At 35.0% G+C, this 72,089-nt stretch overlaps 3 pseudogenes; 1 reads left to right on the top strand and 2 right to left on the bottom strand.

The window, feature by feature from the left end:
- Positions 1-12,952: 12,952 nt before the first annotated feature.
- Positions 12,953-13,964, bottom strand: LOC102887546 (annotated as a pseudogene).
- Positions 13,965-36,536: 22,572 nt separating this feature from the next.
- On the top strand, positions 36,537-38,334 carry LOC102887295 (annotated as a pseudogene).
- Positions 38,335-66,097: 27,763 nt separating this feature from the next.
- On the bottom strand, positions 66,098-66,597 carry LOC102887039 (annotated as a pseudogene).
- Positions 66,598-72,089: the final 5,492 nt, after the last annotated feature.

Below are 72,089 nucleotides of genomic sequence, written 5' to 3'. Positions count from 1 at the left end.
AATCTTCCATGACTGTTTCTGTGAACTTTTTATTTTCTTTCTGAACCTTGGTCGTTGATGATATTTGATGGATTTCTTCTCTGCAGGTAGTAAACTATTTTCTTGTTTAAATATTGTTTTGTTCCTAACCATTCAGCTAATTGATAAGTAGGGTATTTTTTTTTTTTTTTTTGCTGTGTTGCTTAGGACATCTCAGAATTTTTTTATACAGGTTTTGCCCAAGAGTGTGGGGCAGGGAGGTATGTTTGCTATCTCCTGGCTGCACTCCCCAACCCCACAGTTGCCTTTGCAGTAATGGCTGCCAAGCCTGTTGTTTTCAAAGCTTCCCAGGTTTCCTTACTGTACTCTGCTGGAGAGTGAGGTAGAAAAGGCGATTCACAATTTCATGGCTCCATCCCTGCCAGCAAAGACAGCTGGAAATGCTGAGTTGTTTAAAATCCCCCTACTTTCTTTACCAGGCTCTGCCTGGGAGCATGAGCAGGGAGGCGAGTTCTCAATCTCACAGTTTCACAATTCCAGTAATGGCTATCTGCACTGCTTATTGTTTGAAGTTTCCCAGCCTCCTCTACCTGTCTCTGCTGTCAGGGCAAGGGGACAAGGGGAGTACTTCTCCAGGACAGAAACTGCTCCTGCTTCTCACTCCATGCTGTAGTTTGAAGGCTGCAGGCTGACCCCTCTGCTGCCTCTGCTGGAGAAGGCTCAGCGGGTGCTCAAGCACACCATTGGCCACTGGTCACCTGCTCTTTCCACCATCTCGTCTCTACTCATCCCTCATGCCACTTTCAGATTCCCAAAGAGTGGATCTTTCCTGCATGTTTGTGTGTTGAGCAGGAGATTCTATGTTGAGGTATAGTTGTCTGACTTATATGTTTTAGAGGAGAAACAATAGGGTCTGCTCCTTCCCCCATGATGCTGATGTCACTTTTCTAGTGTATTTTCATTTCAGTTATTGTATGTTTCAGCTGTGACTAGGTATTTTAAAAAAAGTATTTTTTAAGTTTTTGTTAAAGTTCTCAGTCTGTTTCTCTGTTCCTCTCTCAAGTTCAGTGAGCATCCTTATCACCATTACTTCAGTTCTTTAGCAGGCAAACTATTTATCTCTACTTCATTAGGGTTTAATTGTTGGGCTTTTGAAATGTGTTCCTTTGTACTTTTATTTTATTTGACTTTCTGTGTTTGTTTCAAAGCATCTATCTCTCCTGAACTGGAAGGAATGGGCTTGTGTAGGAGCAACCTCTTTGTAAACTGCATGTACACATATACTAGGTGGCATTAACTAGCCAGCTGGAGCTGAAGTGGTCGTACATGATATTGGGCGTACCCCGGCAGGCCAGCTAGCCAGTTTGGGAGTGGGTGTCAATGAGGTAGCCCAGGGCACATTGCAGTAGCTTTGCGGTTCAGTTCAGGCACTTGAACCAAGCTCCCACCCATGCTACCTGGTGGAGGGGTAATGTCAACAGTGACATTTGCCAGCACTTCTGATCCTGGTGAGTTCTTGTCTCTCCCTGCCCACTTAGAAAGTGTCTTGGGCTTATGAATGAATTTTTTATCATGTATAGTATAGGTGTTCCTTAAGTTGTTGTTTTATCATGGTATCTCAGGACAGCTGAGTTTGCAAGTTGCCCTGTTGGGGTAGAGTTCCCGTGGTTACCATATCTTCAGCTCTTCCTTGCTCTTCAGGAGGAATTGCTCTACATGTAGGTGTGTACTCAGTGTGTCAGTGGACGACAGCGAGTCAGGGTCTTCTTACATTGCCATCTCAAACCCAATTCCTTTTAAAAATCTTTTATAATTTCAAGCTATTTCACTATTAACTCCATAAACATAGGTAACAAATGAGCCATTGAATTCCTCATTTTTAAATAAAATAAAAACACTCACTGTGCTTTGTGCTTTATAACCTCTAAATATAACTACAATAAAGTTTACTATTTTTTTCAAACTGATGATTCAAGTAGTTTCATTTTGCAAGTCATTTGACTGAGATTCCTGTACAGAAGATTTCAACAAAAAATTCATTTATACTTTTTTTTTAATTGTCACTTGTGGTTATTTTCCTCTGATTCTAGTATTGGTTTTCTTGTCACTGACTCCATATATCATATACTTAATTTTTATTTCTTGAAATAATTTGGTTCCCTAAGATTTTCAGACTTATCCTCTTTATCTTTGGTCCATATTTATAATCATTGCATCTATATGTCTTCACTCAATGTTTTTTTCTGAATTCCAGGTGCTACCAAATGCCTGTTATTTATGTTTTTAGTATTCCTTCCTCATATTATATTCGTGGTGCCCAATTCTGAACCACTATCTCCCCACAAATCTAAAGTTTTAAAATCAGCTTCAGCTTCTATGTTACTTTCTCTCTTGTTAATGTTTTCTATCTAGGAGTTACATAAGACAGGAATATTTTAGGAAAGAAATATCTAAGTTTTCAAAAATAATGACCAATTGTACGCAAGAATGCTTGGACTTGTTTTACATTCTCAAAAGCTATGTAAACAAAAAGAACATTTTTTTGTCATATTTTCAAAATCACTTGATATTGCTTGATAGTTTTCTTAAACTTCAGTGAACTTTTTGAGAAATGGTTTTTCACTCTTATTAATATGTTTTTTCTTTACTGATTTGGGTACTTCTCTCATGTATTTACTGACTGTTCGAATTTCCTCTTCAATAAATTTATTATTCCTCTTCAATAAATTTAATTAAAATTTATATCTTTATATCTTCTGTTGTACTATATCTATATCATTATTAATCTATATCTTGTAAAAGCAAAAAATAAGAATATAATTTCATATTTTTATATAGATTCCTTATGTTTTTTCAGAATCATGTCTTTGGTTAGATCCTCTTTCTATTTATAATCCCACCTACTATCACTTACCAAATTACCATACATAAAGATAGCTGATTTATAATCCCACCTACTATCACTTACCAAATTACCATACATAAAGATAGCTGTCTGAAGTCATTAATTAAATTAATTAACTCATTTCAGTATTACTTGCTTTTTGTCTCTATGACTACAAAACAAACCTTGAAGTTATTGAAGAAGTCATCTCCTGTTTATTATATTTTATTTTACTAATTTATCAAGAATTGCTTAAACTTTATCTTTCATTCCAAACTGCTTAAATCCTACTTTTTTAAATTTAGAAAATAAATAATTTTGTGATTAAATCATATATATTAGAGAAACTGTTATTCATAACTAAAAGCAAATTTTAAGTTATTTGGATTGTTTTGTGATCGTGGACATTTCTAAGAATTTATTTCATATAAATAGCCATAACCACAATTGATGAGTCATAATTTACATGCAAATATAAATTAACTGAATACTAGCAGGTTGATCCCAAAGATGAGAACATCAGACCATATCCCAAAATAAAGTTTAGAAAATTCTAACTTGCCAACATCTTTTGCACTATTTAACATTCAGTTTTAACAACTGAATCTGTCAGTGTAAGTTATCATATTACTAGGAAAAATGAGAAATAGCATGTGGTATTTTCAGCAGAAACATAAAAAGAATTTGATAACGTTCAGTATGTGTATAACATTGTAAGTTATAGAACATTAGAAAAATAATAAAAATTACTCAATTTACCCATGCTATACAAAAATTAAAAATGTTAATTTTATAATTGAAATTAAGATGTTTATGATCACTATACTATGATAGTTTAACATTGTGATGGATGTCTGTGGGAACAAGGAAAGAATAAATACAAATATGAGATTTAAAATTTAAATAGGTACAGCTAAAATATTCCTTTTTTTCAAAGAAATAATAATCGAACTAGAAAAAAACAACAAAATCAAGACTCTATTAATCTAAAAATACAATTCATCAAAATCAATCTGTAAGCTCATTTAATATATCGCTCCACCAGCATGATAGTTTATAAAAATAAAATACAACTTACAATAAAGATAAGTGAGATATGTGTATATAAATATAACAGAATGTAATGTAATTAATATATAATATCAAAAATATAATTGATACAATATGCATTAATATAGTACATATTTAATATAACAGAATATAGAAAAGTTCTTTATGGATAAAATAAAAAGCACACAAGATAAATGAAATAAATAGGCATTCTGTGTTCAAGGATGGGATCACAATAACAATGTCAATTTTCTTCAATATAATATTTAAAATATTTCATTATTTTACAGATCTAATAAAACGTACTGGTAAATTATAATATGCAAGAGACTATTGGGGTACTATTGATATCATTACCTAGCTTAAGATATATAGAAACCTAATATATCTATTAAAGGAAAAATTTCATATCTAGGGAACAAAAATTTTTATAGAGAAAACTAGTATAAAGAAAATTGATTCAGCATATAGAGGAAAGTAAATTTTTTATTTACATTTACGTATACATAAAAACTGGACCCCACATTCATTAAAGACTTAAATAAATAATGTTATATCGTAGAACATTATGCTATTTGAACATAACATAAATTAACCTGTTTCTTATAAAGAAAAGGACAAGGATATACAATTATGTAAAGGTAGACTCTTCAACAAAGTCTGTTGGGAAAACTGGATATATATCTGCAAAAAATAAAATAAATCTGGACTACTCTGTTACATCATATACAAAAATAAACTCAAAAAGGTTTAACAATTTAAATGTTAAACCTGAAACCATAAAACTCCTAAAAGATAATAGAGGAAATAAACTATTTGGCATTAGTTTGAGTAATACCTTTTTGGATACATCCCTTCAAGCAAGAGAAACAAAAGCAAAAATAAACACATTGAACGACATCAAACTAAAAAGCTTTTGCACAGCAAAGGAAACCTTCAACAAAACAAAAAGGCAGCCCACTGAATGGGAGAAGATATTCCCAAATGATATATTCGATATGGCATTGATATCCAAAATATATCAGAAATTCATATGACTCAATGACAAAAAAATAAACAATCTGATTGAAAAATAAGCAGAGGACATATGTCCAAAGAGGATATACAGATGTACAACAGATACTCAATATCACCAATCATCAGGAAAATGCAAATCAAAACCATGATGAGAGACCATCTAATACTTATTAGAATGGCTATTATCAAAAGTCAACAAATACAATGTGTTAGCAAAGATGTGGAGCAAAGGGAATCCTTCTGCACTGTTGGTGGGATTGCAAACTGGTGTATCCCCTGTGAAAAACAGTCTGGAGGTTCCATAAAAAAAATAAATAAATAAAAATAGAAATGCTATATGACCCAACAGTTCCACTTCTGGGTATTTATCCAAAGAAAATAAAAACACCCATTCAAAAGGATATATGCATCCTTAGGTTCACCGCAACATTATTTACAATAGCCAACATATGGAAGCAACCTAGGTGTCCATCAATAGAAGATAAAATAAGAAGATTTGGTATATATGGGTATATATACAAATACATACATACACATGCAATAGAATATTATGCAGGAATAAAAAAATGAATTCTTGTCATTCACGACAACATAGATAAGTCTAGAGAATATTATGGTAAGTGAAATAAGGCAGAGAAAGACAAGTATTTTATGGTTTCACTGTATGTGGAATCTGAAAAAAACAAACATAAAGAAACAATATAAAACAAAAAATAACAGACTAATAGAAACAGAGATCAAAGGGATGTTTACCTGAAACAAAGGATGGGAGTATGGGTGTGTAGGGGAGAGGGAAATAGAGTCAATAGTGCTATGATGGGTTTGCATGGTGATGGATGATTGTTGGAATTGGTGAGGTGATCTCATTGTAAGGTGTGGAAATATCAAATCACTGTGTTGAACATCCAAAACTAATAAAACCAATATAAGATTGTATACCAACTATACGTAAATAAAAAATAAATTTTAAAAAAGAAGGGACAGATTTCTTCAACAAAATACTAAGACTATTATTCAATTACTAATTAAATTAAGAATTAAATTGATTTAAGTGATTAAATTAAAATTTGAAATTGTGCCATTTGCAACAACATGAATGGATCTTGAGATTATTATGCTAAATGAAATAAGTCAGACAGAAAAAGTTGAGACTCGTGATTTCACTCTTATGTAGGATGTAAACTGAAAGTGTGCTGGCTGGAAAATTACTGTTTGGCTATCGCCCATGGGAACATAACTCTCTAACAATGAGCTTTCTGCTTCTGTACCCCCTGCTTGCACAACCGACCTGTGGGTTGACAGTTAGTAAAAAGAAGAAAAACAGACTTGTGTGTTCAAACAGGATGAAGAATAGCGGTTTAGGGCTTGAAAACCCTGTACCTCTACATTTCAGGGCTGCTTAATTTGGGGTCTGCTTACCCCTGGCAGACCCAGCTGGCTGAATAAAGAGTGTGTTTCCTATAACTCACTGATTTCTGGTGGTCCATGTGTCTATCGGGGGCTGGCGGCTACAATAAAAACAACAAGCAAACAAACAAACAGAGATTCATGGACACAGAGTCTCTGTTTAGTGTTTTCCAGAGAGAGAGGAGAGAGGGAAGGTAGATAGGGTAAAGGGGGTCAAATATATGGTGATGAAAAGAACTTTAACTTTGGGTGGTGTACACACAATACAATATACATATTACATATTATTGAATTGTACACGTGAAACCTATATGATTTTATTAACCAATGTCACCCCAATAAATTTAATAAAAATAAATAAAATAAAATATTCATATAGTAAAAGAAATTATGGTTAAAATTAACACACCGATACAGATTGAAGATAGTTTTCATACCTAAACCAAACTAATAAAATCCAAAATAGTCCAGAAACCCCTACACATTGCCGAAGATACCCAATTGCCTTAAAAACAAGAGAAACAAAAATTAAATAACAATAAAATATCAATTTTTGTTGAATATGTTGAGTTTGGGGCTTTATACACCAATAATCAAAAAAAAATTCTCTTTCCAAGTACATGTCACTTAAGTTTATGATAGGGCTATAAAGTCATACTTAATAGAGATCATAAACATAAGTCTAAGTGACTATGGTAAAATAATTTAAAAAGATTATAAAATAAAACCATTCGTGGATTTTTAAATTAAATCTGAAATATTGTTATATACCGTTTAGTAAGACATAAATAGATTTAAAATTATTAGCAAGGACTTGAATAGTAAATGTCAAGTAATGAAAATTGGGAGGAGGATAAAATTAGCACTGGGTTAGAATCATAGGGTCAGATTTATCTATTTACTAATATTTATGTCCTTGGTCAATAGATGGAAAACATATATAACAGAATATTAATGTGTATGAATGCTAGAAAGGGTTAATAAAGTATTTCTTATTCTAAACTTTTCTGAATTTTAAATATCCTAAAATTTATAAAACTAAAGAAGTTTCTCAAAAGTTACCACTTTCTCAAAATATACTTTTTTTCCTAAAAAGATTTTGTTCAGTCACACAGATGCCCAGTACTCATTCAAGTCTTTACAAATGTCAATAATTTTCTTGCTTTATTTTTTATTATGTTTATGCTATTACCTTTTCCTATTTCCATCTGTTTTCTATTGCATTATCATCTTTGTATTTAATTATATATCATAAATAAATATAATTTATTTAATAAATTTTAAAAATATAATTATATATTTATTTCAAAGAGGATTGAAATCTTTGCCACTTTACAAAAGTCTCTCCTTAAAATTTATCAGGGTTTTGTGTTTGAAACAATAAAGTATACTCTGTAACTCACTCACAAGACTATGTCATAAAAGGTGAAGCAGCTTCCACGTCACTCACTGGAATGACCGTTTTTGAAAGCTTTAGCAATTATGTGAACACTCTGTTGACCGTTAGGCCACCACGTTGGAGAGTAGTGGTCCACAGGGAGAAACCAAGAGTAGATGTTTTGGCCAATAGGGCCCGCTGATGTTTAATCTGACAGCCAAAATCAACTGCCAGACATTTGAGTAAAGATACTTCCAGTTGGTTCCAGTTCTTAGCCATGAATCTTCCCAGATATTGAAGAAAAGAGACATACCAGGCCTATTTCCTTTCACTATTTCTTTACTGGCTGTCAGCAGATGTTGCTCTCAGCTCTCGAACCTGTTTCTTGCACATGGCCCCTTCATCTTCACAGCTAGCAGTTGCAAGTCAAACTCTTTTCATGACTCAAGTCCACTTCCCTTCCCCTCTTACTACCATCCAGAGAACTGTGTTCTTTAAAGGACTTGTGTGATGAGGTCAGCACAAACATGTAATATCACCATATCAAGGCCAACTGACAGACCTGCTTCACTTGCAGGACTTCCTTTGGCTGAGTGATGTCACAACCACAGCAGGGACATCCACAGTACTCAACGTCCTTAGACTTTGAGTGAAAAATCTTGGTCAGCCATTGTAGAAGTATGCTGATCACAAACTTTAAAGTGTATTATAATTTGTCTACATCTTTTTATTTTTCTTAATTTCAAACTTCACAATATCAAAAATAATACAATGCTAATGTTTTAAACCTGCTAATAGAGCTCACAGTTTTCATTCAATAAAGTTTTGTTGCATTAAGGAGTAAATAAAAGAATAAGAAATGACTTAAGATTATGAAGATCCCACAAAGTCATTACAGATTATATATATAAAATGATCTTAATTGAAAACCAATTGAGCAACAGCTATAATGATCTAATTTGTGCAAGTAGATAACTATAAAATATGTATTTTTTTCTTAAGCTTGTGTGTGTGCAGAAAACATGATTAATAAATTATATATGCATCTATGTGTATTTTTTGTGTATGTATATACACACATATAAAACATGGACATCAATACCTCTAGGCTCACAATGATAAATAACCTCATTCTTGCAAAGCACCTTGATGCAAAAGGGACAGTTCTAAGTGCCTCATACACAAGCTTATTTAATCCTCACAGTCATTCCATCATTATAATTACCATTAGACAGGCGTAGATATTCTAGTGTAGAGGGCATATTAATTTACCTCTAGTTATACTTCTAGTGACAAAGTTGAGTTGTGAATACAGGCCTCTGATGACAGAGTTTCTACCTTAGTGTAACATTCAAGGACAGAAAGATATATTCAAGTCTCATATTAGTTTCAGAGACACTGAAATTAGGCAAAAGTTTGAGGTATGACTGAGTTAACTATATCTGGAATTTCTTGAAGATTATTCTTCAAAATATGTTTATCAGGAGATACATAAATCTGCCTGTAAAAAAAAAAAAAAAGACATGATATCTCAAACTCTTCCAAGTACAAATTTCCTAGGACGGCCTTCAGGTAACTTCATGGATACAAACCATAAAAATATAGATTTGAAACTAAACAGTGATGAGTCAATACTCAGTTATATAATCATGAAATATATCATCTCCATAAATATGATTGTAAAATATATCAAAGGTATAAAAAGAAGAACATAAATAGTCAAACATAGAAAAGAAATCTCAAAAATGCATAATTATCTACAGGTCAAAATACAACAGAGGGACACTAACAATGAACAATAGAAAAATAGAATTAGATAACAGTTAATTTGTATCCAAATTGTATCTAAAAAGATAAAATATTTGGTAGTAAATTTAACAAAATAAAAAAAGATGGCACACCTAAAAAGTACAAAATATTAAAAGAAATGTTACAAAGAAGAAACAAATTCAAAGATTTTTTTATGTCTATGAGTTGTATAACTTACTGTTATATTAGAAACTATCCCAAATTGAGCTATAAATGTAATACAATCTCTATAAAAATCTCAGATGCTTTTTTTTTCAGAAATTAGCAATTTGACTTTAAAATTTATATGGAAATTAGAGACACCCAAATTAGACCAAACAATCTTGACTGAGAACAAAGCTAGAGGTCTCATAGTTTCTGAATCCTCAAGGCAGCACATAAAGATAAATATATAGAGCCACGAAATAGAATTAAGGATCTAGGAGTAAATATGTACACTTATGGTCAACTGATTTTCAAAAAAGATACAAAAACAAATCAATAGGGAAAGCATAGTTTCTTCAACAATTGGTGTTGTGACAACTGAGTATTCACAGGCAAAGAATGAAATTAGATTCTTATCTCACATCATATATATTAAAAAGTACTTCACATGGAGCCACAACACAAATATAAAAAATAAAAATTTAAAACTCTAAAAAGAAATATTAATCTATGTGACCTTGTATAAGACAATGTTCTCCTACATATTATACCAAAATCATATGCATAAAATGTTTTAAAAAATGTATACTGCACTAAAATTAAAACATTCATAAATTATAATTTAAAGGACACCATCAATAAAGTAAAAAGACGACTCATTAAGAAATAAATTAAAATGCAAATCATATATCTGATAAGAGTCATATTCAGAATACTGTGTATAAAGAAGGCTAACAACTCAAAAACAAAAAGCTAAATTCATAGATACAGAAAATATTTTTTAATTTATTTTTTATTTTTTGAAATTTATTTATTTTAGTTTCGAGTATACAGTACATTGGTTAGACATCTATATAGTTCGTAAACAATCCCTCTAGTTGCTTCATCCTTCCTCTGACCCTCTATCTAGCCAACGTATTAATGCTATCTGCATTCCCAATGCCATGCTCCCCATTCCTGTGACCATCCATCAGCTACTAATTTGTACTTCTTTAACCCTTCACCCCATTCTCCCAGGCCTTCAAACCTCCCTGTCATCTGACACCAAAGTATCCACTATATTTGTGAGTCTGTTTTTGTTCTTTTTATTCCTTAGGTTCTGCATATAAGTGAAATCATATAGTGTTTATCTTTCTCTGTCTGACTTAAATACCTCCTAGGTCCATCAAAGCAATATCTTTTTCTATATGGTTGGAATACTTAATTTTTTTTTCCATTTGAAGTACTCGTTGATAAAAATGTAGTTATTACCATTCTTTATTCATGTTTTTTTTTTTTTTTTTTCTTAAAGAAGTTCCTCCAACATTTCCTGTAATACTGACTTGGTGGTGATAAATTCCTTCAGCTTATTTTTGTCTGGGAAGTTCTTTATCTGTCCTTCAACTCTAAATGATAATTTTGCTGGCTAAATTAGTCTTAGTTATTTGAGAAATGCAAACAAAACCACAGTGAAATACCATTTCACACCCACTAGAATGGTTAATAATGTTAAAGTGAAAAATAGCAAGAATGGATGGAGATGTCAAGAATTGAAGGAGGAAATATAAAAGTTTTAGCTACAGTTTGGCAGTTTTGCAAAAAGTTAAACAGAAAATCACCATAATACTGAGCAATTCTACTCCTAGGTTTATATATACCCAAGACATTGAAAACTCATGTTCACACTGAAATGTGCATATGAATGCTTGTAGCGGTATCATTCATATCATCCCAAAGTGGAAATGCCTGTCAGTTGTTGCGTGGGTAAACTTTACAATGAAATGTTATTTACTCATGTAAAGGAATGGGATGCTGATACATGCTTCAACATTAACCTTAAAAATATTATGCTAAATGAAACAAGACAGTCACAGAAGATCACATATTATATGGCTCCATTTTAGTATAATGTCCTGAATAGGCAAAACCATAGAGGCACAAGATAGTGATTGTAAGAGTTGGAGAGGAGAAAATGGGGAATGAAAGTTAATGGTTATTGGTGTTCTTTTGAGGATGATAAAAATGTTTGAAATTAAATTACATTGAAACTTGCACAAATCTATGAATCTGTTAAAAAGTCAGCAAACTGCGTACCTTAAAATGTTGAATTTTCTTGTATGTTATTGCAATGTCTGTTTGTAATGCCAGACAGGTGCTAGAATATTTGGGGGAATCACTTTATAAATTATATAAATGTCTAACCATTGTACTGTATATCTGAAACTAATGTAATTTTTAAATGGCAAATATGTATGTACACACACACACACACACACACACACACATATATATAAACTTACTGATAATGGTCTTCTTGTCCCAAAATATTGCTATTTCGACAAAGGATGCAACAGATTATAACTGATGGCACATGTTATTAAAGCATAAAGTCTAATTTTAGTTTAAAAAATATATTTATAGAGCAATAATGCATTACACAATGAAGATTAATTTCTGTATACAGAAATTAAAGTATTATTCATGAAGCAGGCAAAGATTGCTTTTAATTTCAAGGATATAGATGATTCAGATATGCAAATTGCAATGAATTAATAACAGTTCAGTTATGTTAATGTGTGTGCACTCCATGGAATATTAATGCAATATTTATGAGACATTTATAGACCAGACATTCTCTTTAAGAAAACTTTTTTCATTTTTGTAAGATATCAATTTTTCATAAATGTATTAAAGAAATCATGGTTATTACGTTCAGAAAATGATAGTTTTATAATATATTTAAGTTAATTCTAGTTATTAATATAAAGATGAATGAGGAATAAAATCATTCATAATAAAGATGAAGTTTGTATAGCCTAACTAAATAGATATTATCTGTTAAAATATCCACTTTTATTTTAAATGTATAAATATGAGGGATTTCTAAAAGCTATCTTATATAGACATAGACTTGATTGAAGGAACTGCCAGCACTAACTTCCTACTGCTAAATATGTGGGGATTAAGTAGAGGAGTTGGCAATAAAACAGTCAATACATAGGTTCAAGCAGAGGTAAAACTGAAGGCAAATAGATAAGTAATCCTTAAACAAAGAGGAAGCTCACCCAAATCAGTGGATCAACTGCAACCTCTTTTCTTGGGTAAAGCAAAGGTCATCATACTTATAGCTTGGTTTATCCCAAAGTCAAGTGCTCATGACTAACAACCACTGATATAACTGAAATTTACAAGATGATACAATCTATGCTAATGTTCAAATACAGCCCACTTTACCTATAGTATTTATATAATTTTATAATAAGCAAAGCTATTTTAAATTTGTAAAAAGTGGGAGAAAAGACAAACTAGAAGGAAAAGAATGGACAAGGGATTTCAACTTCCATGAAGGAGTGTTGGCCAAAGTAGGGTAAGTAAAGATACATTAATTTTCCTTTCCTCAATAATTTGTGAAGTCTCCTGGATACCTCTTTGTTGAGGAGGCTGTGGGCAAGAGGGTTCATCTTGGGGGTGGGGATGATATAGAAGGCTGGCACCATCTTGTTCTGGTCTGGAGTATGATTAGAGGCTGAGCTCGTGTACATGAACTTGGCAGCCTTGTAGTAGAGCCCAACATTGGACAGGTGGAAGCAGCAGCTGGTGAAGGCTCTGTGGCAACTTTCCACAGAGCCCATGTGGATGACAGCTCCAAGGGTTCTGGAATAGGGTTCTGGAACAAATGATAACTGAGATGGGAAAAATTCGCATCACCACACAGCAGATGAAGAACAGTCTTTCAAATGTAGATCTGTCTGTGCAAGATAAAGGTAAAAGAGCAGTAGCATCACACACACACACAAAAAAAAATTATGAATTTCCAGAGAGCTGTAGTAAGAAAATGACAGAGCTATTGCAAGCACAATGATGTCATCATGAGAGCCCAAGACCCAGGAAGCAGCAGTCAGGAAGACACAGAGTTTCTGATTCACAAAGAAAGTGTACAAAAGAGGGTGGTATGTAGCCACACAATGGTCACAGGCCATGACAGCCAACAGGAAACATTCTACTCCAAGCAGGGATACATAGCAGAATATCTTGACCCCATAACTGGCCACAGCAATGGACTTGCCGCCAGACAAGTATTTAAAGGCCATCTTGGGCACAGTGGTGCAGATGAACATGAGGTCCATGACGGACAGCTGTCTGAGAGGATATCCATGAGGGTGTGAAACTGGGGGTCCAGGCAGACAAGGAGAACTATAGTCTGGTTTCCCATGAAGGCCACTGAGAAGATGCCCAAGACCAGAGAGAAAAGGAAGGTGTGGGTGGGGCTGTGACCAGGATGAAGTCGGAGCTGAAGGTCTGATTCTCTCACTACATGATGAATGTGTTCTTCATCTGCTCCAACAAAAAGTGATGCTAGTTTGTGATTAAGCAAACCTTATTAAGCATGCCATCTGCTAAAAGTATAGGTGGATGATCAATGTGCCATGGTCACAATTAGGAATCTCAAAGATCAAGAAGCATAGTATCAGAAAGAAATATGTCCCGTTGTGCTGCTTCATTTCTGAAACTGTGAAACTTCTTCTGAGCTCAGCTTCTGAGTGTTCCTTTTCTTGATTGAAAAATTAGAATAATAATATGTACTTTTATATGATTGATAATGTTTCTACAAAAGTGAACGTTCCCAAAGGCAATTAAACAGTTCCTTGAAACATCAGTTCATCACAGATAAGTTAATAGAGAAATTCAGTTTAATTGGCATGAGACAGACATAATAACAGAGATGGAGAATGAGATATAAGCCCTTGCTTTCATGGTACTTTTACTATTGATATTAACAAAATTTCTGCGTTTGCCAATTATTTTATATTTAAAGTGCTTGGTTTGTAAATATTCTGTGCAGTAACTGGATGAATTGAGAAAAGATTCTTTACCTATATAAATCTAAAACCTGTGTCCATTTTTCTGTGGCCCAATGTTATGTATTGACCTGAGTTCCTCCTAAAGAGATATGCTGAGGCCTTGACTCCAGCATCTTGGAGTGTGGGCTTGTTTGAAAATAGGTCCATAGAAGATGTTAGTTGTTTAAGATGAAGTGGTACTTGTGTGGGGTGGAACTCTAATCTAACATGACTGATCTGTTTATAAGAAGACTGCTATGTGAAGACATGGACACAAGGAGAATGACATGTGATGATGGAGGCAGAAGCCAAAGTGATACATCTAAAGCCAAGGAATTCCAATGACTGTCGGTCATCAGAGAGATTCTTCCCCTCAGAGCCCTCAGAAGGAGCCAGCCCTGTGGACACCTGGATTTCAGACTTATAGTCTTTAGCACTGTGAGAAAATACATTTCTATTGTTTAAAAGCCAACCAGTGTGTGGCACTTTCTTATGGCATCCCTAGGAAACTAATACACCCAGCATCTCCTACAGAGATTTAGTAATACAAAAACAGAAATCCAGAGAAGCTTGAAGTTCATGCATTCAAATAATGTCTATTTAGTTCTGCCTATGTGTTTGGCACTGGAAACAGGGCAGTGATCAGAATGATTATGACCTGGGAATACCAGTCTCCCCAAAGTGCCTCTAATGGGTGCACATGTGCATCTCATAAGCTGAAAAGAGCAATTTCATCATCATCATCATCATCATCATCATCATCATCATCATCATCATCATCAATTTTGTCAGTTGTCATGAAGGGAGAAATAGGCTTGTAGTGTCCTCCTTTGGTGGTAATGAGGTACAAGAAGTTGTCTCGATATCCAGAAATGGTTATTGATAGCTCAAGTACAGATTGAGCCAACTTCTTGAAAATCAGGAATGAATATCTCTGGGACCTCTTGTGGTTAGAGTGTGTTCCCTGCTGCAAGACACACTTGCATTGTCCAAAAAAGGGAGGCTTTAAGTTTAGTCAGGGAAAATGACATGTCATTGCATCATTAATGTCAAGTGCTCACACAACTGAATTCACTTCTATAAAATTCCTCATCTCATCTATTTTATGGAGGTCCCTCTTTTGAACATCATGTCATAGACTGCCTAGTTACATTGAATTTGTTAACTATTGTAACAGACCAATTTACTCAAACAAGATTTTGCATTATTCTCAAATTCAACCATGGCTTTCTTAAATCTCTCTACAATGTGACTTTAAGGGTGAGGCTATCTGGTCAGGTTAGCCCACACCTGTGTTTCTTTCAATTTGACACAGGAGTCTGGCACACATAGGGATAAATCTTTCCCAGCCATTAAATTGATATTAAAAGTGTAATAATTCTATTGGTAATAATCTGGAAATTTCTGGCATATAAAACCAAGTGAGTGATATAACATTAAAATGAGATTGGCAAATGTAGAATCTACATATTGCTCAGGAGAGTCTCAGTTTTATCATTAGTTCAAGCTGAACTTAAACCCATACTTACTTGTGTCATATTGTCTCTCCCCTCTTCACTACTTCAAAATTCCCTTCATAGGCATGTGCTCAAATGGTCTTTATTGAGTTTTCTCTGTCACAGAGAATGTGAGAAGATGTGGCCATATGAAAGTTTATAGCATTTAACTCGTATGTGGTATGTAACACTGAAAGCCACAAAAGAACAAGACAAACAAACAGAGACACATGGACATGGACAACAGTTTAGTGATTACCATAGGGAAATGGGGTTTGGGGGAGGTGGATAGGGGTAAATAGGTCAAATATATGGTGACAGAAGAAAATTTAACTTCAGGTGGTGAACACACAATGCAATATACATATGACATATTATCGAATTGTACACTTGAAACTTATCATTTTATTAACCAATGTCATCCCAATAAATTTAATAAAAATAGTGATATAGATGAACAATACTAAGCAATGCATCATCTGGTATGCTCTATATTAAAATTCATGTGGATATTTATTCAAGAACATTCTGCAATAGTAGGAGGTAGGAGAGGGTGAAGATGCAAATCTGCTCTGTCCCGAGCAGCTGAGTGGGGCAGAGGCTATGACAGCTGCAGACGTTCCTCTTAAAGAGGCTGTGTCTGCAACCAAACCCACACGCTCTCAGCACTAGCACTGGGTTGGCTGCGTGGGAGGCACCAGAGACTTACAGGGGCTCTCTGATTTGTTGGAGTGAGGGCCGGAGGCAAGGCTTTCTTCTGGGCAGAAGTGCTGGTGGTATCTATTGTTACTCTGTTGAGCCTCCTTGCCTTCCAGTATGCAGACGCAGCACCGCCATAGCTGAGATGTCATCAAACTGGATAATAGAGGTCGCTCTGCCCAGAGGATTCCCTGAAACTGCGCTTCCCTCAACTCACGGCCCCACCCAAGCCACATCCAGATGTGTCCTCGGTGAGTCTAGTGCTCCTTGCTGAATAGCTCCAAGATCCACACTGATGGTAGCAGGCCTAAGTTTCCGGCATAGCCTCTTGAGGCAACTATGAGCAAAGCATCTGGGGATTGCTTGCTGAATCTTAACAGATGGCCTCAGAAGGGCACAGGGTGAGGCTAAACTTAGCCTGCAGCTAAACCCCATTCAGGACTGTGCTACTGGACAACTACTACACAAAGCCACACTAATAAGACTGGGAGACTTAGGAGCTTTGCTTAGTACATAGAAACAGGCACAGAAAGGCAACTAAAATGGGAAGACAAAGAAGCAGAAGCCATATGAGAGAGCAGAACAGAGATCCAGGAATAATGAAGTTAAGCAATCTAAAAGATGCAGAGTTCAAAACACTGGTTATAAAGATGCTCAATGAACTTAGGAGAAGTATAGATGAACTCAGTGAGAACTTTATCAAAGAGATAAAAAACATAAGAATGGAAATAGAAATTATAAAAGGGAACCTGTCAGAAATGAAAAATACATTATCTAAGATGAAGAGTATATTAGAGGAAATCAACAGAGTGGATAAAGAAGAGCATCAAACCACTGATAAAGAGGAGGCAGAAGCCAAGAACACCCAATCATAATGGCAAGAAAAAAGAAGCTAAGACTATAATAATAATTTAAGGAGCCTATGGGACAAAATTAAATGAAAAAACATCTGTGTCATAGGGGTAACTGAAGGAGAAGAGGGAGAACAAGAAGTTAAAAAAAACTATTTGAAGAAATAATGATGGAAAACTTCCCTAACCTGATGAAGGAAATAGACATACGACCCCAGGAAGCTCAGAGAGTCCCAAGAAAGAGGAACCCAAAGAGGACCACACCAAGCCATATAATTAAAATGCCAAAGGTTAAAAACAAAGAGAGAATCTTAAAAGCAGCAAGAGCAAAGAAGAAAGTTACCTACAAGGGAACACCCATAAGACTGGCGGCTGATTTCTCAAAAGAAACTTTGTAGGGTAGAGAGCTTGGCACAAAATATTCAATGTGATGAAAACCCAGGATCTACTACCAAAAATACTTTATTAAGCAAAACTATCATTTAGAGTCAAAGGACAGATAAAGAACTTCTCAGACAAAAATATGCTAAAGGAATTCAACACCAAGCTAGTATTACAGGAAATGTTAGAAGGACTTCTTTAAGAATAAAAAACATGTATTAAAAGCAGGAATAAAGAATGGTAATAACCAAAAGATAGGGTGGTTGAATGGATAAGAAAACAAGACCCCTGCATATGCTGCCTACAAGAGACTTATTTCCAATTAAAAGACACACACAGACTAAAAGGAAGGGGATAGAAAAACACATTGCTTCAATAGACCTAGAGGGTATTGTGCTGAATGAAATGGGTTAGAAAGGGTAAGACAAATATTATATAATTTCACACGCATGTGGAATTTAAAGAACAAAATAAACAACAACAAAAATGAAACAAATTCATAGATATAGAGAATATTTTGAGGGATAGTAGATGGAGGGGGCGTTGCAGGGATGGTGATAAAGGGCAAAGGGATTAAGAAGTACAAATGGATAGATACGAAATTGTCATGGAGATATAAAGTGTGTCATAAGGAAAATAATTAAGAATGTTGTAACAAATATGTAGATTTAGTGGGGTGATCTCTTTTTGAGTTATATAGATCTCTAATCACTATTTTGTACAACTGAAACTAATATATTACAGGCCAACTATAATTGAAAAAGAAAAACTTCATTGAATTGTATAATAATAATAATAATAATTAATAATAATAATAATAATAAAGAAAGAACATTCAAGAAATGCCAAGCGCTCCAGGACTGCTTGCTCTTGATAGAGCAGAGCCTGCTGAGTAGCTGCTGTCTTGGCAAGAGGGAGATAACAAGCATCATTTCCAGAATGAATTTGAAATTTGGACATCTTGTTTCTTTTTTTTATTCTGAATACCTATAAACATTTCAATAATTATGTAATGAGGTACAAAATTTTAAACTCTGCTTCAGACTTTGCCTATAGTTTTCTTTTATTCTTAGTTGTAATTTTCTGTTTTTATTTATTTTATCTAAACTAAATTGTTTTTCTTAAACTTCACCACTTTTTGAAAGAGTGAGTGCATACATTTTTTTAAGGTTATTCTCTTTTGTAATAGAAACAATTGGAAAACAAAACATACTGGAAAATATTAACACCTCTCACGTGGCCAAGAGTGCCCACAGCAACCCTCTTTCCACCATGGACATCAGTGATGAAATAATAACTATACTGCAGCTGTTGTAATTGATGACCTTCAGGAACAGAATGTTGAATGAACAAAGTAGATCCCGGAGGGAACACCTCCATGAACCCCCACATATAAAGTTCAAACACAGATAGTACATTACTTAGGAAGTATAGGTGACTGAGATCACAGTTATCAGCAGCCTGGACCACAACAGTTTTATGAACAGAGAGTGTCATTCTGCTCTTCAAAAATACTGGTAATGCTTTTTAAAAGCATTTTACAAAAATTCTTTATATGGAATAAATTTATTGTTAATAACCCTGTGTCTGCTTGAAGTTAAGTAAAACAGTTGAAAAATACGCGTAAAAATCTTAAAAGAGCACATGACAATTGTAAAGCGTCAGTAAGTGGGAGCTGTGCTTATTAAAGAGAAGAGAATGAGGCCAAATCTGCCTTTCAAGTCATTCAGTTATGTTCTAATTCACACCTGCCACTTTTTTCCTTGGCAATACCAGCCGTATGCATACATGTAAACAACATAAATGAATGGTATCCAATCTTTGCCTGCTATGAACTCAGGCAGTACACTTAACTCTTCTGCCTCCAGTCTCTTATCCCTAAAAGGAGGGTCATCCCATATCCTTCAGAGTAAAAGAATGTAAATGAAGAAAATGAAAGAGTAACATGAAGTGCTGAGCATAGAATTCACTTAAAATATGAAGGCAAATGCCACTATGTTCCGCGGAAATGTTGGCATCAACTTACACATTCTCACTTGCTTATTTATGTCACTTCTTAGTAAAGGTCTGAATAGTACACAAGTTCAATGAGATTGTACATTAGTGGAAAAGCAAATTACATATCTCACATGTTTTAATATTTCCATAATATAAAAGCACCTACACACTGGTTGGAAAATGATTGTTATTAATAAATGAATGGAAAGACAAGGTAATGAATTAAAGTTAAGAGGCACACCTAGGGATAGTTACTCATAGTACTCATGAGAGTGGCCTCAAATCATCATAACATTACTAATTTAAATAAATTTCAAATATATTATTTAACCCTACAAATCATCAATATTACTCTAATTTTATAGACATGATATATTCTTAAACAGAAATATATATTATATTTTATGTTATATGTATAATCCAAGAAAATGAAAATATACCTACTTTTTAGAGATTTCTTAAGCAATTAATTATTAATATATTTCTACCTAAATTCTAGAATTACTTATGGAATCTGAGATCCATACCTGCTCTGATTTTTTTAATTGAAAATTTACCCTTTGTAAAGAAGGAAGACACAAAGCAGCAGCATAAACTGGAAGTTTTTTTTATTCTGAGAGAATCCCTAATCAGCCTGCCAAAAGTAAGAAGACAGTTAAGTTTTTAACCCTCTGGGGAACCCATTTCTTTGTTTTTAATTATAATAGTTTGTATTGCTTTCCATCTCCTCTCCTAGGACAAAGACACCAACTTAGCTTCATTTTCTTGAAAATACTTATTCAGTGTAGATCATTATGCTTCCTTCTCCCTTACAATAATAAAGAGAAGCAAAATCACACTGGGTGCCTTTGTGTGACTGATGCTGTGGTAAGCAAGCATGCAGCCCACAGAACACTTCCAAACATTGCAATGTCAGGTACTCCTAAAATCACTTTGATTATGATCTGGTCTTTTCTTATATTGAAAAAAGAGACAGTAGGCCCCAAATGAAGTCAATTGTACTAAAGCCATAGCAACACACCAATATCTAATACCTAACCCTAGTACAATTATAACCTCCCCAAATGTAGTCTTAACTTGACCAGTTGGTCTGGCATTTCCTGGATGGCACAATGAGATCATCTCAACATAGTCCCCTCTCCATCTCCCAAAGGAAGATGAGCTGGCCCTTTCCTCATCCCTCCCTTTTTGCCTACAGATGCCTTCCAATCTGTATAGCTCCTTGGGCTCCTCTCCACTTGCTAAATGGCATGCTGCCCAATTCATGCACCATTTAATAAAGCCATTTAGATTTTAAAATTTATTTGCTTAAATTTTGTTTTTAACATTTTTATGAAGACCGCTTAAATAAATTGTCCAAGGCCATAGAGTTAGTGAATGGCAGACAAGGTGTTCCAATGCTGACATCAGCTTAGTTTATTTTCAGTTTTATAAAGATATATTTAACAAATAAAAATAGGTACATTTAAGGTATAAAACTTGATGTTTGAGATTATATATATATATATATATATATATATTCACCACAATGAAGCTAATTAACATCTTTTAAAAAATTAATTTCTTTTCCAATTGCACTTGACATATTATATTAATTTTAGGTGTACAACACAGTGGTTAGACATTTATATACCTCACAAAGTGATCCCTCCTGATAATATTAATATCCATCTGTCATCATACATAGTTGTTATAATATTATTGATTATATTCCTCATGAACAGATGAAGAATTTAACAGAAAATTTAAGCTACTAATTTGTATTTAATACCATCACCTTTTTCACCCAACCACCAGTCCCCTCCTATCTGGCAAATACCAGTTCATTCTCTGTCTATGACTCTTTTTTGGTTTTGTTTGTTTATTTATATCATTCTTTAGATTCCACATATAACCGAAATCATATGGTATTTGTCTTTCTCTAACTTATTTAATTCAGCATAATATTGTCTAGATTCATCCATGTCATTGCAAATGGTACGATTTCATTTTTTATGGCTGAGTAATACTCCATTGTATATATGTACCACCTCTTCTTTATCCAATTGTCTATCGATTGACACTTAGGTTGCATCCATGTCTTGGCTATTGTAAATAGTGCTGCAATGAACATAGGGGTGCATATATCTTTTCAAATTAGTGTTTTGTTTTTTTTTTTTTAGATAAACACCTGGAAGTGCAATTGTTGGGTCATAGGTAGTTCTATTTTTAAGTTTTTAAGGAACCTCAATATTGTTTTCCATAATGGCTCTACCAATTGCAATCCCCCCAACAGAGCACAGAGATTCCCTTTTCTCCACATCCTTGCCTACATTTTTTGTTCTTTATTATCGATGATAGCCAATCAGACAGCTGTAAAGTGATATCTCGTTGTGGTTTTAATTTGCATTTCTCTGATGACTAGTGACTTTGAGCATCTTTTCATACATCTGTTGGCCATCTCCATATCCTCTTTGGAAAAATGTCTATTTAGATCTTCTGCTCATTTTTTAATTAGGTTGGTTTTGGTTTTTGGTGTCAAGTTGCATAAGTCCTTTATAAATTTTGGATATTAAGCCCTTATCAAATGTATCTTAGGCAAATACGTTCTCCCATTCAGAAAATTGTCTTTTCATTTTACTGATGGTTTTCTTTGCTGTGCAAAAACTTTTTAGTTTGATGTAGTTTCATTTGTTTATTTTTTCTTTTGTTTCCCTTGCCAAAGAGATATATCAAGAAAAATATTACTAAGAGCAATGTTGGAGAGTTTACTGCCTGTTTTCTTCTAGGAGTTTTATGGTTCGAGGTCTTATGTTTAAGCCTTTAATCCATTTTGAGTTTATTCTTATATATGCTGTAAAGTGATCAAGTTTTATTTTTTAATTTTTTTGCACCATTTATTGAGGAAACTGTCTTCTTGATTGCATATTCTTGTTTCCTTTGTCATATATTAAATTACCATATAGATGTGGGTTTACTTCTGGGCTCTCTATTCTGTTTCATTGATCTATGTGTCCATTTTGTGTCAGTACACAGCTGCTTTGATTACTACAGCCTTGTAGTATGATACCAGGTAGGGTGATACCTCCAACTTTGTTCTCTTTCTCAAAGTTGTTGTGGCTATTTGGGATCTTTTATGGTTCCATATACATTTTTGGATTATTTGTTCTAGTTTTCTGAAAAATGCCTTTGGTATTTTAATAGGGATTGCATTGAATCTGTAGATTGCCTTGGATAGTATGGACATTTTAATGATGTTAATTCTTTCTATCCATAAGGACAGTGTATGTTTTAATTTATTTGTACCTTCTTCAGTTTCTTCAGTGACATAATTTTCTGAGTACAGGTCTTTTTCCTCATTGTTTAATTTATTCCTAAGTATTTTATCATTTTTGATGCTATTGTAAGTGGGATTGTTGTCTTAGTTTTCTTCTGATAGCTTGTTATTGGTGTATAAAAATGCACAGATTTTTGAATATTATTTTTTGTTTCGTTATTTTACTGAATTAATTTATCAGTTCTAATATTTTTTAATGGTATCTTTAGAGTTCACTCTATATAATATCATGTCATATGCAAATAATGACAGTTTTACTTTTTCCTTTCCAATATGGATGCCTTTTATTTCTCATTCTTGTCTGATTGCTATAGCTTGGACTTCCAAGACTATGTTGAATAAAAGTGGTGAAAGTGGACATTCTTGTCTTGTTCCTGATCTTAAGGAAAATGCTTTTAGCTTTTCTTCTTTGAGTATGATGTTAGTTGTGGGTTTGTCATATATGGCCTTTATTATGTTGAGCTATGTTCCCTCTATTCCCACTTAGCTGAGAGTTTTTATCATAAATGGATGCTGGATTTTGTTAATGCTTTTTCTGTGTATATTGATATGATCGTATAATTTTTACCATTCAATTTGTTAATGTGTATCACAATAACTGATTTGCGGTTATTAAACCAAACTTGTATTCCAGAAATAAATCTAACTTGATCACGGCATATGATATTTTTAATATATTGCTGAATTTGGTTTGCTAATATGTTGTTGAGGATTTTTGTTTCTATGACCATCAGAGAAATTGGCCTATAATTTTCTTTTTTTATAATGTCTTTGTCTGGTATTGGAATCAGGGTAATAGGAACATTGAAAAATGAGTTTGAAGCCTTTCTTCCTCTTGAATTTTTTGGAATAATTTAAGAAGAATAGGTGTAGATGTTAATTCTTCTATGAACATTTGGTAAAGTTCAACTGTAAATCTATCCAGTCCAGCACTTTTGTTTTTTGCTTTGGAGGAGTGATTTTTTTTTTTTTTATCGATTACATTACATTAGGGTAAATTTGGCTATTCAAATTTTCTCTTATTCTTGACAGTCTTATAGGATTGTATATTTCCAAAAATGTATTCATTTCTTCTAAATTGTCCAATTTGTTGGTATATAATTGCTCATAAATTTTTTTATGATTATAATCCTTTGTATTTCCGTGGAGTCAGTTGTCACTTCTATTTCATTTCTGATTTTATTTATTTGAGTTCTCTCTCTTTTTTCCTTCATGAGTCTGGCTAAAGATTTATCAATTCTGTTTATCTTTTCAAAGAACCAGCTCTTGGTTTTATTGATAATTTATATTGTTTTTATATACACTATTTCATTTACTTTCACTATGATCTTTATCATACTTTCTCTTCTACTCTCTTTAGGTTTTGTTTGTTGTCCTTTTTCTAGTTACTTTACGTGTAAGGTTAGATTGTTTATTAGTTTTTTGTTTGTTTCTTGAAGTAGGCCTGTATTGCTATGAATTTCCCTCTTAGGACTCCTTTTGCTGTGTCCCATGATTTTTAGTCATTGTGTTTTCATTTCCACTTGTCCTTATATATATTTTGACTTCTTACTTGATTAATTCATTCATTGTTTAGTTCCATATTATTTAGATTCCATGTGTTTGTGTATTTTCCAGTCTTTTCCTTGTAGTTGATTTCTAGTTTCATAGCGTTGTGGTCAAAGAAGATGCTTATTATAATTTCATTCTTCTTTAATTTATTGAGACTTGTTTTGAGCTCTAACATGTGGTCTATCTTGGAAAATGTCCCATGTGCACTTGAGAGAATGTATATATTGCTGCTTTGGCATGAAATGCTCTAAAAGTGTCAATTGAATCCATCTGGTCTAGAGTGTCATTTAAAGCTGCTGTTTCCTTGTTGGTTTTCTGACTGGTAGATCAGTCCGTTGGTGTCAATGGGGTGTTAAAGTCCTGACTATGAGTGTATCATTGTTGATCTCTCCCTTTATGTTGGTCAATATTTGCTTTATATATATGAAGGTACTCCTATGTTGGGCACATAAATATTTACAAGGATTATGTCCTCTTGCTGGATTGATCTCTTTATCGTTATGTAATGTCCTTCTTTTTCTCTTATTATATAGCCTTTGTTTTAAAGTCTATTTTGTCTGATACAAGAATTGCTACCTCAGCTTTTTTTTTTTTCATTTCCATTTACGTGAAATATTTTTTCTAACCCTTTACTTTCAGTTTGTTTGTGTCTTTTGATTTGAAGTGGGTCTCTTGTAAACAGCATATGTAGCGGTCTTGTTTTCTTATCTATTCTGCTACCCTATATCTTTTGATTCGAGCATTTAATCCATTTATATTTAAAGTGATTATTGATAGATGTGTAGTCATTTCCATTTTATTATTAATATTTATGTTTTTTCCTCTTCTTTTTCTTAGAGGAGACCCTTTAACAATTCTTTAACATTTCATCCCAAAACAGCAATATATACATTCTCTCAAGTGCACATGGGACATTTTCCAAGATAGACCACATGTTAGAGCTCAAAACAAGTCTCAATAAATTTAGAGAAGACCCTTTAACAATTCTTAGAGGAGACCCTTTAACAATTCTTTAGCTTTTACTTGTCTCCTTCAGTTCTAAATGATAGTCTTGCTGGGTAGAGTACTCTTGGTTGTAGATCTTTGCTTTTCATCACTTTGAATATTTCATGCCAATTCCTCCTGGCCTGCAAATTTTCTGTTGAGAAATCAGCTGGAATTCTTATGGCAGCTCCCTTGTAGATAACTACCTGGCTTTCTCTTGTTGATTTTAGGATTCTCTCTTCATCTTTAACCTTTAGCATTTCAGTTATGATGTGTCCTGGTGTGGACCTGTTTGATTTTATCTTCTTTGGGACTCTTTGTACTTCCTGGACTTGTATGTTTATATCCTTCACTAGGTTAGGAAAGTTTTCAGTCATTAATTTTTCAAATAATATTTTAATCCCTCAGTCTCTCTCTTCTCCTTCTGGTACCCCTATGATGCAAATGTTAATATGCTTGACATGGTTCTAGAGATTTCCTAAAGTTTCCTAATTTATTTTTTATTTTAAGCTGATTATTTATTTAGTTATTTATTTGAATTTGGTTTATTTTGACTTTTTTTCTGTGTTTATTGAAACATGACAGACAATTAGTTGCTCGTATTTACATTGTACAATTCAATGAGGTTTTTTATTTCAATTATAGTTGGCATACAATAGTATACCACTTTCAGTTGTACAGCCTAGTAAATCAGAGACCCACACCTCTCAAAGTGATCAACCCACTAAATCTAGTACCCCTCTTCCCGCTTACATGTTTATTACAACATTATTAACCATCTTCCCCATGCTACACTCTACATCTCCATGTTCTCCATGTCTATTCTGCAACTATCCATTTGTACCTCTTAATCCCTTTGCCTTTTTTTCCCATCTCCCCAATTCCCCTATCTAGTAGCCCTCAAAATATTCTCCGTATCTATGAGTTTTTTTGTTTTTGTTGTTGTTTATTTTATTCTTTAGATTTCACATTTATGTGAAGTCATACGGTATTTGTCTTTCTCTATCTGACTCATTTCATTCAGTGCAATACCAGTAGGTCCATCAAGGCAATATCTTTTTCCATCCCCTTCCTTTTGATCTATGTGTGTGTTTTAATTTGAAGTGAGTCTCCTGTAGGCAGCATATGTAGGGATCTTGTTTTCTTACCCATTCAGCCTTCTATCTTTTTATTGGAGTATTTAATTCATTACCATTTGAGGCACTTGTTGATAGGAATGTAGTTATTACCAGTCTTTATTCTTGTTTTTGATACATGTCTTTTTCTTCCTAAAGAAGTCCCTCAGACATTTCCTGTAATACTGGCTTGATGTTGATAAATTTCTTTAGCTTATTTTTGTTTGGGAATCTCTTTATCTGTCCTTTGACTCTAAATGATAGCTTTGCTGGATAAATTATTCTTGGTTGTAGATCCTGGGTTTTCATTATGTCAAATATTTTGTGCCAATCCCTTCTGTCCTGCAAGGTTTCTTTTGAGAAATTGACTGCCAGTCTTTGGAGTGCTCCCTTGTAGATAACAAACTGCTTTTCTCTTGCTGCTTTTAAAATTTTCTCTTTGTATTTAACCTTTGGCATTTTAATTATTATGTGTCTTGGTGTGGCCCTCTTTGGATTCCTCTTTCCTGGGACTCTCTGAGCTTCCTGGGGTTGTATGTCTATTTCCTTCACCAGGTTAGAAAAGTTTTCCATCATTATTTCTTCAAATAGCTCTTCAACATCTTGTTTTCCTTCTGGTACTCTTATGGAATGGATATTTTTACATTTAATTGTGTCTCATAGGCTCCTTAAATTATTGTTATAGTCTTGGCTTCTTTTTTCTTGCCATTCTGGTTGAGTGTTCTTGGCTTCCCCATCCTCTATAACAGTGGTTCCATCTTCTTCTTTATCTGCTTTGTTGATCCCATCTAATATACTCTTCATCTCGGATAATGTGTTCTTCATTTCTGACTGGTTCCCTTTTATAATTTATGTTTCCATTTTATATATTTTTTATTTCTTTGTTAAAGTTCTCACTGACTCATCTGTGCTTCCCTGAAATTCATTGAGCATCTATCTCTATAACCAATGCTTTAAACTCTGCATTTGTTAGAGTGCTTGACTCCATTATTCCTGGATCTCTGTTCTGTTTTCTCGTATGGCTTCTGCTTTTTGGTCTTCCCATTTTGGCTGCCTTTCTGCATCTGTTTCTCTGTACTAATCAAACCTCCTAAGTCTCCTGGTCTTATTACTGTAGCTTTGTGTAGTAGTTGTCCAGTGGCACAGTCCTGAGAGTGGTTCAGCTGCAGGGCAAGTTTAGCCCCAAACTTTGCCCCTCCAGGACCACATGTTAAGATTCAGTAAGCAATCCACAGATGCTGTGCTTATAGTTGCCTCAGGAAACCATACCAGAAACCAAGGCCAGCTGCCACTAGTGTGTCTTGACTCTACTCAGCAAGGAGCACCTTACTTGCTGAGGATACACCTGGAGGTGGCTTAGGTGGGGCTGCAAGTTGAGGGAGGTGGGGTTTCAGGGAATCCTTTGGGCCAAGTGACCTTTTATCCAGTATGATGACATCTCAGTTATGGTGGTGCTGCGATAGCACACTGGAAGTGGGGAGGCCTCTACAGAGGAACAATGGATACTGCTGGCACTTCTGTCCGGGTGAGAGCCTCACCTCCAGCCCTCACTCTGACAACTCAGTGTCTCCCTATAAGTACCTAGTGCCCCCTACGCAGCCGACTCAGCACTGGTGCTCAGAGCGAGAATGTCCATCACTCAAAAGTCCACTCACAGACACGGCTCCTTTAAGAAGCATCTGCTGCTGCTGTCTGCCAATGCTATGGCCTCTGTCCCACTCAGCCACTCGAGATTGGGCAGCCTAGTATCCTTGCCCCCTCCTGCCTTCTATCACTGCAGGGCAATTTCTCATTTCTCTCCCTAGTTATAGGACTTGTTCATCTAGATCCCAGGTGACTTTCCTTGATGTTTGCTCTGTGGTTCTGTCACAATTTTGATTTGGTCACAACATGGATGATCAAATCCTCTATCATCTATGCCAATGTTTTTCTCCCCTCTTAAATTTATTTTTGTTTTTATTTATTTATTTTTTGCTGTTCTGATTGGTTGTTTTCTTCTATTTTTTTCTTCCAAATTGCTGATTTCATCCTCTTCTTCATCTAAGCTATTGTCAATTTCATCTAGTGTATTCATCATTTCAGTTACTCTATTTTTTATTTCTCACTGGTTCTTTTTTTCTATGTTTTTATTTTTTTAATGGTTTCTGGTTTTTATGTTTTCTATGCTTACTATTTCTGTTAAAGTCCTCACTGAGATCATTTATTATTCTTTTATATTCATTGACCATACTTATAACCAGTGCTTTGAACTCTGTCTTTGGTACATTGTTTACCTTCGTTTCATTTAATTTCATTTAGTTCTTTTTTCTGGAATTCTCTCCTGTTGTTTCATGTGCAATATCTTCATTTCCTCATTTTAGTTGCCTTTCTGTTTGTTTACATGTGTTAGGTGGATTTGTTACATCCACCTCTTCTGGCCAGGTGGCCTTACGCAATAGGTGCCCTTGTGGCCCAATGGCCCAGTCTACCTGATCATCTGTGCTGGGAGCTCCAGGGGTGTTCTTTGTGTTATTTTTGTGCCTCTCCTATTGTAGTTAAGCCTTGGTTGCTGTTAGCATGTCAGTGGATGGGATTGAGCCTCAGGCTGACTGTGAGGATTGTCCATGCCCACAGAATATGAACTGCTGTGTATGATTTACCCCATGGCGTGTGATTTATCCCAGCATGCCTGTGTACCTATTGAGATCACCTTTTGAGGGTGCCACTTATGGGGCAAATCAGATGATGCTCTGTTGTGGTCTCCGATGCTGGCTTCCTGGTGTGTTGGTTTTGTGGTCTCTTTGGAGGGGCTGCCATGCAGTAAAAGGTCAGGGCTGCCTGCAACTACCTGGGGCTACCTGGAAAGAACTACAAAGCTTTTCTCTGGTGGTTGCTGCCTGTGCGGAACCGGGAGGCAAGAGTGAGACCACGCTGTGAACTGAGACTTGCTGCCGCTAGTGCTGGGCCTGGGGCAGCTCAGAAAAATGTCCCAGGCACCCCGTAGGCATGAATCTGCCTGCTGACTGCCCGTAAGACTCAGTAGCTCAGAGTCTTTAGGTGGTGAGTTCGGTGGGGCAGGAATCCAGGGAGTCACTAGAGTAAAGTGAGTGGATTTCACCTGACCAATGCAGATTCAGGTTTGGTACCAGTTCTGATCTTGTGTCCTCTTGCAAAAGTCTCAGATCATAGCAAAGCTAGCCACTATACACTCGGGCTTGCAGACACCAGAGATTTGTTCAATAGATACTGCATCTCAGGCTGAGGCTAGTTGCCTGCCACCGAGATTGTCTCCAGAGGTGCGTGAGCTGCAGCCTGTTGATTGTTGCTAAAAGAGCCTCCTACAGAGAGGTTTGGGTGGTGCAGGTTACCCAGTCATGGATACATCTCTGGTAATTAGTAAATTAGATGGGACAGGGTCTCAGGAAGTTCACCTGGGTAAAGTGATCAGATTTCACAAGACCAATATAGATTCAGATTTGGTGCCAGTGTTGAGCCTTAGGCTTCCTGCAAATGCCTCATCATATTGAGGCCAGCCACCACCTGCCTTGGACATCCGAAAACTGTTCAAGAGACACTGTGGTTCAGGCTAGCACTGGCCACTTGCCACCTGAGGCTTCCCCTGAGGTTCATTAGCACAGGACTGTGGATTGCTGTTGTATATGCTCCCTACTGAGAGCTCAGGGTGGTGCTGGCTACTGGGTAACTAGCCTGCCTGTGCAATTTGTGAGCTGAGGGATGCAGGGCCTTAGGGAGCCACCGACTAAAATGAGCTGATCTCAGCAAGCTAATGCAGATTCAGATTTGGCTGTGTGTGGGGAAGGCTCAACACAGGTAAGATGGCACCTACCTGTAGACTACACAGGAGGGAGTGCCAAGAAGAGAAAATGGTGGCTGTCCCTCCAGCCCTTGCCTTGAAGCCACACAACTCAATCTTTCCCCGTGTGTCTCTGGCACCTCCTGAGCTGCTGAGCCTCTGCCAGAGCCCAGCATGAGTGTCTGCAAGTGAGTGATTCTGTGCATGGACCTTTTAAGGGGATGTTTGGATTTCCAGTTTCCTTCCACCTCACCTAGATGGCCAGAATCCTCACTGAATTTTACAGTCAGATTTTGTAAGGACTCCTCTTCCTAGGACTGGGACCCCGAGCTAAGGAGTCCCTGTGTGGGACTGGGGCCCCTCACTCTTCTGGGGCCAGCTCACTTCTCATTTCTGCCCCTCCTAACAGTCTCAAAGTGGTGTCTTCTTCACATCTTCCATTACAGGTAATATGTTCAGCTAGACTTCAAGCAGTTCTCCAGGTTGATTATTTATAATTTAGTTGTAACTTTAATGTGACCATGGGAGGAGGTGAGCTGCATTTACCTAGCCCACCATCTTCAAGCTAATTAACATTTTCATCACTTCATAGTTACTGTTTTGTGTGTATGTGTATGTGAGAGAACACTTGAGGTCTACCTTTTTAGAAAATGTTGAATATAAAATAATGTTTTATTAACAATAGTAACCACAATGTATATTCTATATTGATAATTTTCACAGTGGAATATTAGTTATTCAGCTTTTATGTTGAATAGTCATTCTTTCTTGTGCTCCATATTCTCATATTAATGAACAATGTGCAACTCTCAACTTGTGCAGAATTGACATTTTTAATATCTTGAAGTTCTGTAAATACTTCTCATTTCATTCATATTTTCCTTTATGCATTTTACATCCCTCAAAACTATTGTGTATATTTTTGTTATTTATTCTGTCAGATTAAAATATTCCTGTTATTTTATACTTTGTTACTCTAATGTATGAAACATTTTTCCTGTTACATATTTTTTGTGTTTACTGATATAAAGAAATCTATCAATTGATGTAGGTTAATCCTGAATCCAAGAATGGCGTTTACTACTTTAGCATAGAATATTACTTTCAAGCAATAAAAAAGAGAGATTCTTTTATTCCATTTCTTAGGCCTCTTTTTCTTAACTAATTTGATTAATCGAATCTTTGTGTATGTGCATACATAATATGAATACGTGTCTTTTTCTTTTGTACTTTGCTGCCAGAGATAACCAATGGCTTATATATTTTTTTGTTAAACATTTCTTGCATTTTTGTATCTTTAATGCTCATTTCTATATCCATAGATGCACCATAAAATTCTGTATGTCTTGTTTTTTTTCTTTCAAAGCCCTGTTTGTAAAATTATTCCATTTCAGTACATGAAGCTATTTTTTTTTTTTCAGGTTTAAGAAAGTACAGGATTTCCTCTTTTGCAAAAATTAAAAGCAGTATTTTTTAGGTCCATATTTTCCTTTGAACATGTACTCAATTTTACCTAGAATATTGATTGGAAGTGGAATTATTGCCCCAAATAATTTTTCTTTTTGATTTTTATTAATATTTGAAAATTTCTCCCCAAAGTAAATACAATAATTTACATTGTCAACAGAAACATTTGAATTTCTGTTCTCTATTCTTACAAAAACTGAATTCTGATAAACTTAAATATTTTCAATTCATGGTTTGAATATTGTTAGATAAAAATAAAGTGTGCTCTGTAAAATTTAAATATCAGAAAAAACAATAATTATTATTTATGTAGCCATGTCCCACATAATATTTGGAACAAACTTATGCTAAGATTTCTTTGTTGTGTATCAGATATTCACATTTATTGGGTGTCCTGTATTCTGATTTGCTTAATATTGCAATTCGGCAACCCTGAACCTCAATGCCAGCGGTGTATGAACTGCATTTGCTGTTGCTTCTGTATTTTCTGCTATCTCCCAAAGACTTAGGCACATATAAGGGTCTGGGCACATCTTTTACTCTTGGGCAAGTGATATTTTGTGTCATTGCTGCAAATAATTGTACCTTCATAATTTCATTCTATTTGCTGAAATAAGAAATAAATTTTTATTATATTGGTTTATATCTAGCAACATCACTAAATTCAATTTATAATTACTTATATACAACATTAACATTTTACACCTTACTAAAATTTTAAAACCAGGTCAACAGATCATCTCAATTTTTCAATACCTAATAAAGAAATGTAGAAAAGTGACATTACCAAGAAGGCAACACAGGTCATTCCTGACTTTGCCTGTCTAATCAGAAAAACAACAACTATTCATGGACAACACAACAGTGTGAGAATCCCGGAACAGAGGGCTGAAGCTGAAGCACCCACTGCACCAGGTAGGCCGAGACAAATTGTGTTAGAAGGGTAAGAAAAATCTCCACATCTGCCCACATTGCCCTTCCCCCAAGCTGGCACAGCAGGGGTCTTCTTGGAGCCTCCAGTGGGAAAAGAGAATCCAGGAGTGATATCCAGAACCCCCTCAGCATTGTGGGTTACTTTTTGGGAGCCCCTACTCCAGTTTTACCCCACAGATATTGCAGGGGAATCTGTGGTGCTAAAGCAATAGGAACATAATTGTAAAAGAGAAGCGAGAAAGGACTTCTGACAACCAGGACTAGGATCTTGGCAGACCAAGTTCTTACCTATCCAGCTGCTTTTCTATCTGCATAAATAAGTCAGGGGTGCAGCCTCTCTAGGGACCTCAACCAGGTGCAGGTCTGCCTGATTCAGTTCCTCAAGTGAAGAGCTCCATGGCTCTGGAGACTTGTCTGCCCACATCCAGGCAGAAGAGCTGAGTGATAGGCCCACTTGCTGTGAAGTTTGGGTCCCAGACCCAACTGACAGACAGGGCTAGCAAGAATACCTGCATAACCTAGCAATTTCTCAGCCAAGAAGAGGGCAGGCAGAGCAGACTGACCTCAGAGCAAAGCTGGTACCTGGAGATGAGGGTTTCCCTGCTGCACCCAGACATTGGAGTTAATTTACAGCACTACCTGTTACTGAGCATGGCTCCCAGCTCTGTCTGACAGAGCTGAGAAGATCAACTGGAAGCTGTGTAACCCAGTATCACTGGAGTTGAGAGGCAAACAAGTAGAGCTGATCATACTCAGTACAAAATCGGTGGTCTGTTTAGCCAGAGAACTTGGGACACAGGTCACTTCTGTCAAGACCTTAGAAAAAGAGCCTTAGTGGCCTTGGAGCTAATTCTCCTCCTGTGCTCAGACAGGAAAACTAATCTGTAGCCCCACACATTGCTTAATGTAGCCTTCAGCGAACAGAGAACCTCACCAGAGAATACAGGAAGCTGTGAAGCCCAACCAACAGTCCTGTTTAATGTACCACTTAAACAGAGAGCACAGCCCATGTCTTTTCCTGACTGCAGAGCAAAACCAGTGGCCTTACATGACCAGGATATGCAGTGCACAATTTGTCTGATTTAGGTCCACATATAATGAGCTGTTCAGGCCACAAGTCCTGTCTTGCTGTCCTGCGATAACAAAGAAATTAATTCATAGCCTCACCTACTGCTCAGTATAGTATCCAGTCCCTGCCACCTGATCGGGAAACCCAGGCAATCAAGGAGCCCATCGTACAGCCTCACTTGGGCAGGGAACTAAGCCAGCAGTCTTATTCAGCTGTTCCCCGGTGGTGGCACACTCACTACCCTAAATCACAGAGCTTGAACTGTTGCCTTACCCAAAAACAAACCACGATAACAGAACCCATCTGTGCAAGCGCATGACCAGCAGACACATCAAGAAACCCAAACTGAGTTGACAGGCAACAAACTGTCTTCGCCAAAGAAAAACAGAAAAATCGAATAGGTGTCTGCTTACTCAAATGTGCAATGTAAGAAATCAAGGATCAAAAAAAAAAAAAAAATCAAGTCAATATGACACCGCCAAAGGAAACCTATAAAGCTCTTATAACTGACCCAAAGAAACAAGGATCTACGAACTGTCAGACAAATAATTCAGGATAATCCTCTAAAGAAATTTAGTGAATTACAACAAATGCACATATGGAAAACTAAACAAAATTAAGTAAATAATGCCTGAATAAAGCAAAAGAAAATTCAACAAAGAAATAGAAATTAAAAAACAAAATCCTAGAGTTGAAAAATACAATAACTGAAATAAAGAATTCATTATGGAGCTTCAATAGCAGACTCAAACAAGCAGAAGAAATAATCAGCAACTTGAAGATAAGACATTTGAATTACTCAGAAAAGAAAAAATAATAATAATGAAGAAAGCTTTTAGGGCTTATGACACACAATAAAAATACAATATTTGCATTATAGGAATTCCAGAAAAAGAAGAGAAAGTAAAAGACAGAAGATATTTTTAAAACAACAATAGCTGAAAACTTCCCAAACCTAGAGTGAGAAATAGACATCCAGATTCAAATACACAAAGGATCTTGAATAGGTCAAGAAGTTACAGCCATATCAGCTCACACTGTAATTTAATTGTCAAAAGTCAAAGGCATCTATGTTGTCACAAATGGCAATATTTCATCTCTTCTTATGGCTGAGTAATATTCCATTGTATGTATGTACCACAATTTCTTTATTCAATCATTTATTGTAAGACACTTTGGTTGCTGCCATCTCCTGGCCACCATGAATAATGCTGCAATGAACATCAGTGTGTAAATATCTTTTCGGTTATGAGTTTTCAAGTCTTTGGGGTAAATACCCACTAGAAGGATTCCTGAGTCATATGGTAGATCAATTCTTTGTTTTTTGAGGAACCTCCATACTATTTTTAATAGTGGCTGCACCAATTTGCAGTCCCACCAGAATTATGAGGGGCCTTTTTCTCTGCATTCTCTCCAACACTTGTTATTACTTGTCCTGTTGATTATAGCTATTCTAACAGGTGTGAGATGGTATCTCATTGTGGTTTTGCATTTCCCTAATAGCTAGCGATGTTCAACATCTTTTCATATGTTTGTTGGGCATTTGTATGTCTTCTTGGGAGAAGTGTCTGTTCAGATCCTCTGCCCACTTTTTGGATTAGATTGTTTGTTTGTTTGTTTTTGTTGTTGTTATTGAGTTACATGAGTTCTTTGTATATTTTGGATATTAGGCCTTTATTGGAGGCATTGCTTGCAAATATGTTTTCCCATTTGAATGGTAGTCTCTTTACCTTGTCGACGATTTCTTTTGTTGTGCAGAAGCTTTTTAGGTTGATGTAGTCTCATTCATTTATTTTTGCTTTTACTCCCCTTGCCTTTGAGGTCACATTCATAAAATCCTCTTTAAATCCAAGGTCCATGAATTTAGTTCCTAAGTTTTCTTCTATGCAATTTATTGTTTTGGGTCTTATATTCAGATCCTTAACCCAATTTGAGTTAATTTTGGTGTGTGGTGATAATCAATCTAGTTTCATTCCTTTTCAGGTGGGGACAGAAAGAAATCTAACTATTGGAGGTGAACACACAATGCAATATATATATTATATTATAATATGTGCAATGTTAATGTATTATACATATTACTGTTAAATTGTGCACCTGAAACTTACTGGATTTCATTAACCAATGTCACCATAAAAAATAAAATAAATTACAGTAAAAAGAAGTCAAAGGCAATACAGAAATTTAAAAGCAGCAAAAGACAAGTCACATACAAGAAAGCCCCATAAAACCATAGGAAGATATCTCAAAGACAATTTTGAAAAGAATGGAATCACATTCATATTATGGAAAAAATACTGTCACGTGACATGGCAACCAGGGACGCGTATGTTGTGGGAACTGCACCAACTGTAATAAAACATTTTATGAACAAGCTAAATTGGCATCAGGAACAATGCTTCTGGCTTTCGGATCATGGAGCCAGAATGGTGAGAGCCTGAGTACATGTCCACTCTGTGATCATGACTACGTGTGCAACAACCATCTGAGAACGACCTGCAGATCAGCAGAACAGATTTATTACCATCAATGATATAAACAGGAAGGTACGGAGAAAGGAGTACTAAGGTACAGAGCAAGAAGCAGGTGTTCGGAGGAAGGGTCCCCTCTTTCTGGCACCAGGGCGCCAAGGCTGCTCCCGGAGTTTCCTGAAGCGGGTGTGGGGGGCTGACGTTACTCCTCGAGTGCTAAGGACGAGGCAGACGGAGGCTGCGGGGGTACCAGCAAGCTCCCAGGGAGGAGTCTTCCCCTCCACCCCCCAACTCAGGCGCAGCGGCCTAGGCCTGGAAGATGTGCATTCAGGCCCCCGGGCAGCCCCTAGGTGCTTCCAGACAGCAAACTGCTCAGTCGGGCTCAGAAGATCTGCCGCCTTGCCCAGGCCTCGGTGGCAGGAGCGCCGGGCAGGAACCCAGGCCCATACAGGAGTGAGCGCACTGTCCCTCATGGGTCGAGGCAGGAGCAGGTGACCTCCACTGGTCCAGCTGGTGGGCCAATCCCCAAAGACTGCGGCCAGAGATGGGGGCAGTGAGTGCAGGACTCCAAGGCGGACCCGTGGCTCTGAGGGACCTAGTCAGATTGGGCCCCAGATGCACGGCCGGCGCCCCTCAGCTGCCCAGGGGAGCGATCTCGGAGCATCTGACATGCGTCCTCTCCTTGGGGCTGGCAAGCAAAGTGCGCGAACTCCTCGAGCCAGACACAGCCTCTTCCCACCACCGACCACCATGACCCATTTCAGCAAGGCCCTGCCTGTGAGCTCTCCGCCGAGGTCAAGAACAAGATTGCTTCCAAGTGTGATCATCAGGCAGAAGATATTCTCAATTGGATAGAAGTGACAGGCACTAGCGCTGGCACTAGCTTGCACCTGGGCTTAAAAAACGGCACAGTCTTCTGAGAACTCATAAACAAGCTGCAGCAAGGCTCATTGAAGAAGGTCAACGAGTCATCATTAAACTGGCCTTATTTGGAGAATATTGGCAACTTTTTTCAAGCTATTCAGATTGAGGATATGAAGCCACATGACAGATTTGAAGCAAATAATATTTTTGAGAATGGAAACATGACACAGGTTCAGGCTACGCTGGTAGCTTCAGCAGGCCTGGCTAACACAAAAGGCTTCCGTACAATCATTGACATTGGACTAAAGTATGCAGAAAAACAAAACGTTTTGATGAAGGGAAATTAACAGCTGGCCACAGAATAATTGGTTTGCGGGTGGGAACCAACACATGCTCCAGCTAGGGGAATATGACAGCCTGTTGGACCAGAGGGCATCTTTATGATCCCAAAATGCAAACTGACAAACCTTCTGACCATGGTTAGTTTGAAGATGGGCTCCAGCAAAGGAGCCAGCCAGGTGGAGATGTTAGTGCCAGGCACCAGAAGAGACATCTACCATCAGAAGTTAATCGGCAACCAGTGGACAACTTGATATTTCTCTATAGATGGACAACAAAAAAGTCACTTCCCAGAAAAGGATAAGTGTGAATGGGCTTGGGAGACAAGTATATAATCCCAAATACTGTGCTGCTCCATCAGAACCTGTCATTCACAACGGAAGCCAAGGAACAGGAACAAATGAGTTGCAAATCAGTGATAGCAATTACTGGGCAGAATACCCAGATGAGCATCATGGCGAGTACTAAGATGACTACCCCAGAGACTACCAGTATGATGACAAAGGCATCGATGATTAGATTCTCAGAGAGGAGCTCAGTATTAGCCCATTGTTTTTATTCAGTGAGACACAAGCTAACTCTGAGTAATTTTTATCTTGTCTTCCTCAAACACTACTATGCTTATTGTACCTAAAGGGAATATCGCCTTACATACATTCCTTTTTCTATCTCTTTCCGAAACAGGTGCCTTTTTAGTGCCATAATAGTTAAATCCTCCAGCATAACCACTAATTCACATATGAAGTAAAAAGGAATACTGTGAGAGGGGGATACTCCTGTACAGTCAATGCTTTCAGTACAAATCTATGTTTTTTTTTACAATCTTCTTCTTAAATTAGTGTTTTTAAACAATAGGAACCTTTTTTTTTTCTTTTTACAGTTTAATATCTGGTTTCTAAGGGGTATTTTCCAACTGACTTTAAGATGCATCATTTTTTTAAGAAATTTACATATCGGTTTTTACAGTACCATTTGCTATTTTTAAATAAAGTCATGATCTGTGTGCATTTGTGATGATATGTGTACTCGTTCTCACCTGAGCTGACAATATCTTTTCAGAGTGGAGTTTGGAAAGGAGCATGTACAACATTGGCCTGCAGGCATGTAGGTCTGGGTAGTGTGTGTGTTCTTCCTGTTTGTGCCAATTTATCGATGTAGAGTTGATCTGTTTTCTTCAACTGTATTTATTGCTGCATTTCTCAGCATAAATTTATCCCATTGTATTTTTATAAATATTTTTTGAACATTAAAAAAAGATGTAAAGAGAACCACATGAAGACAGATAGCAGAGCAGAGGAAGAGGAAGCTGGGTAGAAGAGCCCCATAACACCTGGCTTTGAAAACCAGTGAGCTTATGTCTGCAGGAGCCAAGGCCAGCAGGAAACCAAGTTTGTACTCTCTCTAGGTCCCGAGGCAGAAGCAGCCATTTGAAAAGGACCTGGATCATAAGTGGATGTAATACACTGACTGATTTTAGGGCATGTGCTAGAGGGCAGGGATCTGGTGGGAGTTTTTTCAGGAACAGAAGTGCTGGTGGGTGCCATTTGTTTACTCTCCATCCACCTATCTGGTCCGATACTGGCAAACACTATGTTTCACATGCTTCATTAACCTTGCTAACACTGTTTGCCCACTGTGGCATTGCTCTGAGGACACACCCTGGCTGGCACCCATCCTAAATGGCCCCTGCCTTGTAACATCCAGTGGGTGGCCTCAGCCAGCACTGGTGCTCCTACAAAGTGGCCCCTGTCTTGTTACACCTCGTGGGCAGCCTCTATTGACAATAACACACAGCAGTGAGTGCAACAGTTGAGGCTGGGCCTCACAGTCCTGCCACCAGTGCAACAGCAGCAGTTGCAGTCGAACCCACTAGCCAGCTGTATCTGGGATGCTGCCCTGCACACCAGTGTACCTGCAATAGTGTGTCCAGGCCTTATAGCCAGCAGGGCCAGGAAACAGCCTTGCCTGCCAGTGCATCCATAGCAGTTGTGGCTCAGCCACAACAGGAGGCCATACTAGTGCAAACAATGAACACCTCTAGAGCACCTGGTTCTGGTGACCAGGGAAGATTGCATCCCTCAGCCCCACAGGACACCTTTACATAAGGCCACTTTTTCAATAGCAGGAGATGTAGCTGATCTACCTAAGACATAGAAACAAAGAGGCAAAATGAAGAGAAAAAGAATATGTTCAAAAAAAAAAAAGCAAAATGAAACCTCAGAAAAAGAACTAAATGAGCAGAGGTAAGCTGTCAACTACATAAACAGTTCAAAGTAATAGTCATAAACATGCCCTTTAAACTCTGCAGAACAGTGGGTCAACTCAGCGAGGACTTTAACAAAGAGAAAAATAATGTGAAAAAGAACAAATCGGAACTGAAGAATGTAACAACTGAAATGAAAAATACACTAGAGGGAGTCAATAACAGATAGATAATGCAGTAGAACGAATCAGTGGTCAGGAAGACAGGAAAGTGGAAATCATCTAACTGGAAAAGCAAAATGAAAAAAAGATTAAAAAAAAATGAGACTAGCATAAGGAACTCCTGAGACAACATCAAACATACTAACATTTGTATCATAGGAGTCCCAGAAGGAGAAAAGAGAAAGAGACAGAAAACCTACTTTAGGAAATAATGGCTAAAACTTTTCTAACCTAGTGAAAGAGACAGAAATCCAAATCCAGGAAGTACAGAGAGTCCCCAAACAAGATGAACCCATAGAGATATAGGGTGACTAAATAGATAAAAAATTAAGACTCTTACAAAAGCTGCCTACAAGAGACTCATTTCAGATCTAAAGACTCACTTCAGATCTAAAGGGGTGAAAAATATTTCATGCAAAAATAAATGAAAACAAAAAGGCTGGAGTAGCAATACTTATATCAGACAAAATAGACTTTAAAACAAAGAATTAACAAGAGACAAGGGTATGACATAACGATAAAGGGATCAGTCCGACGAGGACATAACACTTGTTAACATCTGTGCATCCAACATAGGAGCAACTTAGACAATATTTACAAACATAAGTAGAGAGATTGACAGTAATATAGTAATACAATAATACTAGGAGATTTAAATACTCCACTTGTATCAATGGATAGATCATTCAGACAAAATCAATAAGGAAACATTGGCCTTTAAGCTATACATTAGATCAATGGATTTAATAGATATATACAGAACATTCTATTTAAAAACAATAGAATACGCATTCTTCTCGAGTGAACATTAAACATTTTTCAGGATAAATCACGTTAGGCCATAAAAAAAATCTCCATAAATTTAAAAAGATTGAAATCATATCAAGCATCTTTTCTGAACATAATAATATGAAACTGGAAATTAGTTATAAGAGAAAAACTGACAAAAACACACTTGGAAGCTGAATAACATGCTACTAAATCACCAATGGGTCCAGTGAAGAAATCAAAGAGCAAATCAAAAATACTTTGAGACAAATTAAAATGGAAACAATATTACAAAATCATGGGACACAGCAAAACCCTTTCTAAGGGAAAGCTTGTAGTAATACAGGACTACTTCAAGAAACAAGAAAAATCTCAAATAATCTAACTTTACACCTAAAGGAATTAGAGAAGAACAAAAAAAGCCCAAAGTTAGTAGAAGAAAGAAAATAATAAAGACCAGAGAAAAAGTAACTAAAATTGAGTTTGGATACTTCACTCTTCCTGGTTTCAAACTATACTATAAAGCTGTAGTAATCAAAACAGCATGGCACTGCAAAAACACGTAAATAAATGAAACAGAATAAAGCTCTCAGAAATAAATCCACACTTTTATAATCAACTAAATTTACAACAAAAGAGTCAAGAATATGCAATGAGGAAGTCTTCAATGAATAGTGTTGGAAAAACTGAACAGCTATATGCAAAAATATAAAACTGGACCATTTTCTTACACCATTACAAAGATGCTTGATACAAAAATAAACTCAAAATGGATTAAAGACTTAAATGTAAGACCTGAAACCATAAAACTCCTAGAAGAAAAAGTATATGCATACTGGTTAATGCATAATGTTGGTTAGAAATATATTTTTGGATGTGTCTTCTTGGGCAAAGGTAACAAAATAAAAAATAAACAAATGGAACTATATTAGACCGAAAAGTTTTTGCGCAGTAAAGGAAACCATCAACAAAATGAAAAGACAACCTACTGACTGAGAAAAGATATTTGCAAAATGATATATCTGATAAAGGATTAATATCCAAAATATATAAAGACTTTATACAGCTAACCTCAGAAAAACAAATAATTCAATTCGAAAATGGGCAGAAGACCTAAATAGATATTTCTTCAAAGAAGACATGCAGATGGTGAACAGACACATGAAAAAGTGCTCAAAATTACCAATCATCAGAGAAATGCAGGCAGAAACCACAATGAGATATCATTCACACTTGTCAGAATTGCCACCGTCGTAAAGAAATGACAATTGTTGGTGAGGTTGTGGAGAAAAGAGAACCTCATGCACTGTTGGTGGGATTGCAAATTGGCACATTCACTTTGGAAAACACTATAGTATTTCCTCAAAAAATTAAATATAGAACTACCATACAATTTATCAATTCCGGTTCTGGGAATTTATCTTAAGAAAATGAAAAAACTAATTATGTATATGGCACCTAGGTGTCCATCAATAGAGAAATGCATAAAGAAGAACTGGATATAGAACAATGAAATATTACTCAACCATAAAGAAGAATAAAATCTTAGCATTTATGATTACATGGATGAACCATGGTTGGTTAAGTGGAATAAGTCATAGAAAGACAAATACTGTATCATTTCACTTATACATGGAATCTAAACTAAACTAATGAACAAACAAAACAAAACAGACTCATAGATACAGAGAATAAACTGATAATTTCCAGAGGGTTGGGTGGTGGGCAGAATGGGCAAAAAAGGTGAAGGGGATTAAGAGCTGCAAACTTATAGTTATAACATAACTATAGTCACAGGTATGTAGTGTACAACACAGGGAATACAGTCAATAATATCACAATGATTTTGTACAGTGACAGATGAGTACTAGACTTCTTGTGGTGATTGCATCATAAGTTATGTAAATGTTAGATCACTTGGATGTACACCAGGAACTAATACAGTATAGTAGGTCAGCTATACTTTAATTAAAAGAGCTTTACACTTCACAATTAAAAAAAGAAAAAAATACTGCCAACCAAGAATAATACTATACCCAGCAAGTTGTCCTTCAGAAATACAGAAAAGAAAGACTTTACTAAACAAACAAGACCTGAAAAAATTCATCACCACTAGATATACCTTACAAATACATTAAAGTTCTTGGGGTGGAAATAAAACAATGCTAATTAACATCATAAAAACATAAGAAAGCAGTGTAAAACTCACTGGTAATGGAAAATATATAGTCAAATGTACATTCTGTAATATGTTAATGATAGTGCATAGTTCATTTACAACTCTAGGTTAAAAGTTCAAATAACAAAGGTAGGAAAAATAACTGTAATGAAAATAATCTGTTAATTGTCACACAATATAAAGAATAAGTAGATTGTAACATCAATAACCTAAAATGAGAGGGGAGAAGCAGAATATAAAGCTTAGAAATTCTATTAAACTTAAGTTGTTATTAATTTAAAATAAGATGTTATAATTTTAAGATGTAAGCCTCATGGTAACCCAGAGTGAATAACCTATAGTAATTACACAAAAGAATACGATAAAGAAGTCAAAGCAGACTGATATCTCAAGGTATCAAAACACAGACACAGACACAGAATAAGTAACAAGAAATAATAGATCTACAAAACAACCAGAAAAATACCCAGTGGCAATAGTTAAGTCTTTCATTATCAACATTTACTTTGATTGTAAATGGATTAAATTATCCATAAAAAACCATAGACAGTTTGAATGTATATTAAAAAACAAACAAACAAACAAAAAAACCATGATCCAATGATATGTTCTCTTATATAAACTAGAATAAAAGAATGCGTACAGTTGACCCTTTCCATTCATGGATTCCCAACCATGCATCAAAAACACTGTTTTTGTTTTTATGTGAGATTGGTTCAATTTGCAGATGCGAAACCCAGGGACCTGAAGGGCTGACTGCATATTTATTGAAAAAAAAATCCACACATAAGTGGACCTGCATAGTTAAACATTGTGTTGTTCAAGGGTCAACTGTTCATGTGTGTGTGTGTTTAAAAAAGCCATTAATATTAACAAGAAAATAACACAAAGTCATAAGCAGTTATATCATGGAAAAGGACACAGGTGGCCAATAAAGATCTGAAATAGATGAGATTTCAAGAATGGGATTTTTCCTCCATTCAAGTAGAAAAAAATAAAAGATTCAGACAATACCAAGAGTTGGTGAATATGTTCAGGAGTGTACCATTTAACACTACTGATCAGAATGTACACAGATATGACGATTTTAGTGAAGAGATTGACAACACATGCATACTGCACATTCACATTGACAGCGCCGCTTTCTATTGCTAGGTGTACTCCCAAAGGAAATTCTTGCAGTTTTAAGAAGTAGTATAAAGAAATATTCAAAAACCTGTTCTTTGTAGCAGAAATATAAAAATCCTAAAGGTTCATCCACAGGTGTGTTAATAAATAATGTGTAATATTCACACAATAAAATATTTTACAATAGCCCAAATCAATAAACTCTAGCAATCTGAAATATATAAAATCAATATTAGTGACATAATAACATTAAGAATTTCAGAAAAGTTACAGAATAGTAAACAATACCTTTTTAAAGAAAAAAGGTAAAGTATTAAACAGTTAAAATAAAAGATGTTTAATGTCTACATTTAGATGAGATAAAACTAAATGAAAGAATATGAGTGTGCTGAATACTGGATTCCTTCCTGTCGTAGGTGTAGGAAAATAGGGCAAAGGGAGACCACATTTTAAGTGTAAACAGCTGTTCAATTCCTGGATTTTATTTTGGTTGGCAGTTTCAGAGTGTTTTTTAAAGATCAACAACAAACAACCAAAATTTGATAATAAATAGAGATAAAAAAGGATCGTACTCCCCACCAAAATTTATATATTTGAGAGAGACACTTTAGAGAAGACTCAAATAAATGTTCACGTATTAATATACTAAAATAATTTGATTTAAATGATTCCCCAAATTATCAAATGATCCAGTTTAATCAGAAACAAAATGTAAAGGCAGGTATTGTGTGTAATTAAAATTATATATGTATACACACACACACACACGCACATACACATACATGTAAAGGCCAAGAAGAGATAAAACAATCTTCAAGAAGTAGTTTACAAAAACTCCTATAACTGGAATTAAAGCAAATAAAACTAGTCAGAGTAATGGACAGGTAAATTTCAAAAAACTTCCAAAAGACTTATTCCATGGATTCCCCAGAAGCACAGTCTCAGGCAATGATTCAAGCATCACTTTTTATTGTGAATTGTCATTCCAGGGAAGTAGCATTTAGAAAAATATAGTGAGCAGAAAAGTAAGGAGGGAAAACACGAGTCTGTCACTAGGGGCATCTAATAAATGCAACTGATGGCTCAGCCTAATAGAACCATCTTCTGAAACCCATATAAACTGGCCAGTTTTGTCAGTTGGTGTCTGTCTTCCATATTTTATCATTTTTCCCTGTAGGAAATTATCTTCATTCTTTCACCCTGAAGAAGGAGGGCAGAGGCACAGGGCACAAGCAGAGCATACAGAGGAGCTGGTCTGTATGCTGGAGGGGAGCACAGGGCTCAAAAGCTCTGGTGACCAATGAGATGAGAGAGTCAGGTGACCAATGGGCTGAGAGGGTCAGAGGCTGGAGCATGAGAGGACTTGAGTATGTTTCCCCCGTGACCAAGCTATACTTGCCCTTATACAATAGTAACCACAAACTAAGTATCAGGTAAAGTTTAATCTGTTTCAGTACAAATACCATAGCCAGCAAGGCATCTGCAATTGCACTCCTGACTGAAATTTTCTCCACCATACCGCCATCCACGGGGGCCAGCTGAGGCTTGGGGATGGCTGGACCAGTGAATTGAGCAGGATTCTGAGGGCATCTGTGTCCTTACATTCTTGATGGTCATGTGAATCCTGGTGATTACTCCTAAAATGCAGCATCACTTCTAATTCACTCACCCACTTGGGGAGTGGGGTTTAGGGGCAGTGTCCACTTTCTCTTCCATGTCAGAATGACCCTGACTCCACAGTGCAGGAAACCGATGGGTGGACACTGCTGATTTTTATCCCTGTATTACTTTCATGTTGTGGGAAAAACAGCCACTGGCCCAGTGGGGATGGATCAAAACTAATGCTCCACCTATCACCTGGTCTCCAAAGGTTTCTACTCGGACCAGAGGACAAGGGTGATCTTTAAAATCCTTGATATTGATGATGGCTCAGACAGTGTAGCTAACCACACTTAACAAGTTTAGCTACTACAATTTCCCCAATGCATTAACTTTAAAAAAGTGGTGACAGAAATATCTTGGAAATGAGGTGAGAAATATTTATTCTTTATATATTTGGTGAACTCACAGTGCTTCCTGGAAAAAATGTTTAAATGATGCACTCTGGATTGTGAATTGTCAGATCCCTAATCTAGGTGAGAGACTATGATATTCAACTTTGGTTGATGTTTTCCTTCTGCTTGACAGATATATAGGTTTTTGTTTGTTTTGGGGGAGGGGCGGAGTATACTTACTAGGCAACACTCTTGCAAGCTGTCCATCTATCTTGTTATGTCTACTGTACATCCCTGTGGGTCTGGATTCTCTAGATAGCATTTGTTTCTTAAATCTCACTATGAAATTATACCCACTTTTCCACTGCCACATGCTCTTGCTTTCTAGAGCAACATCACACCCAGTCACCATGGCATCCACCCCCACCCCCAGTTGTTAACCTTGCCTTTGGATATGTACAACCATCAGATTTCTCAAAGAGGGGATTATCACCTCATCAGAGACTTCTTTATGGCCACAGTAAAGAGGGGTCCTTCTGTACTATCCTAAGGTACACAGTGGTGGGTGGTCCGGAATCACATGGCATATCTGTTCTAATATCTCCAGTAACCCGAGCCTTCCAATCTTCCCTCGGTACACTTCCAAGGCAGTTTTGTCATCTCCATGACATTTACTTTGGTCACTCTTATTGTCAAGCTCCTAGTACCTTCTGGGTTCACACAAAAATTTTGTATTTTGTCATGGTGAGTGTCCCCATGTAAATAATTACTCCCTAAAGAGGCATATGCTATGGTCCCTCCCAGGCCAATGTAATCAAGAGCCATTGCCAAGTGTGGTACCCAAGTTTCTGGCTGTGCATTCTAGTGAGGTCTAGATATGGATGTAAGACAGGACAAATTCTCCTAAGTGAGGGGAGACCAAGCCCTGCACTGGGAGACATGTGGGTTCTTGTGGAGAGCATAGAAAGAATTCGAGCACAAGCCAAAGTTAGAGACAAAAGTTTATTAGAGAAGGGGCAACACTTCACAGGCAGAGTGTGGTCTCTCAGAGGAAGAGTGAAAGAGACTGAGAGAGACTCAGAGAAACGGAGACAATAGAGAGGGACGAGGACAGTGAGAAACAGAGTAAAGGCATTTACAGAGACTGAGAGAAAGATACTGGGAGGGACAGAGTAAAGACATTGAGAAGGCCCTTGAATGTTCAGGGAATCCAGTTTATATATTATTCTTTATTTCCAGTGAGTTACAGTTTAAAGTCTTTGTTTGCCCATTTTTCTTTGATATGGACATACAGTGAGGAAAGATAAGAGTATGTAGCATAAAAAGAGAAGAATATGTAGCATGAAATGACTGCTGCAGTTCCCAGCCTTTAATCCTTAAGTCCCCCCATAGTTTTAGTCATATAGAATGAATGATTTTATTTTGTGTGGGGCAGCCACTTAAAGACTCTGTTTTCCATTTTCCCCTTCACAGATGTGAAGAATGGGTTGTTAGCAATCTCAGCAGAAATCTTCCTTTGTCCTGCAGGTGTCCTCCTGGCCTGGATGCAGGGCTGATCAACATATTGCAGTCTCTGATTATGGCTTGATTAACATTTAGTTATCTTGTCCTCTCCCTGCATGAGCACCTCCTCCCAGAACAGAGGCTGTGCTCTGATCCCTATCATTGGTTTAGAGCTATGAGAAATACATACATAAACCTCCAAGTAGATGGAAATCTTTTTCTTTGGTAAAGAGCTGGAGTTGCCCCTGGTGCTGTGAAGAGTTCAAACTTATTTTTAAAGATTTTCAGGCTTGCTCCTCTTAATATTTCTGATCCAGGTTTCCTATCTTAGATGTGTCCTATCAGGATTATGATTGTGATGCACAGGACCAGTTGAGAATGTGAATCCAGTGTTCATTGCAGCTCCACACTGTTATGGTTAATGTCTGGACCTGATTTTTGGCATAGTCTCCTTTTTGCTCAAAGATAAGAGTCTCTTCACAGCTGACAAGTGACTTTTTGGCTTTTTTGGAATGCCTTAAATTGATGTTCTGAACTTTACATTTTCTTTTTTTTAATACTTAATTATTTTTAACAAGAGCCAGTTTACTGCAAAATTCTTATAATTTTTTTATTGTCCCACTCCACTTAAGTGCTACGGCTACCACATATTTAAAATTCTCCTAGATCATCTAGACCTCCTCTATTTTACCCACAAAGTAAATGTCCCCGAATGCCACAGGCAACACCATAACAACAGCATTGCCATCCCATCTGGAGTCTTCTTTTAAGAACACTCCTTCTAAAAAACTTCCTCATTTTAGGATCTCCAGGAAGCAAAGCCTGAGGCAAAACTTTAGATACTACTACTTAATTAGAAAGAAAAATCCTAGTGACCAGGAGTAAAAGAAGAGGGATGAGGCAGGGAAGAACAGGGCACTAATAGAAACATGCATTTGCAACCAGCAACCACCAGATGTCAATAATGGTTTAATTTTATTGAATGACTTTTTGCAAATTAATATAGTTTATATAGAAGCATTTTACTGGACGGAAGAAAGTTGAATAAGTTATTTTTGGAATCTCATTTCCTAATTACATATTTCTATCTTGCATATGCATAGGCATTAGGCATGTCCTGTGATCTTTGTTGTCTATACTGAGACAACAAATGAAAGTCCAACAAAGAAAGTAAGAAGGGTGCAGTGCAATTATGTGATGAAGCAGAATCGGCTTGATCCTGCTAAAAATCTAGTCCCCTGAATACATAGGTAATATTGACAAAAAAAAAAAAAAATAAGGTAAAATTAGAGAAACCATGGGATAAAAGAGTAAAACACTTCAATAAGCATTTATTAAAGAGAAAATGGAAATATTAAGTAGATGGTAGAAATGTTGTTCAACCTCAAAAATTATGAAAGTTAAAATTACAATGAAATCCCACCGACACAACTGACTAAAAAAAATAAAGGCTTATAATACTATGAGTTATTTAGAAATCAATAAAATCTTATACTGTATGTCTATAGTGATACAATATATTTTTAAAAACAACTCAATATAATGTAATAAAATTGAATTCATGAATAACCTGAGCTTCTGGATATAACCAATAAAACACTTGTGCACATGGACTCCAGGAACCATATCTGAGACTCTTCCCAGAGAGGGTACCAGTCAAGATGGCAGAGTAGAGAAATGCTGTGCCTGCCTCATCTCATGGCCACATTTAAATTATAACTAAATTATAAAACAATCATTATTGAGAATCACATGAAGTCTACCTGAACAGAAGTCCTACAACTAAGGACATACAGAAGAAGTCACATAAAGACTGGTAGAAAAGGCACAGATAAGAAAAAAGGTGGGCCCATATCCACATGTAGTGGTTGAAAACTGAGAGGCATATCTCAGCTGTGGAAGTCTTCACACCAGTCTCCCCATCCCAGAGCACCTGTGCCGGGAGAAGAAGCCCCCACAATATCTGGCTGTGAAAATACCAGGAATTCTGTCCATCTAGATGAGAAAGAGGATGGCTGGAAACCCAGCCGTCCTCTGCAAGGGCCCGTGCACAGACTTACTAGCTCCCAGATACTCACTTTGGGTTCCATCAGAAGGACAGCAACTCAGGAGATGCCAGAGACATACAGAGATAAACTGAATGGTGTGGCTTCAAGGTGAGAGCTGGACAGATGGACAGCCACCATCCTGCCTGTGTTGAGCCCACCTCCCACATGGCCAAATCTGGATCTGCATTGGCCTGGTAAACTCTTCTTTTTCCACCCTGGTGACTATCTAGGACCCTGCCCTCCCAACCTGAGCACCACCTGAAGTTCTTTCAGCTGTCAACAGCCAGTGTTAGCTCACACTATATTTTTTATTGGACAATAAATAGGCTTAATGTTCCCTGAGCCTTTAACACAGTGGCCCCAGATTCAGCACTGGCACAAAATCTGAATCTGCACTAATGTGGTGAATGCCACTTGCTCCACCCTGATGACTTCCTGAGACCCCGCCTCACCCAACTCATAAACCATCCAAGACCCTTTCAGCAGCTGAGCTTTACAGGCAGATGGCAGGGCTCAGGGTTCCCTGGGCTTTTACTGAGCTTCCCCAGGCCTAGTACTGGTGTTAGCCAGCCTTGGTTCCCAGCAAGGCCTCTCTCATGTACCTCCAGGTTCAGCAAAGGAAGTGACCAACTTCAGATCACTTTGTAGCTCCTACCAGGTAGTCCTAGGTCAGTCACTGACCTTGGACTACAAAGGAGCTCCTCCCAAGAGGCCTCAGAGCCAACACAAATGGTGGCTGAATTTAGACCACAACATAGCATCATAAGATTAGCCCCACAAGATGACATACCTAAAGGGTGGTCTAACTGGCACCAGAGCCCACTGGGGCAAATCCATCTCCAAAGGGTCAGCCCCTGTACAACAGTTACTATGTATGCTGTGATCATGGCCAATCCTCAAAGCCAGTAAGAATGAAGGTAAATCATACTCACTGATGTGCCAACAGCAATCAAGCCTCAACTACAAAGGTTAGCACACATAACCCACACTAGGGACACCCCTGGAGCATCAGGCTAAGGTGACAAGGAAGAGAGAACACCTACTACAAAAGATCATTCTACCAAGACTGGGAGACATAGAAGATATACCTAATACAAAGAAACACACACAGAGAGGCAGCCAGAGTGAGAAAACAAAGAAATATTTTAAATGAAAGAAAAAGAGAAATCACAGGGGAAATAAAATGAAATAGAGAAAAGAGATCTACCAGATACAGAGTTCAAACACTGGCTATAAGGAAGCTCAATAACCTTAGTGAGAACTTAAAAAAATAATAAGCATAAAAAAATCATAGAAATTATAAAACCTAACCAGTCAAAAATGAAGAATAGAATAACTGAAATGAAGAATACACTAGAAGAAATCGACAGCAGATTATATAAAGCAGAGAATAGAATTAGTGATTTGGAAGATAAAGTAGCAGAAAACCTAATTAAAACAACAAAAAGAAAAAAGGAATAAAAAAGAAGATAGTTTAAGGGACCTCTGAGACAATATCAAGCATAACAGCATTCACATCATAGGGATCCAGAAGAAGTACAGAGAGAGCAAAAGATTGAGAACTTATTTGAATAAATAATGATGGAAAATTGTCCTAATCTGGTGAAGGAAATAGACATACAAGTTCAGGAAACAAACAGAGTTCCAAACAAGATGAACCCAAAGACACATCATAATTAAAATGCAAAGGTTAAAGATAAAAAGAATTTTAAAAGCAGCAAGAGAAAGACAGTTAGTTACCTAGAAAGGAGCCCCCATGAGACTGTCAGCTGATTTCTCAACAGAAATATTGCAGGCCAGAAGGGATTGACATGAAATATGCAAAGTGATGAAAAGCAAAAACCTACAAACAAGATTACTCTATGCATCAAGGCTAACATTTAACATTCAAAGAGCAATAAAGAGTTTTCAGACAAAATAAAGATTAAAAAATTCATTACAACCATACTAGTTTTAGAAAAATATTGAAGAGACTTATTTAAAAAGAAGGGAAAAAATAAAACATAAATATGAATAATAAAATGGCAATAACTATGTACCTATCAATAATCACTTAAATGGAAATGAATTAAATTCTCCAATTAATAGACACAGGGTAGCTAAATGGATACAAAAACAAGACCCATACATATGCTGTCTATAAGAGACACACTTTAGATCAAAAGACACACACAGACTGACATTAAAGGGATGGAATAAAATATTTCATAAAATGAAAGCAATAAAAGCTGAAATAGTAATATTTATATCACAAATTGACTTTAAAACAAAGCCTATAAAAAGAGACAAAGAAGAGCACTTTATAATAATAAAGAGAGCAATCTAACAAGAGGTTATAACACTTATAAACATTTATTCACTCAACTCAGGAGCAACTAAACACATAAAGCAAAATTAACCCACATATAGGAGAGGTTTATGGTAAAACAATTACAGGAAAAAATTTTTAACAGTCCATTGACATCAATGGATATATCTACTAGACAGAAAATCAACAAGGTATAGCAGCCTTAAATGACACATTAGACCATATGGATTTAATTGATAGTTGTAGAGCATTTTAACCAAAAGCAGCAGAATCTGCATTCTTTTCATTGGTACCTGATATATTTTCCAAGATAGACCATGTGTTAGGCCACAAAACAAGTCTCAATAAATTTAGAAAGTTTGAAATCATATCATGTGTCTTCTCCGACACAGTGCTATGAAACTGGAAATCAATTACGAGAAAAAAAAAACTGAAAAACACACAATCAATGGAGACTAAATAAATGCTACTAAACAATAAATGGATTAACAATGAGATCAATGAAGAAATAAAAGACACCTTGAGACAAATGAAAATAAAAACACAACAATTCAAAACCTATGGCACAGAGCAAAAGCAGTCTTAAAAGGGAAATTCATAACAACATAGCATAACCTCAAAAAACAAGAAAAATCTCAATGTAAAAAATCTAAACTTACACATAAAGAAACTAGAAAAAAAAAACAGAGTATAAGGAAGGAGATAAAGATCAGAGCCGAAATAAATGAAATAGTCTAAAAACAATACAAAAGATCAATGAAACCAAAAGCTGGTTCTTTGAAAGGAAAAAGAAAAATGATAAACCTTTAACCAGACTCTTCAAGAAAAAAAGAGATCTAAATAAATAAAATCAGAAATAAAAGAGAAGTGAGAACTGACAACACAGAAATAAAAAAAAGTATAAAAAATGCTATGAACAGTTAATTATATATCAACAAATTGGAAAATCTGGAAGAAATGGATTAATTCCAAGAAACATACAATCATCTAAGACTGAATCAAAAAGAAACAGACAATCTGAACAGACTGATTACTACTAAGAACATGGGATCAGTAATAATAATAATAATAATAATAATAATTAATAATAACAATAATAATAAAAACTTCCAACAAACGAAAGCTCTGGATCAATCATATCACAGGTGAATTTTATCAAACACTTGAAGAAGACTTAAAATTTATCCTCCTCAAACTATTACAAAAATTCAAGAGGAAGGAAGGCTTCCAGCTTATTTACTCTGACCATGACCTTGATTACAAAACCAGACAAAGATATTACAAGAAAAGCAAATTATAAGCCAATATCCCTGATGAACATAGATGCAAAAAAAATTTAACAAAATATTAGCAAACCTAATTTAGCAATTTATTTAAAATGTTATACACCATGTTTAAGTGAGATTTATTCCTGGGATGCAAGTTTGGTTCGATATCTGCAAATCAATTAACACGATACACCACATAAATAAAATGACAGTTAAACACCATATGATTATATCAATAGATGCAGAAAAAGCATTAGGCAAAATTTAGCACCTATTTATGATAAAAACTATCAGTAAAGTGGGAATAGTGGAAACATGCCTCAACATAATAAAGGCTATATATGACAAATCCACAACTAACATTACACTCAATGGTGAAAAGCTAAAAATGTTCTCCATAAGATCAAGAACAAGACAAGACTGTCCACTTTCACTGCTATTATTCAACACAGTATTGGAAGTCCTAGCCACAGCCTTCAGACAAGCAAAAGAAATAAAAGGCATCCAAATTGGAAAGGAAAAAATGAAACTGTCATTATTTGCAGATGGCATGATACTATATAGAGTGAACTCTAAAGATTTCATTAAAAATCTGTTAGAATTGATCAATGAATTTAGTAAAACAGAATACAAAATTAATGTTCAGATATCAGTTGTATTTGTATACATCTATAACGAACTATCAGAAAAAAATTAGAAAAACAATTCCTTTTACAATCACATTAAAAAATACCTAGGAATAAATTTAACCAAGGAGATAAAAGACCTGTACTTAGAAATTATAAGACATTGAAGAAATGAACCAAAGATACAAACAAATGGAATAATATATCTTGTACATTGATAGGAAAATTAACATTGTTAAAATGGCCATACTACCCAAAGAAATCTATAGATTCAATGTAATTCCTATCAAAATGCCAATGACATTTTTTCACAGAAGTAGAACATAATTTTAAAATTAAATGGAACCATAAAAGACCTTGAATAACCACGACAATCTTGAGAAAGAAGAACAAAGTTAGAGGTATTATGCTACCTGATATCCAAATAAAACATGCCTATATAACTGTTTAATCCATGACAAAAAACATACAAAGAAGCAAAGACAATCTATTTAATAAATAGTGTTTGGAAAACTGGACAGATATATGCAAAAAAAATAAATAAATAAAACTAGACTACCTTCTTACTCCATATAAAAAACACAAAATAGATTGAAGACTTAAATGTAAGACTCCAAACCATAAAACTCCCTAGAAGAAAACATAGGCAGTAAACTCTCTGACATTGCTCTAAATAATATATTTTTTCTGATATATCTTTTTGAGCAAGGGAAACAACAACAACAAAAATAAACAAATGCGACTATATTAAACCAAAAATTTTTGCACAGTAAAGGAAATCATCAACAAAATGGAATAAAAAACAATATAGTAAATGAGAGAAGATATATGTTTAATAGAGCATTATTTACAATAGCCAAGATATAGAAGCAATTTAAGCATCCTTCAATAGATGAATAAGTTGAGAAGATGTAGAACATATATACAACTGAATATTACTCAGTCATTAAAACGGCTTATTTGTAACAACATGGATGGACCTGGATGGTTAACACTAAGCAAAATAAGTCAAACAGAGAAAAATAAATACCATACGATCTCTCTTATGTGTCGAATCTAAAGAATACAATAAATGAACAAAACAGAAGCAGACTCATAGATGCAGAGAACAAACTGAAAGTTGAGAATGGAAGGATTTGGGAGCTGGGTGAAAGAAGTAAAGAGATTAAGAAGTACAAATTAGCAGTTACAAAATAGTCACACAGATGTAAATAGAACATAGGAAATATAGTCAATAATATTGTAATAACGACGTATAGTCCTAGTGGGTACTAGACTTATCAGGGGGATCACTTCAAAATTATATAAATGTCTAATCACTATGCTGTCCACCTGAAACAAATATATATTAAATGTCAGCTCTAATTGGAAAAAAAGTAGTAAGAGGTGGGGAAGTTGAAGTGGATAAAGAAGTTCAAATTTCCAATTATAAAATAAATAAGCCATGGGGATGTAATGTATAGCATAGGGGATATATAGACAATAATATTGTAGTAAAATTGTTCAGTGTCAGATGGTTACTAGACTTATAATGGTGATCACTTCTTTAGGTATATAAACATGAATAACTGGTGTATTTATGGTGTATACCTAAAACTAATATAATATTGTATGTTAGCTGTATTTTAATAAAATTTTTAATAAGACAAAAAAATACTTCAAGAAATCATTGTTCATGATAATCCCAATCTGAGAAAAATATCACACTTCTACACATAACCCTATCATCATGTTAGTTCATTACACAGAGACATTCTAGAGAGAGGGTTTATATAAACCTTCCCCCACCCAAAGTGAGGAAGGTATTGCCAATTCTCCTCTAATATTCCCACAAAAGCCACATACAAGAGCTACTTAGGGCTCTACATGTTAATGGACAAATGCTTATAAGAAATACAAAAAAATCTTAGGAGAGTATTGGCTTTGAGGGTAGCTTAGAGCTCAGTTCTTCTGGAAGTGCAGTAGACTAGTGAACAAAATAAGTTAGGCTGTGAATCTGGAAGACAGATCTTTAGACATGTTGGAGGAGCAGGTAAATCTTTGCAATTCCATGTGCACCATTTTGGATTCTGTTTCTTCATACTGTGGAGAGCCGATGCAGCAGACAGACCAGGCCTTTTCTGGTAGAGTGAATGTATGTGGTAGCTAGGCGCTTATGCTGGCATGTGACTACAGGAAGAAATACAATTTACTGCACCTCATGTTTTAAACAGGATTACACAAGTATATTTTTTTATGGGATGTTCTTTTGTATTTTGTATTCTACTATGAGGATAAAATACAGAGGTGACATGATAAATTGATTTAATGACTCAACTAATGTTTGAAATACAAGTTTCAAAATGAAACAAAAAATCTTTAGTTTCTATGGAGAGTCTTCTTTTATTTAATTCCAAAGTGTGTGTCTTCCAGGGGGCTACATTTTCTCAGTCTCAAAGGTGAATTTATAAAATACTGAGGTAGCCTGTGAATTTAGGCAAAAAATAAAAAAAATGCAGGATTGTTAGAACATTTCTGCAGTCAAGTTCAGCTATTTTCACAACTAAATTGAGGGTTAGGGAAAAAACAAACCCCAAAAACTCGTGTTTAAAAATAGCCATTTTGCTTGACATTCAGCACTGGGTATATTTCTCTCAGAGATGCCATCTGAGTGGCTATGGGTAGTCAAAGAGGGAAACTGAGGATCTGTGTATCCTTAGGACCTAAACAAATCCATAATGCCTTAGCATTCTGATGGCTACTTACTATTAAAAGTGCATTTATTAATAATAATAACTATAACTATTAAGAGATGAAAAGCAGGGTCCAAATAACAGTACAGGAAGACCCTGAACTCACCTGAACTCACAGATACACTGAATACACATCTACATATAGAGAAATATGTCTTGAAGAATAGCTGAGGGCATACTGGACAGCTTCTGCACAACAAATAAGAGCGACCACATGGTGGGGGAGGGTAGGAGAAATACAGATGCAGTGGTCAGAACCCCACACTGATGGGGTTGCCTGCAGTAGAGATATCACTGAGGTGCCCCAGAAGTGCCTGCTCTGAGGCACAGTGATAAAAAAGTAATTTAGAGGGCACCTGTACTATTCATGAAAAAATATAGCTCCAGCATGCCTTCTGAACTGTGCAAACTCCCAGGATCTTGAGGAACTCTCCAAGATCAGATATGTCAGTGAGTGCATTGTTTACACTGTCCCTTCTTCTAGATAGCACTCGATCCAAGTGTTCCAGACATCCTTCAAGGCTGATGTAGCATGCCACAAGCAGCCTTGAGCACACCCACTTTAGACCTGGTCAGTTGGCCAGCCAGCAGGCTAAAGCACCCTTGGAGCTATGCACTCTGGGAAATCTTGGCTCATGCCTACCCCAGATCTAGCAATCTGGATTGCCAGAGCACCCCTGATGGTGCAAACACCTGCTTTAGCTTCAACTGGCCTGCCAAAGCCACCTGGCACAGAGTTAGCATAGATGTAGCTCTTAAACAAGGTCAATCCTTTAAGATCTGGAGAGGTGGCTTCTTTGTCAAACTATTAGGAAAGAAAACACAGAAGATCAAACAAAACGAAGAGATAAATAAATATGTTCCAAATTAAAGAACAACAAATAAACACGGAAATATATTTTAATAAAGTGCAAATAAGTAACTTGACTGATAGAGAATTCAAAGTAATACTTATAAGGATGTTAACCAAACTTGGGAGAAGAATAGAGAAACAATGAGAACTTTAACAGAGTTAGAAAATATAAAATAAAACCATTCAGAAGTGAAGACGATGACTAAAATGAAAAATAAACCAGAGGGAATCAACAGCAGATTAGACATTATAGAACAAGAGATTAGCAACATGGAAAATAGAATAGTGGAAATTATCCAATAAGAACAGAAAAAACAATGAAAAAAATAAAAAAGGATAGTTTAAAGAAAAATGCTAATAATCACATTTATAAAGGTCACGAATGAAGAAGAAAGAGAATGGGGCAGACAATTTATTTGAAGAAATAATGGCTGAAAAACTCCCTAAACAGGGAAAGGAAATGAACATCCAGAGCCAGGGTACACAAAAAGTCCCAATCAAGATGAATCCAAAAAGATCCATACAAAGACACATCATAATTAAAATGTCATAGTTTAAAGGCAAAGAGATAATCTTAAATGGATTAATGGTGGCGGGGGGTGTGGAACTAGTCACATACGAGGAAAATCCCGTAAAGTTATTACGTGATTTATCAGCAGAGACTTTGTAACCCACAAGGGAGTGGCAAGATATATTGAAAGTGCTAAAGGAAAAGAACCTACAGTCTCAAAACTCTACCCAGAAAGGTTATTCATAATTGAAGGAGAAATAGTTTCTTAGACAAGCAAAAACTAAAAGAGTTCATCACTGCTAAACTACTTTTACAAGAAATGCTAAAGGGACTTCATTTAATGGAAAAGAAAAGGCCACAACCAGAAAATACATTAATATATACTTTTTAAAAATCTCACTGTTAAAGACAAATATATAGTAAAGACAATGTATCAGCCACTAAAAAGTTATATGCAAAAGTAAAATGCAAAAGAAGAAAAATCAACTACAAGTAGTTAGGGGATAACACAAAACAAAAACATCTAATATGATATAAAATACATAAAGTATAAAAGGGCATTACAAAATGATAAAGTGTATAGTCCAGAACAAGATATAACACTCATAAATATTTATGCATCCAATGTAGGAGCACTTTAAATATATAAAACAAATATTAAGAGACATAAAAGAAAACTTGACAATAACTTGTCTGATAAAGAATTCAAAGTAATTCTACAATAATAGTAGTGGACTTTAATATCCCTTTACATTAATTCTTAGATCTTCCAGACAGAAAACCAATCAGGAAGCATTAGCCTTAAAAGACACATTAAATTAAATAGTTTCATAGATATATACAGAACATTTTATTCGAAAACTGCAGAATACACATTCTTTTCAAGTGCACATAGAATATTCTCCAGGATAAATCACGTTAGGACATAAAACAAACCTCCATAAATTCAAGAAAGTTGAAATTATATCAAGCATATTTTCCAATCCCAATGATATAAAACTAGAAATCAATTCCAGGAAGAAAACTGAAAAAAATACGAAAAGGTAGAGACTAAACAACATGCTACTAAAAGTGTGTCTGTCAACAAATAAACAGGTAATCAAAAATATCTTGTGACAAATAAAAATGGGAACAAAACTTTCTGAAATCTATGTGATTCAGGAATAGTAGTTCTAAGAGAGAATCAAATAGTGACACATATCTACATCAAGAAACAAGAAATTGAGTATAAAAAATAGAAATTATCAATGAAACTAAAGTTGGTCATTTAAAAAGATAAACAAAATAATAAACATTTAGCTGAACTCATCAAGAAAAAAAGAGGATGCTTAAATAAATCAAATCAGAAATGAAAGGAGAAGTTACAACCTTACCACAGAAATATAAATTATCATGAAAAAATACTATGAACAATTATATGTCAATAAATGGATCACCTAAAAAAAATGGATAAATTTCTAGAAACAGAAAACTTCCCAAGATTGAACCAGGAAAAATACAGAAAAATCTGAAGAGACCAATTGCAAGTAACAAATTTGAATTAGTAATCAAAAACCTCTGCAAAACAGAAATTTAAAACCAGATGACTTCACAAGTTGTCTCAAAGAGCTAAAGACACATTAATACTTGTCCTTCTCAATATATTGTATTCCAAAATATTGAAGTCAAAGGAACACTTCAAACTCATTCTGCAATACCAACATTATCCTGATGTAAAGACCAAACAAATGAACTAAAAAAAAAAAAAAAAAAAAAATTCAGGCCAATATCCCTGATAAACATAGACACAAAAATTCTCAACATAATATTATCACACCAAATTCAACAATATATTAATAGGATCACACATCATGATCAAGTGGGATTTATTCTGGGGCTGCAAGGACAGTTCAATATCCCCAAATCAATGAACATCGTGTACCACATAAGCATTACCAAGGATAAACATTAGATAATCATCTCAATAGATCCAGAAAAAGCATTTGACAAAATTAAACATAGTTATAATTTAAAAAACTCTCAACAAAGGAGATATTGAGGAAATTTACCTCAATTATAATAAAGGCCAGACAAGATAAACCCACAGCTAGTGTTATACTCAATGGTAAAAACTGAAAGCTTTTCCTTTAAGATCAGGAACAAGACACTCATAGCAATTCTATTCAACCTAGCATTCGAAATTCTAGCCACAGCACTCACACAAGAAAAAAAAAGGCATCCAAATTGGTATGAAAGAAATAAAATTGTCACCATTTGCATATGACATAATACTATATATAAGAAACTATAAATATTCCACAAAAATTTAGTAGAATTAATTTAAAAATTCAATAAAATTGCAGAATACAAAATTAATATACAGAAATATGTTGTTTCTACACATTAAAAATAATCAGAAAGATAACTTAAGAAAATAATTGCATTAATCAATCAATCAATCAAATCTCTAAAATAAATTTAACCAAGGAGATGAAAAACCTGTAATCTAAAAACTATAAGACAATTGATAAAATACATTGAAAATGACACCAATAAATAAAAGCATATACCATGTTCATGGACTGGAAAAAATAATATTGTTAAAATATTCATACTACCCAAAACACGGTAAAGAGTCAATGCAATCTCTATCAAAATGCCAATGACATATTTTTACAGAACTAGAACAAATAATCCTAAAATTTATGTGGAACCACAAAAGAAAAACCTGAATAGCCTAAGTAAAGTGAAATACTGCCATTTGCAACAATGTGGATGGATCTTGAGATTGTCATGCCAAGCAAAATAAGTCAGACAGAAAAAGTAGAGAACCATATGATTTCACTTATGTGTGAGATATAAAACTGAAAGCAAAAAACAAACATGACAAACAGACACTCATGGACAGGGACAACAGTTCAGTGGTTGCCAATGGGAAAGAGGGAGTGAGAAAGGTAAATAAGGGTAAAGGGGATCAAATATATGGTGTTGGAACGAGATTTGACTTTAGGTGGTCAACACACAATGCAATATACATATTACATATTATTGAATTGTACACTTGAAATCTATGATTTGATTAACCAATGTCATGCCAATATATTTAATTAAAAAAAAGATACAGAAAGTTAGAAATATTATGCTTCATGCTTTTAAACTATACCACAAGGCTATAGTAATTAAAACAGCACAGCTGCCTACCAGAGACTCACTTCAGATTAAAAGACACACACAGACTAAAAGGAAAGGGATGGAAAAAGATATTGCCTTGGTGGACCTAGAGGGTATTGTGCTGAATGAAATAGGTCAGATAGAGAAAGACAAACATCACATGATTTCACATACTGTGGAATCTAAAGAACAAAGTCAACAACAACAACAATAAACTCATAGATACAGATAATATTTAGAGGAATACTAGATGGGAAGGAGTTAGGGGGAACAAAAAAAGGCAAAGGGATTAAGAGGTACAAATGGATAGTTGCAGAATAGACATGGAGTTGTAGAGTGTAGCATAGAGAAGATGGTTAATAATGTAATAAATATATGAGGGGGAAGAGGGGTACTAGAATTAGTGGGATGATTGCTTTGAAAGTTATGGGGATCTCTGATTACTATGCTATACAATTGATAAAATAAAATAAAATAAAATAAAAGTGAAAAAAACCAGCATGGTACTGGCATAAAAACAGACACATAGATCACTGAAACAGAATAGAGAGCCCAGAAGTAAACTCACACCTGTATGGTCATTTAATCTATGAGATAAGAGGAAAACATGTACGATTGGGTAAAGACAGTCTATTTAATAAATGGTGTCGGGAAAACTGGACAGATATATGCAAAAAATGAAACTGGACCAATTTCTTATACCGTATACAAGAATAAACACAAAATAGAATAAATTCTTGAACATAAAACCCGAAAACAAAATTTCTCAAAGAAAACGTAGGCAATAAACTCTCAGATATTAGTCTCAGCAATATTGTTATGGATGTGTTTCAACATATTAAAAGATGCTCAACTTCACTAACCATCAGAGAAATACAAATCAAAAACACAATGAGCTATCACCTCACACCTGTCAGAATGGCTATCATCGATAAATCAACACCTGTTGGTGAGGATGTAGAGAAGAGGGAATCCTTGTGCACTGTTGATGGGATTGCAAATTGGTATAACCACTATGGTAAACAGTCTGGAGTTTCCTTAAAAAAACTAAAAATAGAACTGCCATAGGATTCATCATTCTTCCACTACTGAGTATTTATTCAAAGTACGCATAAACAAAATTTGAAAAAAATATGCAGCCCTATGTTCAGGGAAATTTATTTATGAGAATTAAGATGCAGAAGCAGCCTAGGTTTCCATCAATAGGCAAATAGATTAAAAGAGGTGTGTGTGTGAGTAATGGAGTATTATCACCCACGCATAAAGTGAATAAAATCATCCCATTTGTAACAACATGGATAGAGGGTATTGGGCTAAGTGAAATCAGATGAACTGAGAAAGATAAATACTGTATGATTTCACTTATATGTTGAGTCTAAAAACAAAATAAGTGAACAAATAAAACAAAAGAGAAACAGATTCAGAGAAACAGATAAAACGGAGGGAGGGGTGTATGAGGGTGGGTGAAAAAAATGAAGAGAAACAAGAAGTACAAACTTTCGGTTATAAAATAAATGTTACAGAAATAAAATGTACAGCACAAATAATATAGTCAATAATATTGTAATAACTTTGTACAGTGAAGATGTTTACTAGACTTACAGTGGTGATCATATCATAAGGGATATAAACGTGAAATTACTATATTGTAGTACTATAATTATTATAATATTATATGTCAACTATAATTAGTAAAAAAGCAATGGTTTTGGAAATAAAATAAAATACATGTAAAGTACCTCAGAAATAAAATGGTTTCATAAACTTCCTTCCTCCACCTAACCGCGCCCCCCACCCTTTATTTTCACAAATGTAGGACAACAAAATACAATGACTAGTAAAAAAATGTGTAAGAGGTTTTTGTTTAGTTTCTTTAAATGCTCACATATTAAATAATTAAGAAGCAAAGAGAGACTAGAAATAACATTATCTTTCCAACTTCTAGATTTGGAAGTTTGCCACACAATCCTTCCTAGCCACACCTGGGTTTGTTGGACGTACTGTGCAGTCTCTTAAAGATGCGTGCTTATATTAATGTATGTTCTAACAGGCATCGATACCGTGGGATCTTCCGTTACTCATTACACTTTAATGAAATTGGTGAATAGAAGTTGAAGGGTGATTCAATTGCCTGGAAATATAATTTCTAGGAAGCTTTGATTCACTTTTTTTTTCTCTTACATCTGTGGGGTTGGAGTGTTCACTAACAAAACAGCATGGTACTAATCATAGGCATTGTGTGCTCCAAGGGAGGAGACATGCACCTTAATTGGAAGAGCAATGCTGGGATCAATATAAAGTCTCTTGGGATTGTGGGTAAAACTTTTAATGACTTTGGATAACCAGAGCACCCACTGAGCCTTGTTAAATAGCCTCTCAATTAGCAAGAGTTAAAACTTTACCTTTCTCCTGAGAATCTGTGATTAATTGGATCCTTAACCTATTAGAGGAAATAAGAGAAACTCTTCGGGATCAGTAGGCATCTTTTATGAGCAAACAAAGAAGGCAATGTTGTGTGGTTGCCATGACAACATCTGGCAGAGAGATGAACTTCATAGCAGTAAAGTGTCTCCCCTATGAGCTGTTTAGCCATCTTGTGCCTGGTGTACAATAGTCACAGGTGACATGATTAGCTTTTAACAGTAAAACGCTGTTTCCTGCTGTCCAGATGTGGAGGCATGAAGCCAAAATGGGTTAATTCAAACTCATACACACATACAACTTAGACTGATTTATCGGTATTAAATAAAGGCACAGATTTTCACTTCAAAATGTAATTAATATATCATTTATTGTAATATACCTGAGATATGTATAAAGAAAATATGATAAAAATCTGCCACCCAGAAATATGATGACAGAAGGAATTTCATCATTTCACTTTATAATGGGTCATTATGTATTCACGAAGAGAAATTTCTTTCCGATAGTCTTTAAGGTTACCAAAATTAAACTAGACTATTATCCTCAATTTTATATCATCTTATCAATCTGATCAATAGACATGGGTATATGTTCCAAATTCAGAATACTTAAATTAAAAGAACAAATGTATACTATATCTTGAAATATTTCAAATATACAGATAGGAGTAGGGATAATATAACACACATTTAGAAATCTAGCACCTAGTTTAATCTTGCTTACACTTTTGTTTATTTGTCTACAATACTTTAAAAAAATAAACACAAAATACAGATAGAAACGAGGCCTTGTGGTGCCTCTCCTAATATTACCCCGGACCCCTACCTTCTACTGCTAAAGCAGAAAGTAGTAGCATGTAGTCAGTGTCACTCCCCTTACTCAAGCTCCACTGCACCATTCTTCTAGTTAAAATGTGACAGAAACAATTTCTCAGACTTCCTTGCTTCCTCGGTCCTCTATAAGTACTAGCAATTTGGCCAGTTTGATGTTTGCTCCAATGACCGGCGATATGGAAGTAAAATACAGGGCACTTCTGTCCCTATCTGATAGTTGTAACCATGAATTAATACTTTAAGAGAGGAAGCAGTACTTTCTCTGCGGTGGCCTTCCAGCATCCTTGCTCCCTTCCTGCGGAGTGTCATGATGGTGGGTTATCTCTTAGTTATACTGGAGCAGAGGTTGTGGGAAGGTCATCCCAAATTGCCCAGCACAAAAATTCTTTACCAAAAACCTTTCTGTTTAGTTTCTTGCACTAACCATGATAGCGGGGGTGGGGGAAAATGTGTGGTTTCATTTTTGGCTAAAATGTATAAATCCACAAAGATTATTTACTTTTGCTTGAAATTATTTATTTATTTTAAATTTTTTTGAATATAAAACTATTTATTGACCACTTTTTACCAGTATTTACAATTAAGGAAACAATATACAGATGCATAACATTCTAATTACTACAAAGTTATTGTTTTTCTTGGCTTCTGCTGAACCAATAACCCAAACACTGATATTGAGTCTACATGTAAGGAATGAATTGGGATAATGAAAATACACGCAAGTCAAAAGTTTAGATTATAAAAGTTCATTCATGCACTTATCCCAGCAGGTCCTAAACTGCCAGATCTCCAACCATCTCTAACCTTCATTTCATGAACAAAGTCGTAAACGTTCAGTAAATCTAATTCTTTAAGTTAATGCAGCAGAAGGATTTCATCTCTCCTAAAGGAACCTTTAAATAAGTCTTACTTTCCTAATTAAAACACAGCAGGATTTGCCTAGTCTTCTCATTTCGGTGGGGAGGTTGTTCGTAGTGACAAAATTTTCCTTTAGGAGTTTTGTAAATAAACATGCATTTTTTTATGGCTGCAGATACGAATATAGAGTTTGATATGGCTGCTTTAAATTGTCCAATTTTAGTTGCTTACATTACATTTAAATTGCCCAAATTAATTACAAATTATCTCTTTAATTTCAAAGGTTTCTTAGGTTGCTGAAAATGATGGCATCCCAGAATGATGGGCCAATCCACGGTGGTAAAATGCTATGTTTTTTTCATAAATGTTAAAAAAAAAGAAAACCATTTACATATGTATTCTATGTATACACACCAAAAAGAAACTAAATAAACATAAAACCCAAGCTGATCCTGAGGCATACACCAATTATGACCAAGAAATGACAAAGGAGGTTCTAACATTTAGAAAATCTGTTCTCTAATGCAGAGAAAAAAATATACCATGTTCTTTTCTGATAAAGGAAGCAAATACAGAAAGCTTTTGTTCAAAGTAACCAGTGCTATAGATGCAGCTGTCCCCGTCCTCACGACTCCCCAATAGTACTTCAAAGCAAACATATCAAATTGATTTTCATTAGAATGAAGTTTTATGCAAACAATTATTGAGCTTTGTCTTCAGACAAAAATGCCAAGTTAGTCTCTCTTCATAGAAAGCAATTACCATTTGAGGACACTTCTTATTTGCCTCTTTGCCAGCATCAGATCTGCCTCATCTGCATCTTTCCACCATGAGAGACATCTCCACTGCTGTCTGTGGCACCAACTATTCATGCAGCATCAAGACCTCTGCCAAAGCCTCTTGGTTTATCAGCAGCATCTTGTTTTTTCTCTGGTTTGCTATCATCAGACTCGCTGTCAGATAAATATTTTCTTTTTGTACCATCTGTTTCTTTACCAACATTTTGAGAATTAAGATTTGTTTCAATTAACTCTGAACAATCTAAATTTTCTTCAGGTTCTCGAGTAGTATTAGCATCTGTGAACTGAATTTCTTCCACCTCAGGAAGTACTCCATTTCCCATTCACTATGCGTCGGTCCAGTACAAATTCCACCACAAATAAATGATATATCATGCATATTATTATTCGGCTTATACTTATACACAATAATTTTTAATGTAGGTATATGCAGAGATATGCAGTTATGCGTCATTCATTGAAATTGTGGAATTATAATATTTCATTTTATAAATTACTACCATGCTGTATTTATCAATTTCTATGTTGATATAAATTTGGATTGTTCCCATAAACAATACATAAATATATTGCATGAACATTCTTATGCATGTGTCATGGTCTCAAAGTGTTATAATAATATGCATATATACTATTATTGAAATGAAGTATCTTTATATGCATACTATGTTTTTAATTTTTTATTTTTATTTTATTTTATTAGTTTCAAGTATACAGTACATTGGTTAGACATTTATATAGTTTATAAAATGATCTCCCTAATTGCTCTTTCTCTCTTCTGGTTCTCTATCTAGCCAATACTATGTTTCTTTAAATCTTACTCTTCTGTGAGATGTCTGTTAATAAACTAACAAATAAGGACTCTAATGTATAGTGTTAAGATTAATTTTACATTTTAGATGGTCTTGTCATATTTTTAAAAAAATATCTGATAGATTTTATTGCATTCTCTATGTAGATAATGATATTCTCTTTAAATAACAAGATTTTTACTTTCCAAATACTGCACATTATATTTATTTTTGTTGTCTTATTATATTGTTTAGTGCCTCATTACAATGTAAAACTAAAAAGATTAAAATTAAGTCATTGTCTTGATCCTGACAAGTGGTATTCAGGATTAATTGGGGATTATTAAAACCTCCAAATTGCATATGTTTACAGTATATATTATGTTAATATTACACGTTACATATCATGTATATGTATGTAACATATATATATATATATATATATATATACAGATATATGCATGTTTTATTAGTCTAAGGAAGTTTTTTTTATTGTTATTTGCTAAGAGGTTTATTATTTTTAATATCATAGAGTTGAATTTTGTTGAACAAATTTTTCTGCTTTGTGTGCCTCTCTCAGATAATGCAATATAATGTAATACATTATATTAAAAAGAATTCTGAGGCTCTAAGTTGAGAAAATAAAAAAAAGAATGGCCATAGTAAAAATAAATAAATAAACTTTGAACCTAAACAAAATCCTCATGTAAAAATTATTTCAAGATGGATTATATATCTAAATATAGAAGCTAAAACAATAATATTTCTAAAAAGTAAATTATAAAATTGGGATAAGCAAAGATTTTTTTAGGCAAAACACTAAAAATCTATTCTTAAAATAGAAAAAATAATAAATATAATTATTGAAAATTTAAAATAAAAGAGACCGCATGAAATAAATGAATATGCAATCAACAGATTGAGGGGAAAGTACTCAAAGTACATATGTCAAAGAAAAGAATTTCTGTAATCAACAATAAAAAGATAAACAATGTAAGCACTATACTGTACACTTGAAACTCATATAATATCAAATGTCAACCATAGTTGAAAGGAAAAAGAAAAGAAAAGAAAAATGAGATTTGAGCATACCTGTACACGGATGGCCAAGAAGTAAGTGAAATATGCTCAAGAACATTAATCATTGGGAAGTGCACATTACTCTTCCCCAGGCAACAAAATGTCTAATTAAAAAATACTAAAACTTTAAATTTCTAAGGATGTAGAATAAGTGGGACACTCATATGTTGATGCAACCCTTCTGTGATGTACCCATCCCGATCTTAGGCATTTACCTGAGACAGATGAAAACGTATGTCTGCAAAAGATTTGTACAAGGATGTTCATAATCAGCCCTGGACACAGGACCTTAATTACAATATCTACAGCACACACACATACACACACACATATATACATATAAATGATGTATCACATGTATGCATATTGTTTGTTTATATTATATAAATAAAAAGTAATTATTCATATAATATGTGATTTTATTTTATACAATAATATAAATGTCATCATAAAACTATATTTTCAGAAGAAAAATGAATGAATAAGAAGAGGTATTAGAGAATGTTCTGGGGCAATAGAAATAGTCTGCGCCTGATTATGGAGGTGATCATACAGGTGTTTACAATTGTGGCAATTAAAAGAAAGGCTAAATTTGTGAAATAAAATATTTTGAAAAGAAATTCTGACACTGAAACAACTTGCTACAAACCTTAATTTCCTGACAGGTTTTTTTTTTTTTTAATTATCATATGGCTAAATACTATTTATTGTTTTGTGGATTTTTGCTTATATGTTCATAATGATATTTATTTGTAATATTCTTATCCTTTTATTATATAATTATAATTGTATTAAGTTTATTATAGATATAATAAATGAATCAGATAGTATTGTTTTCTTTTCTTGTCACACTTCAAAAACCATAAATTTACCTAGAAAATATTTGTCTCTTTAATTTTTATTAAGTTTATGAACCATCTAGGCCTCATGTCTATTAGAGTGATATATTTTTAATTATCTTCTCAATTTCAAAAAAAATTGATTGATTTGGGCTAAGAGTAGCAAAACTGCTGACTAGGAAGTGTCAGGCTCTTGATGTATGGTGAAGACATCCAAAAACAACCGAATAATTGGAGGTCTGGAAACTAGTCATAGCTGTACAGGAAGCAAGTGAATATTCAATCTCAAAAAAACACATTCAGAATAATAGGGAATTCCACAGCATTTTTGTTCACCTTGCTCCACACCCTTCCCCGAGTGGCATGATTTTGGTGTAGAGGAGATGTCAGCCCTCACAGATTACAAGGACCTTGTCAGCTTATAATCCTTTATTTTATTTTTTATTTTTTATATTTTACACTTATAGCACCTGATCTTCTTAGGTGGTCTACCATCCAAGAGATGGATATTTCTGAGTGCACAGATTTTGATGAAGATGTTCACAAGGCATACAAAAACAGAGAAATACGACATTTAAAAAAAAATTCAGAAGCCATCCTTGAAGATACATAAAAATAAAACTTACTGGACAGACTTGAAACAACTGTCTTACAAATGTTCAATGAGTTAAGGAAAGCAAACTAAAGGAAATTAGAAAAACAACATATGTAAAAAATTATCACATCAATAAAGAGATATAAATTATGACGAGTAATTAAAACAATATCGGGAGCTGAAAAAATACGATTTTTAAAAACGGGTGTGGGGTTTCGACAGTTGACACGGGCCAGCAGAAGATCAGAGAACTGGAAATTAGACTTGTGAAATTATGGAGTCCAAAGAACAACCAAAAGTTAAACAGAGGCTGAACTACATATGACACACCACCAAAAGAGCAAACATATTTGTTATGGAAGTCTCAGAAAGATATAAGAGAGAAAAAGGAGCAGAGACATTATTTGAAGAAGCAATGGTCAAAACTACAAATTTGAGAAAAGGCAAGACTAAATAACTGAAAGCTCGATGACACCAAGTAGGATAAATCTAAAGAGATCTGCAATAAGACATATGACAGACAATACCTCAGATATATTGCAAGTTTAGTTTCAGTCCACCACAATTAAGCAAATATTGCAACAAAGCAAGTCACATGATTTTTAGTTTCCTGATGCATATAATATTATGTTTATGCTATACCGTAGTCTATTTAGTGTGAATAAAATTCTATCTAAAATTAATGTACATACTCTAAAAATACTTTATTGTTAAAAATGCTAACCATCATGCTGGTGTAGGGTTTTGCCTCTATGCCTTTGGCTGCTCACTGAATAGAGTGGTGGTTGTTGAAGATTGGGTGGCTGTGGCAATTTCTTAATGTAAACCAACAATGAAATTTGCCCCATCAAATGACTCTTCCTTTTGCGAAAAATTTCTCTGTAGCACATGATGCTGTTTGATAGCATTTTACTTACAGAACTTCTTTCAAAATTAGAGTCAGTACTCTCAAACCCGGCCACTGCTTTATCAACAAGATTCATGTAATATTCTAAACCCTTTGTTGTCATTTCAATCATTTTCACAGCATCTGCACCAGGAGTAGATACCATCTCAATAAACCCCTTTCTTTGCTCTATGTAACCAATTATTAGGGAAAGGCAAAAGTTGCAAGATACGAAATCAGCACACAAAAATAGTTGCCTTTCTGTACACTAACACTAACAAAATGGGAAAGAAAATTTAAAAAACGAGTCCACTTAAAATAGCATAAAACAGAACAAATTACTTATAAACTTGATGAAGGCGATGAAAGACTTGTAAACTGAAAAATTAAAAAATATATTGTTGAAAGAAATTAAAGAAGACACACAAAAACGGAAAGATATTTCATTTTAAAAGATTGCAAGACTTAATAGTATTAAGATGTTAATATGACCCAAAGTGTGTGTATATACGTATATTCAATGTGAATTGTAACAAGATCACAATATTTTCCTGAGAAATAAAATATTCCATCCTAAAATTCACATAGAATTTCAATTATCTCCAAGTTGCCAAAGCAATCTTAAAAAGAACAAAGTTGAAGGTCTTACACTTCTGATTTCAAAACTTACAACAAAGCTGCAGTTATCAAAACAATGTGATACAATATAAACCAGACACATAGAGCAATAAAATAGAATAGAGAGCCCAGAAATTACCCTTACATCTACAGTCAAATTATTTTGAACAAGAGTGCCAATCATTCAATGGATAAAAGACCATCTTTCAAATTAATGGTGCTGGGAAAACTAAATGTCCACATTTAAAAAAAAATGATTAATTTGGACTTTTAACTTATGCCATGTATAAAAATTCACTTAATATAAATCAAATACCTAAACATAAGACCTAAAACTATAAAACTCTTAAAGGAAAACATAGGGAGAGAACTTCATGGAATAAAATTTGGCAACGATTTCTTGGATATGATACCAAAAGCACAGGTAATTTTAAAAACATATTTTATGCATGTATATATATATATATAAATTGGACCTTAGCAAGTTGAAAATGAAAATGTTTGTTAATCAAAGAACACTATCAAAGAGTAAAAGAGCAATTCACAGATTGGAGAAAATGTTTGCAAATACGTATTCGATAAGGTATTAATGACTGGAATATATTTAAAAGCCCTATAATTCAAAAACAACAGCAATCCAATTAAATTATGAACAACGACTTGAACGTTCTTTCAAAGAAAATAAATGAGGACCAATAAACACGTGAAAAGATGCTTGATATCATTTATCACTAGGAAAATGCAAATCAACCTTTAGTAAGATAACACTTTACATATATTGGGATGACTATTATTAAAAATGCAAATAAAATAAAACAAACAGAAAACAATGTCTTAATGAGAACATCCAAAAATTGGGTATCTCATACATCTCCAGTTCCATTTCTTAAAAAAAATAAACACAGAATTCATATGATCCAGAAATTCCATATTTGGGTATTTGCAACAAAAGAATTGAAAGCTGAGATTCAAGCAGATATTTGTATACCCATGTTTATAGCAATGTTATCCACAATGGCCAGCAAATAGAAACAACTCAAAGTGTCCATCAATGGATG

The sequence above is a fragment of the Pteropus alecto genome, unplaced genomic scaffold (genome assembly GCF_000325575.1).
Source record: "Pteropus alecto unplaced genomic scaffold, ASM32557v1 scaffold78, whole genome shotgun sequence".
Classification (NCBI taxonomy): domain Eukaryota; kingdom Metazoa; phylum Chordata; class Mammalia; order Chiroptera; family Pteropodidae; genus Pteropus; species Pteropus alecto.
This window is presented reverse-complemented; position numbering and strand designations above follow the sequence as displayed.